The 69,522-nt window shown below is 54.4% G+C and overlaps 3 protein-coding genes across 17 annotated transcripts; all 3 read left to right on the top strand.

Moving 5' to 3' along the window:
* Positions 1–13,281: 13,281 nt before the first annotated feature.
* Positions 13,282–18,972, top strand: ZNF628 (zinc finger protein 628). 15 transcript variants are annotated; one of them, XM_068663749.1, is made up of 4 exons: positions 13,282–13,457; positions 14,853–17,103; positions 17,290–17,331; positions 17,374–18,972. In XM_068663749.1, exons 1-4 carry the CDS (start codon positions 13,297–13,299, stop codon positions 18,256–18,258), a joined length of 3,339 nt encoding a protein of 1,112 aa, XP_068519850.1. In that variant the 5' UTR covers positions 13,282–13,296; the 3' UTR covers positions 18,259–18,972. The 15 variants fall into 15 exon arrangements, with proteins under 15 accessions (XP_068519850.1, XP_068519854.1, XP_068519844.1 ...); XM_068663753.1 differs by having other exon boundaries at positions 17,290–17,412; positions 17,536–18,972; XM_068663743.1 differs by having other exon boundaries at positions 14,853–17,226.
* Positions 18,973–20,734: 1,762 nt separating this feature from the next.
* Positions 20,735–33,135, top strand: LOC137846076 (soluble scavenger receptor cysteine-rich domain-containing protein SSC5D-like). Its single transcript, XM_068663696.1, has 16 exons — positions 20,735–20,774; positions 21,502–21,555; positions 22,437–22,463; positions 23,211–23,525; positions 23,798–23,872; positions 23,961–24,038; positions 24,174–24,488; positions 24,799–24,966; positions 25,376–25,690; positions 25,995–28,949; positions 29,283–30,485; positions 30,642–30,911; positions 31,642–31,671; positions 32,115–32,426; positions 32,514–32,833; positions 32,930–33,135. The coding sequence occupies exons 1-16, from the start codon at positions 20,750–20,752 to the stop codon at positions 32,936–32,938; spliced, it is 6,471 nt and encodes a 2,156-aa protein (XP_068519797.1). The 5' UTR covers positions 20,735–20,749; the 3' UTR covers positions 32,939–33,135.
* Positions 33,136–35,636: 2,501 nt separating this feature from the next.
* LOC137846102 (serine/threonine-protein kinase SBK2-like) lies at positions 35,637–43,256 on the top strand. Its single transcript, XM_068663787.1, has 4 exons — positions 35,637–36,503; positions 37,263–37,439; positions 37,536–37,738; positions 38,127–43,256. The coding sequence occupies exons 1-4, from the start codon at positions 35,804–35,806 to the stop codon at positions 38,871–38,873; spliced, it is 1,827 nt and encodes a 608-aa protein (XP_068519888.1). The 5' UTR covers positions 35,637–35,803; the 3' UTR covers positions 38,874–43,256.
* Positions 43,257–69,522: the final 26,266 nt, after the last annotated feature.

The following is a 69,522-nucleotide window of genomic DNA, read 5'->3' as shown; positions in this document are numbered from 1 at the left end:
TGTATGTCATACTCAGGTTACACCCTTTCCAATACATTCCAGTTAATCACCATTTTCATTTATGATATATAGAATGTCCACTGAGTTTGCATAGTCTGTGACTGACTTCAGGCTCCATCTGTCACAGCAGTCTTTTAGGGCAGAAGAGATGGTGTGTTACGTTGGATTGTCACACGTTGAAGCCCGTTCTTGTTTCATCACATCTCTGTGCTTGTCCATTTCTATCAAAATTCATTCATTATTATCTGTGTGGCTGTTACTGTGATACCATTAATATGACATTGACATATAGCAATAATAGTATTGATGACATACTATAAAATATGATGACATACAATATGATGACATACAATACAGTATTATATAATAATTAACATGGTACAATTCAATTCATGGGCTATTCTCACCCAGTGTTAATTACTCTCGAGGTACACACCGGACCTCTCTGTTCTTTTGCATTACCCACCAAGTGCATCCAGGTCCCTGAGCAAAAGCAATCCCATGAATGGGTTTGCCTTTTCCTGAGGCAGGAGTAGCCCAGACTGTTTTACCCAGCATATTTCTTACATGCACTACAGGAACTTTATCCCCATCTACAGTATGTAACAGGTTTGATTGGGCAGGTCCAGCTCGGTTGGCAGATCCCCTAGTATTGACTAACCAGGTGGCCTTTGCCAAATGCGTATCCCAGTTTTTGAACGTCCTAGCACCCATTGCTTTCAATGTAGTCCTTAACAGTCCATTGTATTGTTCAACTTTCCCAAAGGCTGGTGCATGATAGGGGATGTGGTACACCCACTCAATACCATGTTCTTTGGCCCAAGTGTCTATAAGGTTGTTTCGGAAATGAGTCCCATTGTCCGATTCTATTCTTTCTGGGGTGCCATGTTGCCATAGGACATGTTTATTAGGCCCAGGATGGTGTTCCAAGTGGTGGCATGAGGCACAGGATATGTTTCCAGCCATCCAGTGGTTGCTTCCACCATTGCAAGTACGTGGCACTCGCCATTGCAAGTTTGAGGGAGTGTGATGTAATCAATCTGCCAGGCCTCTCCGTATTTATATTTCAGCCATTGTCCTCCATCCCAAAGAGGCGTTGACTGTTTCACTTGCTTGATTGCAGCACGTTTCACAATCATGAATAACCTGTGCTATAGCGTCCATAGTCAGATCCACCCCTTGATCACGAGCCCATCTGTGATCACGAGCCCATATGTTGCATCTCTACCTTGATGGCCTGAGGTGTCGTGGGCCCATCGGGCTATAAATAATTCACCTTTATGCTGCCAATCCAGGTCCACCTGAGCTACTTCAATCTTAGCAGCCTGATCCACCTGCTGGTTGTTTTGATGTTCTTCAGTAGCCCGATTCTTGGGCACATGAGCATCTACGTGGCGTACTTTCACAGCCAGGTTCTCTACCCGAGCAGCAATATCTTGCCACAATGCAGCAGCCCAGATGGGTTTGCCCCTACGCTGCCAGTTGTTTTGCTTCCATTGCTGTAACCATCCCCACAGGGCATTTGCTACCATCCATGAATCGGTGTAGAGATAGAGAACTGGCCATTTTTCTCGTTCAGCAATGTCTAAAGCCAGCTGAATGGCTTTCACTTCTGCAAACTGACTCGATTCACCTTCTCCCTCAGCAGCTTCTGCAACTCGTCGCGTAGGACTCCATACAGCAGCCTTCCATCTCCGATGCTTCCCCACAATACGACAGGACCCATCAGTGAACAGGGCATATTTCTTTTCATTCTCTGGTAACTGGTTGTACAGTGGGGCTTCTTCAGCACGACCCACCTCCTCCTCTGATGATATCCCAAAGTATTTGCCTTCTGGCCAGTCCATGATCACTTCCAATATTCCTGGGCGACTGGGGTTTCCTATTCGAGCCCGCTGAGTAATCAGTGCAACCCACTTGTTCCATGTAGCATCAGTTGCATGATGTGTAGAGGGGACCCTTCCTTTGAACATCCAGCCTAGTACCGGCAATTGGGGTGCTAGGAGGAGCTGCGCTTCAGTACCGACCACCTCCGAAGCAGATCAAACTCCTTCATATGCTGCCAATATCTCCTTTTCAGTTGGAGTGTAGCGGGCCTCAGATGCTCCAATTCCAGGTGTATTGGACACACCTGCAAATGAAAGTAAATTGTGGCCTGCACTCTGCTGCTAGAGGGATGGAGAAAAATGCATTAGTGATATCAATTGTGGCGTACCACTTGGCTGCCTTCGATTCAAGTTCGTACTGAAGTTCCAGCATGTCCGGCACTGCAGCACTCAGTGGTGGCGTGACTTCGTTCAGGCCACGATAGTCCACTGTTAGTCTCCACTCGCCATTAGACTTTCGCACTGGCCATATGGGGCTATTGAAAGGTGAATGGGTCTTGCTGATCACTCCTTGGCTCTCCAATTGACGAATTAGCTTATGGATGGGGATCAGGGAGTCTCGGTTAGTGCGATATTGCCGCCGGTGCACAGTTGTGGTAGCGATTGGCACTTGCTGTTCTTCGACCCTCAGCAACCCCACAACAGAAGGGTCCTCTGAGAGACCAGGCAAGGTAGATAATTGTTTAATGCCCTCTGTCTCTAAGGCAGCTATACCAAAAGACCATCGGAACCCTTTTGGGTCTTTGAAATATCCTCTTCTAAGATAGTCTATGCCAAGGATACATGGAGCATCCGGGCCAGTCACAATGCGGTGCTTTTCCCACTCATTTCCAGTCAGACTCACTTCAGCCTCCAATACAGTCAACTGCTGAGATCCCCGTCACTCCACAGATACAGATGGGCTCTGGCCCTTTATATCTCGATGGCATTAGAGTACATTGTGCACCAGTGTCTACTAAAGCCTTATACTTCTGTGCGCGTGATGTGCCAGGCCATCGAATCCACACAGTCCAATAAACTCGATTGTCCCTTTCCTCCCCCTGGCTAGAGGCAGGGCCCATCTAACCCTGGTCAGAATCTTCATTTCTGTGTCTGGAGGACTGCCTGCTGGAAGTCAGAGCAGCAAGTTTCTCAGACAACCCCTTTTTTCCTGATTGTTTTTCTTTGCAACTCATGTACCTGTGCCTGTAGGGTCGAGGTAGATTTTCCATCCCATTTTCTCATGTCCTGTCTATGGTCATGTAGGTAAAACCACAGCATGTCGTGGGGTGTTTACCCACCATACCGTCTTCCTTGCACGGATGGACGCTTACCCCTGATAGCTGAGACACTGGTTTGTACAGGTGGGGAGGAAGATAGATTCTCTTTAAGTTGGTAGAACTCTTCCTTTCCCTCACAGCTGAGAGGAGATGCCTCCAGAGGCTGTGAGATCGTGCTCCATCTGCAATTGCTTTGTCAATGCCTGCGTCTCTAGCAAGGCATCCCAGCCACCTGGCTTCCTTGCCCTCTAATTCCACACAATTGGCTCTGGTGTCCCAGCACCAGAGCAGCCAGGTGACAAGCTGCTCACCCATGCAATGACCAGAATCTTTTTGCATGTCCCGTAGCTCACACTGGTATAGGTTTCGGGTATTTCCTGTTGTTTTTGCAACATCTTCATCCTCCTGTTCCTCTGATGGCCTGGCCTCATCTTCTCCAAGCTTAGTCTTAGCAGGAGTTTCTCTGCATTCTAAACAATCCGACTCTAAACCATTTTTTCATCTTGGTTATGGGTGCAACTGACACTGGTACAGTTTGTTTCGCTGGCTCAGCCTCGGGGCCTGTTTTAGGGCTTGGAGTGGCTGCTGGGCCTGTCTCAGAGGTTGAAGTGGCTGCCGGATCTGTCACTGGGGTTATATTGGCATTGAGTGCAGCTTGGTAAGCATAGGCCAAGCCCCAGCACGTTGCAGTGATTTGTGTATGTCTGGTACTGCCAGGGTGATGACACCCTTTTTTCAAGCACTGTTCCATTTTTTTAGGATTTCTCAGTTGTTCAGGGGTAAATTTCCAAAGCATTGGAGGTGCCCACTGCTCTAGATGCCTGCCCTTATCCTCCCACTCTCCCTGCCACTCATAACTATCCTGCCTCAGGACAGATCTCTGGATGACACTCTTAAGTATTTGTTTAACCTTAGACAAAAGCACACTCAGGAGACATAACAATGAGAACATGCTGGTGTGTACATCCCAAGGATATTTGAAATTTTGTAAAGCTACCATAACTCGCCTGGAGGAGAACAAAGGAAGAGTGAACAAGTGGGAAAAAACATCTTCCCCCTCCATAGAATGGATGCCTTAAGAAAAAGCATGTAAGGTGTAATTATTAAGAGTTTCTGAGGTAGCGTTCCCAAATTATGGAGTTGATGACAATGCTGAGTACAAATACCAGATAAGTTTCATGGCCGGTAATTTTATCATATCATAAAACAGTGATACACAGTACAGCAAAATAATACCAAACCCCAGAAGTGACAAGCAAAATAATACCAAACCCCAGAAGTGATAAGCAAAATAATACCAAACCCCAGAAGTGATAAGCAACATAACAGAGAACACATACACTAAGTAATGTGCTATATAATTTGATTCAGAAAGCAGGCACAGCAGACTAGATCACAAAAATTGGCATTGAGATTAGCTACTATTAAACTGATGTAATGCTTATCAGAATCTTGTTTTAACACACTCTAGTCAGATCTGTTGTTATCTCAACCCTTTGTGCCCCACGTTGGGCGCCAAAAAGGACTGTTGTGGTTTAACCCGGCCGCGGCAGCTAAATACCACACAGCCGTTCGCTCACCCTCCCCCCTCCCTCTCTGGGGTGGGGGAGAGAAACGGGAAAGTGAAGCCTGTGAGTTGAGATAAAGACAGTTTATTAGGACAGAAAAGAAAATAATAATAATAACGATAATAGTACTACTAATAATGTATAGAAAACAAGCGATGCACAATGCAATTGCTCACCACCCGCTGACCAATGCCCAGCCTAACCCCGAGCAGTCCAGCCCCCTCCCCCAGCTAGCCACCCCTATATATTGTTTAGCATGACCCCAGATGGGATGGAATACCCCTTTGGCCACTTTGGGTCAGCTGTCCTGGGTCTGTCCCCTCCCAGCTCCTGCTGCACCCCCAGCCTGCCCGCTGGCAGGACAGAGCAGGAAGCTGGAAAGTCCTTGGCTTGGTGTAAGCACTGCTCTGCAACAATTAAAACATCAGGGTGTTAATCAACATCAGGGTGTTAATCAACATTATTCTCATCCTAAATCCCAAACACAGCACCCTACCAGCTACTAGGAGGAAAATTAACTCTAGCCTAGCTGAAACCAGGACAAGTAGCCCTATCCTGAGATACTTGATGGAGAACTTTGGCATGTTCCCAAATTTTCTGAATGTTGGTCTCTATTTCCCTAGATCTGTCAATGTAGGTGCAACAACTGGTATTGATTAAAGTACAGACTCTCCTACACTGGCTGTTATGATATCGAGGGCCATCCTGTTCTGCATTACTACTCCTTTCAAGGAATGTGTAGGAACTTGAAAATTACTTTCAAGTAATTTTCCAGGTGAAAGAGAGCTACCGTGGTAGAGTTTACTATTATTTTGATCTCAGCCAAAATATTCACTATGGCTCTTTTTAACTGATACACACCTAATGAGGAAATGCCACCACGTAGGAGGTCATGATTTCATCCCCAGCCTGTGTGGAAATTCCTTTCTGTATTCCACAGAGTTGTCCATACAAGATTTCACATGGGCTTAGTCCTTCCTTCGCTCTTGGCTTAGTTCATATGCGCAAGAGAGCCGAAGGGAAGGACTGAGGCCAGGCCTAGTTTCTTGCCCCAATTTATGTTTCAGAGGTTCACAAAAATATGCCTTCTCACTTTGACCGGTTGCCCCTTCTACCATGACATAACCATTTCCCAGGGGCATCAAGGCTTTGTTTAAGACTGAATACATTGTCCCCGTGTCAACCAAAAATTCTACCTTCTTTTGCTCCTTCCCTAGCTTCATTATAACCAGTGGATCCGCTAGGGTGGATTCCCCAGGTCCCCGTCAGTCTTCCTTCATGTGGGCCACTATTCTTCTTTTCTGATTGTTTCATCCCATCTTGCCTTTCCATTTTTCTGGGCATTCATTTTTCCAGTGGCCAAACCTTTTGCATATCGCACACTGGTCCCTGCCTAATCGAGGCGGTCCGCTTCTAGACTTCTGTCGTGGTTTGACCCGGCCGGCAGCTAAACACCACGCAGCCGTTCGCTCACCCTCCCCCCTCCCTCTCTGGGACGGGGGAGAGAAATGGAAAGTGAAGCCCGTGAGTTGAGATAAAGACAGTTTAATAAGACAGGAAAATAATAATAACAAAATAATAATAACAATAATAATAATAATGATACAATGGTGATAATACGAAAGTAATAATAGTATGTACAAACAAGTGATGCACAATGCAATTGCTCACCACCCGCTGACCGATGCCCAGCCTAACCGCGAGCAGTCCGGCCCCCTCCCCCCGGCTAGCCACCCCTATATATTGTTTAGCATGACGTCAGATGGTATGGAATACCCCTTTGGCTAGTTTGGGTCACCTGTCCTGGGTCTGTCCCCTCCCAGCTCTTGCTGCACCCCCAGCCTGCCTGTTGGCAGGACAGAGCAAAAGGCTGAGATGTCCTTGGCTTAGTATAAGCACTGCTCTGCAACAATTAAAGCATCGGGGTGTTATCAGCACTCTTCTCATCCTAAGCCAAAACACAGCATTCCACCAGCTACTAGGAAGAAAATTAATTCTGTGCTAACTGAAACCAGGACATCTATGTTCATCCTCCCTAACAAACACCACCACCTTTATTTGTCCTCGTTTATAATCCTCCTCTCTGTTCCTGAACACTCTCCATGCTTCATCCAGCAATACTTCCAGGTTTCTACTTTCTGGGGGATGCAGCTTTTGGAGCTTGCGCTTAATATCACCTGTAGACTGTTCCAAAAACAAGGAGACTAACTGCTGTATTCCTACCTCTGACCAAGGATCCAGCGGTGTGTTGTGGCGCATCACGTCCCTTAATCGATCTAAGAATTCAGATGGGGACTCAGAGGGACCTTGTCTGGTTGCATATAGTGCTGACCAGTTTATGGTTTTGGGAATGGCCCTCTCCATTCCTTTTGAAATCCACCCCTGATATGCCTGCAACCTCTCCATGTCTGCGGATCTATTTGCATTCCATTTTGGATCCTGAAGGGGAAAGTATTCCTTAACATTCCCTCCGGTAGTTTTATAATGATTCTCAGCCAAATCCCCTGCAGTTTTTAAAATTAGTTGTTTCTCCTTTTCGGTCATACATTCTAATAATAACTGCACGTCATTCCAATCGAGATTGTAATGTTTTACAATAAACTGGAAGTGTTTGGCTACACGTACCGGATCATTTCTGTAATCCTTGGCAACCCTTTCCCATGCTCCTAAATCGGTGGTGGAAAAGGGTATCTTAGTTACTATCGTCCCTCCACCCGACCCTGCTGCCTCCCGGAGAGGCTCTTGTCCAATGCTACGTGCTGAACAGCATTGCTTCAGATTAGCTTTAAATTCTTTATTATTTTCTCGCTTGAGGATGTGCTCCATAGGGATCTGTAGTGGCAATATTCCACAGTCCCTTTGCCACTCCGGGTGGTTTTGGAGGGTGAAAAACATATCTGCATACACCACTTCATCCCATTTTCCTTCTCTCCTCAAAAACAACATTAATTGCAAGATAGTGTTATAGTCAATTGATCCATAAAGCGACCATTTAGCTCCATCCTTAAGCTTATACAGTGGCCACCACTGATTGCAATACTTAATGAGAGTTCTCTTACTTTCTGTGCTCCCACTTCCAACAATATCCTTCCAATGTGCCAATATGCACCCAAGGGGGCTTTTCTTTAAAACGCCTTTTTCTGGATATTACCCATGTCCTTGATTTCCTATTCCCCTCCCTTTAAAAAAATATATATAGTAATTATTTATTTATTACCTATTTCTTATTAGTTACTGTCCCTTCTTTCAATTTCCACACAAACCTTTTTATTGCAGGTTTTTTACTATCCTTTCCTAATCTTCTTCCCAAGTGCCCCAAATCTCTGGAATTAAACTCTTCTTTCCACATACAAACTTTACTGTTTCAGATTCTTAATGAGCCCTGTTCCAATCATAAATCTGCAGGACTTTGGGAAAACACCTGGAGCACTCAGCTTTCAGTCTTCTAGACAAACAATAGCACCTTTTTCACAAAATTTACATTTCAACAGGACCCAAGCCAAATGTCAATTTTTCTCATGCACCTTGTTAGTAACCCCACGCAAAACAAGGAATTACTCCTACTTATCCGACAATATCGGGGTTTAAAAAGGTATTGGGGATAGATTGTTCCCAATCTAAGGCCACTTTCTGTCTACTGGGTGTTAAATACGCTTCTCCTAAATAAATTTGCTCTACCCCTCTCCTAGCCAAATTCCTCCAGGACTCAAGCCCAAACCACCTCTCTTATCACTTTGATAATGAGTCAGCCCCCCTTTCACCCCCGATACTTGGGAAATTGACCAAACATCACAGTGAATATACCAAAACTTCTAAACTGTTACTTAGATAATGCTCCCGCCTTCCTCCTTGTCAACTCAAAACGTTTCAGAACAAAATAGGATTACAAGATACACCACCAGGCCCGTGTATTGGGCACCACTAATCAATACTCGGATAAAACAGCACTTCCTTTCGCTCTGTCGCACTCTTTGCTTGTCTCCGGCCGTTCCCCTCGCAGAGAATACAGAACCACGGAGCAGAACCCCAAACTCACACAGCACAATCATGCAGTCACACCGAGAGACCCCTCGCACTTCTCGTTCATATCACAACAATATATCACTTAGAACAACAACCGAACTCGTTTGTATCGGCTCTGGCCGTGTTCCTCACAGAGCCACTCACTTCACAACAATACTTTGTCTCAAACATATGCACTTTTACAAATACTTTCAAAACGAGATACCTGGGCATTCACAAATAAGACAGACAATCATTACTACAGTTATTACCCCTCCAGCAGCTGCAAATATTACCCAGGTGTTTGTGTCACAATTGTGAGAAGCCCATTTACCCTTCTCGTACTTCTTATACAACCTTTAGCAGGTCCGTCCTGGCTCTTGATACTGGGATGCAGCAGTAACTTTGGATTTGCTCGATCTGGTCCCAAGATCGCTGGCAGCCAAAATCAGTCAGCAAATCCCCTTGACCACTTTATCACTCAGGAAATCCCCACGGACCCGCAGGCTACCTTTGTCCCGTACAGGGACTATGCCGTACTCCAGACGTCTCTTTGTGGTTTATTGGCAGCCCTGGCCAAACGTAGGTATTCTCTATGATTTACTGGTCCCGTTGTAAAACATCCCATTTATCCCTGGGTTCAGGATGTCGTTGTCTACCCCTGAGGTGAGCAGCTGGGAGCAGAGGCTCCTTGAAGGAAAATGCTCAGGGTGCACCTAGGGGCGTCCACTCCACAGTCAGTCCCGCAGCCGAGCAGAGTTGTGTCCTGCCTGGCTCACCAAAATTGATGGATTTTGGAATTAACTCCGCAGACAGTAAAGTTGTAAAGTAGGTATGTTTGTTCAGCGCTGGGCAGCACAGGGGGGTCAGCCCACCACAATTGTGCACGCCCACCGCGGTAGTTCCTCTTGTATTTATACAGAAGGGGTTACACAGTAAAGGAAACGCCTATAAATATTCATAACCTCTCCCCAAAGGGGCGGTCTTTATTACAATGAGTTCTTTATTCCAATGAGAAATCATTTCTATCATCTCTGCCTTTAATTCCTCCTGGCTGCCCACGCGTAGACTCTTCTGGTGGTCGGGGGCCAGGGTCTTTGGGATGAAGGCTGTACGTCTTCCTCACTAGGGGCTTTTTACCTCATGAGCAAAACTCGGCTAAACCGGTTCCTGCTTCACAGGGAATGTGTTATCTTCCCGTTTTATTGCTTTTCTTGCTGTTTACAATGGCCTGAGCTATAGATATCCCTTATCTTCCAGGACCATCCGTCTCAGTCCTGTCCACGTGGCTATTCTGCGATATACATCCCTGCTAGCTAAAACTTGCAAAATCAGCATGGGGTGACTTCTCCAGACCTGCTATAGTTCTGCAGTTAACCCTTTAGCATCTATTCCTTACTTCAACAGAGGCTTCAACAGCAGCTACCACTGCTACAAGAACCTTGCCACATAAATCCAGTACACTGGGGCAAGTAGGCCACTGCTGGCCTGTAAAATGTCAGCTTAATTTAACTAATTAAACCCTCAATGTGATGGGGATAGAAGGGGCAGGGATGAGTGCTACTTTTGGGGGCCACCAAGCTGAGACTAGGGGATAAAATGATCACTGGGCAATTATTGTATGCACCCGAGGCAGGGACTAACTAGTTGGGAAAGGATTTGATGATGAAATTGGGCATTCAAATAGTAAATTGTTAGGCTGGAATAATGGTGTTATTAATGGAGTGTTCTCAGATCCTGAGAGCAAAGATATATTTGCCTTTGAGAGGAAAGACCCTGAAATAGGGCAGAAACAGCAATGCAGATGGACAATTTTACCTCAGGGGCTTACAGGGCCACCAAATTTATTTGGGCAAGTTCTAGAAGAAATTTTTGAGCAATTCCAACCTCCCAAGGAGGTGTTACTGTCACAATATGTGGATGTTTATTTTATTGTCAGCACAGGAGAAAACAGCTGTGAAGGAAGCCACTAAGAAGCTATTTGAATTTCTGGGAAAACAGGGCTTGAAAGTATTGGAAGACAAATTATAATATGTAGAAAGAAAAGTCAAGTATTTTGGGCATCTAATGTCTGAGAGAAAACGAAGAATAAATCCAGAGAGGATTCAGGGTTGGGCTACCCCTACCCAAAACTAAGGAAGAACTACAAAGTTTTAAGAGAAAGTTTTTTGTTGTTTGTTTTTATTTTTTTGTTTTGTTTTGTTTTTTAAGGAATCGTGAGCCCCGAAGTCTGAAGGAAAATGAATACTTCCTGATGGCTGAGAAATGCTGAATAAAGTGCTAATGAAGCAAATATTAACTGTTTTACATCAAGTGCTCCCTGGTAACCCTCCTCTTCTGGGAAGGTGGAGCGAATGAACTAGACATTAAAGAAGCAATTAACGAAAATAGTGCTAGAAACCCACCTTCCTTGGGTTGGTAATGACTTGTTTAATCTCTTTTATGATTAATTTGAAAAACGGTAAATCCTAAACTCTGTGAAGATAGTAACTATTAACAGGCAAACAGAAAAGATTCTCCTAGTAATTCAGGATCTAACTGATGACACTGAGTTTGTAATTGAATAAAATGCAAAAACAACATGATAGTAGAGAGAAAAATTAGGGGATTGTAAGAAAGAGCTTTTTTTTTTTTTTTTTTCAGAGATGTTACATTGTTTAGGAGGAAGGAATGTGGTGTTGAGATGTGCTTGCTGTGATGAGAAAGCTTACCAGAAAACCTTGTTAAACACAGACAACCGGACTCCTGAGTGCAATTAGGCGAAAATCATGGTGTCAGATCAGATAAGCAAAGAAACATTGCCACCTCACTGAGTAAAAAAAGTCGAAAGAAACTTGAAAAATAACAGGCTGGCAACTGAAAGCCATGTATTCTTATCTGTGAAGCGTGGGATAAAGTCATCATGACCTTCCTGCTACCTCATGTTTGATCATTTTGCACACTGGTCTGGGCTGTGGACGTCCCTCATCTTCTGGGGCCATCCTGTAGATATTCCATGCTTCACTCCTGTCCTTGTGGCTGATTTTGGCCAAAACTTGCAAAATCATCACTGGGTGACTTGTCCAGACCTGCTCTAGTTCCACAGTTAACCCTTTAGCACCTGTTTCTTACTCCAACATGCATGCACACACATGCAAACGTTCACACGAGCGTGCACACACACACTTGCACACACTGAGAGGGGGAGTTAAGAGACTCTTAGTAGATGGGATGCTGATTAATAAATACCTAGATTGTTGTAGTGAACTAGTAGATTTTGCTGCTAACTACTGTGCAAATTAACCTAAGCAAGAAGTTTTGGGGCCCCTCACAAAGGACAGCTCCTGATAAAGATGCAGAGCCTGCCTCAAGAACCAGCTGAAACCACTCCTGTAGTTTGGACCAAGGCCAAGGACTTCAAAGCGCAAGCGCAAGGGGAAAAGGGGAAAATTTCAGATATGGGGAAGGAAGAGCCTGACTTCATCGCAAGAGACCACCAGAGATGATTGCCAGAGCAGTACGCAGGCGCAGATAGCAGGACCTCATGTAGATCAGCTCTCGGAACTAATTATAAGACGGGCATTATGAATATGCATAAGTGCATTATGAAAATTAATGCACATGTAAAGTTACACCGTGTATAGCTAGGGCACACATTGTTTGGAGTGAGCCTAACTTTGAGGAATTATGCCTCAAAGTCCCGGTGCCAGAATAAAGGCATAGCCGCTTTACAATTTGCTTTACCATGAGCTGTGGCGTGTGGGGGCTCCCTTGTGCCCTGAGGGTCCTGGGGGGGGGGGGGGTGCAGAGGGGCTGGGGACAGAGTGCTGGGGCACTGGGAGCATTGGGGAAGCACTGGGGACACTGGGAGCTCTGGGAGCACTGGGTGAAGAACTGGGGGTACTGGGGAGCACTGGGGGGGGGGGACTGGGAGGGCATTGGGAGGGACTGTGAGCTCTGTGGGGCTCTGGGGGCACTGAGGAGCACTGGGGAAGCACTGTGAGGGCACTGGGAGCACTGGGGGTTCTGGGAGGACACTGGGGGAGCACTGGGAGGGCACTGGGAGCACTGGGGGAGCACTGCGGGCACTGGGGGCACTAGGGGAGGGTGCTGGGAGCACTGGGGGCATTGAGAACTGGGGGAACACTGGGGGTACTGGGAGGCACTGGTGGGTCTGGGAGGACCCTGGGAGCACTGGGGGGCACTGGGAGCACTGGGAACATTGGGGGAGCACTGAGGGCACTGGAGGAGAGCACTGGGAGCATTGAGAAGAACTGGGAGAGCACTGGGAGGCACTGGGAGCACTGTGGGGGGCTGGGAAAGCACTGGGAAGGCACTAGGAGCACTGGGAGGGCACTGGGAGAACTGGGGGAGCACTGGGGGTACTGGGAGGTACTGAGAGGTCTGGGGGGAAACTGGGAGCACTGGGAGTACTGGGAGGACTGGGGGAGCTCCCCGGCCCGGCAGTGACGTCACGCCGCCTCCCCGGTAGGCACAGGGCGGTCACGTGCCCGCCCCCCTCCCTATCCCCCCCGCCGGCGCCAAGATGGCGGCGAGGCGGACTACATTTCCCAGGCGGCCCCGCGCGGGGGCCCGCGGCCAATGGGGCCGCGCGGCGGGGCCGGGGGCGGGGCCGTGCGCGGGGGCGCCGCCGTTGCCGTGCGCGCCGCCGGGGGCGGGCGGGCGTCGGGGCCGCCGAGAGGCCGGAGCGGGCCCTGCCCGCGCGGGACGGGGCCGGGGAGCCGCGGGCCCCCCCCGCCCAGGTGAGCGGCGGCGCGGGGCGGGGCGGGGCCGGGCAGGGCCGGGCCGCGGCGGTGACGGCGGCGCCTGCGCCGGGCGCCGGAGGGGGCGGGGCCTTAAAGGGCGCGCGGCCGCCGGGGTCTCCTGCCCGCAGGCGGAGGGGCGGGCGGGGGGCGGAGCGGTGGCCACGCCCCCTCCGCCCCGCGGGGCCACGCCCACCGCCCGGGAGGCCACGCCCAGCAGCTGTCTGGCCACGCCCACCACAGGCTGGGCACGCCCACTGCCATTGGCCCGGCCGCGTCCTTCATCTGCATAACCACGCCCACCGCCTGCATGGCCACGCCCACCACGGGTCCGGCCACGCCCCCTGCCTGTGTCCCTTGGGCTGCCCCCCCCCGGCCAGGCCCTGTCCCCGGCCCCATCCCCATCCCCCTCCCCCCTTCCCATCCCTGTCCTGTCCCTATCCCCATCCTGTCCCCATCCTGTCCCCATCCCCATCTCCCTCCCCATCCCCGTCGTGGTCCCTGCAGCCAGCCCTGCTCCCCAGCACTGTCCCCATCCCCGTCCCCACCCCATCCCCATCCCTGCAGCCAGCCCCGCTCCCTGTCCCCATCCCCATCCCCATCCTGTCCCCATCCCCCTTCCCATCCCTATCTCCCTCCCCATCCCCCTCGCCATCCCGCTACCCATCCATGTCCCCCTCTTCATCTCCATCCCAATTCCTGTCCTGTCCCCATTCCCATCCCTATCCCCATCTCCGTCCCTTTCCCTGTCCCCGTCCCCATCCCCATCCCCATCCCCGTCCTGTCCCCCTCCCCATCCCTATCCCCCTTCCCATCCCCAACCCCTCCCCATCCCCCTCCCCATCCCCATCCCCATCCCCATCCCCGTCCTGTCCCTATCCCATCCCTGTCCCCATCCCTGTCCCCATCCTCATCTCCCTCCCCATCCCCATCCCAGTCCCTGCAGCCAGCCCCACTCCCTGTCCCTGTCCCCATCCCTGTCCTGTCCTGTCCTGTCCGCATCCCCATCCCCATCCCCATCCCCGTCCCGGTCCCCGTCCCCGTCCCCATCCCCATCCTGTCCCTATCCCCATCCATGTCGCCCTCTTCATCTCCATCCCCATTCCTGTCCTGTCCCCATTCCCATCCCTATCCCCATTCCCATCCCCGTCCCTTTCGCTGTCCCCCTCCCTGTTCCCATCCCCATCCCCGTCCTGTCCCTATCCTCATCCCCATCCCCATCCCAATCCCCATCCCCATCCCCATCCCCATCCCCCTTCCCATCCCCATCCCCATCCCCATCCCTGCAGCCAGCCCCACTCCCAGTCCCCAACCCCATCCCAATCCCCAGGGTCTGTCCCCACCATCCCCGTTCCAGCCGGGTGCAGCACCCCCATCCCCACCCTATCTCCGCAGGGCAGCCGCCATGGTGGGCGCGCAGCAGCCGGAGCTGGCAGCGGGCCGGGCAGCGTCGGGCAGCGGGGAGCACCCCTACGAGTGCCTGGAGTGCGGCAAGGTCTTCAAGTGGTCGTCGCGCCTCATCCACCACCAGCGCACCCACACGGGCGAGCGGCCCTACAAGTGCTCCGAGTGCCCCAAGGCCTTCAAGGGCTCCTCGGCGCTGCTCTACCACCAGCGCAGCCACACGGGCGAGCGGCCCTACAAGTGCTCCGAGTGCGGCAAGGCCTTCAAGCGCTCCTCGCTGCTGCAGATCCACCAGAGCGTGCACACAGGGCTGCGCGCCTTCAAGTGCGCGCTCTGCGGCATGGCCTTCAAGTGGTCCTCGCACTACCAGTACCACCTGCGGCAGCACACGGGCGAGCGGCCCTACAAGTGCAGTGCCTGCCCCAAGGCCTTCAAGAACTCCTCCAGCCTCCGCCGGCACCGCCACATCCACACGGGCGAGCGGCCCTATGTCTGCGCCGCTTGCGGCAAGGCCTTCACCCAGTCCACCAACCTGCGCCAGCACCAGCGCACCCACACGGGCGAGCGGCCCTACGCCTGCGCCCACTGCGGCAAGACCTTCACCCACTCCTCCAACCTCCTCCTGCACCAGCGCACCCACGCCGCCGCCAGGCCCCACAAGTGCCCGGCCTGCCCCAAGGCCTTCGTCTCGGACGCCTGCCTGCAGAAGCACCTGCAGAGCCACACCGTGCCGCCCCCGCCGCAGCCCCCGCCGCTGCTGCTGGAGGCGGTGGAGGCGGTGGGGATGCTCTGGAAGTGCGGCGAGTGCCAGCTCGCCTTCGCCACCCAGGAGCTGCTGCTGGGCCACCAGCGCGGCCACCTCCGGCCGGACACGCCGGGGGAGACGGCAGCAACGCCAGCAGCCCACCGCTGCCCCACCTGCGGCAAGACCTTCAAGAACGGCTCGGGGCTGGCACGGCACCGGCACAGCCACGCCGCCGAGCGGCCCTACAAGTGCTCGCTGTGCCACAAGAGCTTTGGGCAGCTGGCCGGGCTGCTGGGCCACCAGCGGGGCCACTCCGCCGAGCAGCACCCGCCACCGGCGCAGCCGGAGGCCCCGCGGCCCCAACCGGTGCCGAGCGCGGCGGCCCCGGCCCCGGCCGAGCGCCCCTACCAGTGCACCGAGTGCGGCAAAGCCTTCAAGGGCTCCTCGGGGCTGCGCTACCACATGCGGGACCACACGGGCGAGCGGCCCTACAAGTGCTCCGAGTGCGGCAAGGCCTTCAAGCGCTCCTCGCTGCTCGCCATCCACCAGCGGGTGCACACGGGGCTGCGCGCCTTCAAGTGTGCCGAGTGCGGGCTGACCTTCAAGTGGTCCTCGCACTACCAGTACCACCTGCGGCTGCACACGGGCGAGCGGCCCTACGCCTGCCCCGACTGCCCCAAGGCCTTCAAGAACACCTCGTGCCTCCGCCGGCACCGGCAGCTGCACACGGGCGAGCGGCCCCACGCCTGCCCGGTGTGCGGCAAGGCCTTCGCGCAGACCTCCAACCTGCGCCAGCACCAGCGCACCCACACGGGCGAGCGGCCCTACGCCTGCGCCCACTGCGGCAAGACCTTCACCCACTCCTCCAACCTCCAGCTCCACCAGCGCACCCACTCCAGCGCCCGCCCCCACCAGTGCCCGCTCTGTCCCAAGGCCTTCGTCATGGCCTCCTACCTCCAGCGCCACCTCCGCACCCACGCCGCCGGCCCCAAGGGACCCCCCCGCGCCGCCCCCCGCGACGGCCCCGTCCTGCAGGCCACCCTCAGCCTGGAGGTGGCGGCCCCCGACGCCCAGACCTTCCTGCTGGTGCAGACGGCGCAGGGCCTGCAGCTCATCCCCAGCCCCCCGCCGCCCCCGCAGAAGCTCATCCTGCTCCCCGCTGCTCCACGGCCGCCCCCCGAGCCCACCCCACGCCGGGGGGAGCCTCCGGGCCCCGGGCAGAGCCTCCTGCTGGTGCCCGGCACGGGGACGGCCCTGCCCGGGCTGCGGCTGCAGGCGGTGGCCAGCACCACGCAGGGACCAAGTCCCGGTGTCCTTCTCCTGCAGGGCCTCCCTGAGCAGCCCCCACGCCAGGCAGGTGCCCCCCAGGGACAGGCAGCAGCAGAGGGGGCGAGCGTCCAGCTGGGAGCCCTGCCACAGCCCTCGGATGTCACCAGCGTCCAGATGCAGGCTGCTGAGGTGGCCAACGTCCAGCTGCAGGCCACCGAGGTGGCCAACGTGACCAATGTCCAGCTCCAGGCCCTGCCACAACCCTCGGAGGTGGCCAACATCCAGCTCCAAGCCCTGCCGCAGCCCTCTAAGGTCACCAACATCCAGCTTCAAGCCGCTGAGGTGGCCAACGTGCACCTCCAAGCCTTGTCACAACCCTCGGAGGTCACCAACATCCAGCTGCAGGCCACCGAGGTGGCCAACGTCCACCTCCAAGCCTTGTCGCAGCCCTCGGAGGTGGCCAACGTCCAGCTCCAGGCGTTGCCGCAGCCCTCAAAGGTCACCAACATCCAGCTGCAGGCCACCGAGGTGGCCGATGTCCAGCTGCAGCCCCCGGACGTCACCAGCATCGAGCTGCAGGCCGCCGAGGTGACCGATGTCCAGCTCCAAACCCTGCCACAACCCCCAGGGGTCACTGACATCGAGCTGCAGGCCGCCGAGGTGGCCAACGTCCAGCTCCAAGCCTTGTCACAGCCATCTGAGGTGGCCAACGTCCATCTCCAAGCCACCGAGGTGCCCGACATCCAGCTGCAGACTTCGGACGTGACCAGTGTCCAACTGGAGACCGCCGAGGTGCCCGGCATCCACCTCCAAGCCACCGAGGTGCCCAACCTCCACCTCCAAGCCACCCAAGTCCCGAGCGTCCAGCTCCAGACCCTCCCGCAGCCCCCGGATGCCCCCAGCGTCCACCTGCAGCCCGTAGAGGTGCCCGACCTCCAGCTCCAAGCCCTGGAGGTGCCCGACCTCCACCTGCAGGCCGTGGAGGTGCCCCCGCTCCACCTGCAGCCCCCGGCGGGGGCTCCCCCAGCCCCGCAGCCCCCCGGGGTGCCGCTGCCGGGGGGCTCTCCAGCCCCAGAGGTGCTGCTGGTGCAGGGGGGGGCAGCGCCGGCCGTGGGGCTGGGGGTGCTGCAGACGGCGGAGGGGCTGCGGAGCATCTTGGTGCTGCGGGGGGCGGGCGCACAGCCCTCGGCCGGGACCCCTGCGGGACCCCCAAAAGTCCTGGTCCTCAGCGGGGAGCCGCGGCGGGGGGAGAGGGGGGCAGCGGGTGGCGAGGGGGGGGCGCAGGCCATGGTGCAGCTGCTGCCCGGCCCCCCGGCCCCTCAGCTGCCGGTGGTGCAGGGGGTGCAGGCGCTGCCAGGGGCGCAGCTGGTGCACACCTTCTGAGGGGGGGGCGAGCGGCACGGACTCCATGGCCACCATGGCCACCCTGCTGCCACCGGGGTGGCCACGCGGACCCCCCAGTGCCACTATAGCCCCCCCAGGGCCACCATGGTCCCCCCAGGGCCACGGCAGCCCCCACCTCACGGCCACCTCACAGTCACCCCATGGCTAATGTGGGCACCCAAGGGATCCTGCTGGCCACCCACAGCCACCCAGTGGTCCCAGTGGCCACCCAGTGGCCCCTGCTGGCCACCTAAGGACCCCAGTGGCCACCCACAGCCACTCAGCGGCCGCAGTGGCTACTCAGGGGCCTCTGCTGGCCACCCAAGGGCCACCCAAGACCCCCTCCTGGCCACCCACAGCCACCCAGTGGTCCCAGTGGCCACCCTAGGGCCCCTGCTGGCCACCTAGTGGCCCCTGGTGGCCACCAAAAAACCCCAGTGGCCACCCACAGCCACCCAGTGGCCCCTGCTGGCCACCCAAAGACCCCAGTGGCCACCCAGTGGCCCGAGTGGCCACTCAGGGGCCTCTACTGGCCACCCACAGCCACCCAGTGGCCACCCAGTGCCCCCAGTGGCCACCCCTCGCGGTGCTGCAGCAGGACGAGGTGGGAGGTTGGGGGGGCCCTATAAGCACGGGGTTGCGGGAGCCGGGGGGGCAGCGCCGCGGTGGCACCGGCTCCGCCCGGACCCGCCCAATAAACGGACCCTGTTGGCGCGCGCCGCCTCCTTCCTTCCCGCGCGGGGAAAGGGGCGGGGCCGGGCGGCGCGGGGGGCAGGGCCTCTCTGGTGATGGTTGCTAGGGGCGGGGCGTTGCCATGGGGACTGTTGCCGGGGCGGGGCTGCCCCCAGTGGTGGTTGCTAGGGGCGGGGCGTCGCCGTGGCGACCGTTGCTAGGGGGCGGGGCCGGGCGGTTCCACCGGCCGGGCTGGGCGGGGGGGAGCGGCTCAGACCATGGCGCGCTGGGAGGGGGGGCCTCGTCCCCCCAGTACAGCCCCACAGCTCCCAGTACGGCCCAGTTGGGCCCCAGCACGGCCCTGCCGAGCCCAGGGTCGGCCTTACTGCCCCACAGTGCGGCCCCGCACACGGGTACTCTGTGCCTGCTCCTCTCCCAGTATGGACCAGTGCCCCCAGTATGGCCCCTCTGTCCCCATCCTCCCCGCCCAGTGCTTCCCAGTATGACCCTACCGAGCTCGGGGGACCCCCCCACAAGCCCCCAGTGTAGCCCCAGTAGCCCCCTTAGCATAGCCCTTGGTGTCCCCGCTGTGCCCCAGTATGGCCCCAGTATGCCCAGTATGGCCCCAGTATGCCCAGTATGGCCATACAGCCCACCAGTGTGGCCCCAGTGTCCCCCCTTTATGTGGCCCAGTCACACTAAGGCCCCGCTGTACCCCAGTATGGCCCCTCTGCCCCCCTCCCCAGCATATTCCTGCTGCCCCCCACATTATGCCACCGATATCCCACCCACTACTGCCCCAGTCTTCCCAGTATGACCCAGTGACGCCCAGTATAGCCCCTGTGGCCCCTACACCCTAATGCCCCCCCCCCAGTGCGGTCCCACTCTCCCCCAGTATGGCTCCAGAGATGCCCAGTATGTCGCCTGTGATCCCCCTTGTATGACCTCACTGACCCCCAATGTGCCCCCACTGTCCCCCACTGACCCTGCTGACCCCCAGCATAACCCCACTGACCCTAGTGTGCCCCCACTGACCCTGCTGACCCCCAGCATAACCCCACTGACCCCAGTGTGCCCCCCCTGACCCCACTGACCATGCTGACCCCCAGCATGACCCCACTGCCCCCAGTGTGCCCCCACTGACCCCACTGACTCCCAGTGTGCCCCCACTGACCCCACTCACCCCCAGCCTGACCCTGCTGACCCCCAGTGTGTCCCCTATGACCCCACTGACCCCCAGCATGACCCCAGTGCCCCCAGTGGGCCCCCACTGACCCCCACAGACCCTGCTGACCCCCAGCATGACCCTACTGCCCCCAGCGTGCCCCCACTGACTCTGCTGACCCCCAACATGACTCCACTGGCCCCCAGTGTGCCCCCACTGACCCCACTGACTCCCAGTGTGACCCCACTGCCCCCCAGTGTGCTCACACGTGGCCCTGTGCCCCCCAGCCACGTGTGCGCCTCCATCCCCCCCCTCCTGCCACGTGGGTGCGTGAGCGCCTGCACGTGCCGGGCCCCCCCCAGCGTTAACCCCAGCCCCCCCGGGACCCCCCCTTCCCCATTCCTTGGCCTGCAAGGGGGGAGCAGCACCTGGGCGTTCCCTCCCAGGGGGGTCCCTAAGTTGTGTCACCCCCCCCCCCGGCCCCTCTCATCCCAGCCAAGGGGGGCCGGGTGCGGCCTTGGACGGACACACAGCCTCACGGACGGACGGACTGAGTCATCCTTGGCCCGGCCGCGCGGCCCCGTCCCCGTCCTCCTCCTCCTCCTCCTCCTGCTGCTGCTCCTCCATCCCGCCCTCCCTGCGCCGGCACCCGCCATGGCCCCGACCCTGCTGCTGCTGGGTGAGCGCCTGGCACCGCGCTGCACTGCACTGCATGGGCACTGCATGGGCACTGCACGGCTATGGCATGGGTGTGGGGGCTGGGAGGGGGGGCTGAGCATGGGCACTGCATGGTAACTGCAAGGCCACTGCATGGGCACTGCAAGGCCACTGCATGGGCATTGTGCTGGGCACTGCATGGGCACTGCACCGAGCAGTGCATGGACAGTGCATGGGCGCAGCAGTGCCTGTGATGTGGCTCCAGCGCTGGGCACTGCGCTGACACTGAGGGTTCGGGCACTGCACGGGCACTGCAGTGCACATGGCATGAAGCCAGCGCTGGGCACTGCACTGGCACTGAGGGGTTGGGCACGGCACAGATCCAGCAGGGCACACTGCACTGGCACTGCATGGGCACTGCATGGGCACTGTGCTGGGCACAGCGTGGCAGGGCTTGGACACTGCAGGGGGCGAGCACTGTGTGGGTGCAGCAGTGGGTACAGCGTGGGGCAGCGGAGCAGTGCACTGCACACTGCACAGCCTGGGCACAGGCACTGCATGGCTAAGGGGTGAGGACAACGAGGGGCTGGGCACTGCACGGGCACTGCACGGGCACTGCATGGGCACTGGGAGGCTGAGCACATTGCTGGGCACTGCACGGGCACTGCACAGAGAGCACCCAGGCACTGCATGGTGCTGGGCACTGCATGGTGCTGGGCACCCCACTGAGCACCACGCAGGCACTGCAGGGAGCCGGACACTGCGCTGGACACTGCACAGGCACCGCATGGGAACTGAGCATGGTGTGGGCACTGCAACGGGCACTGGAAAGGGAAGGGCACTGCCCCGGGCGCCGCATGGGGGCCGGGCACTGCAGGAACACTGCAGAGAGGCTGGGTGGCTCGGGGCACAGCAGGGGACCGGGCACTGCATGGGGCATTGCAGCAGCACCATGGGGGGTGCCAGGCAATGCAGTAGGCACTGCTCCCAGTTAGAGCCCTGCAGTGGGGGAGGAATGGGGCACTGGGAAGGGCACTGGGAATTGCAGTGGGTACTGGAGGCTGTGCTGGGCACTGGGCGGTGGGTACTGGGAAGGCTGTGGGGCGCCGTGCAGGGCACTGGATGTTCTGGGCTGTGGTGGGCATGGGGTGCTGGGAACTGGGCACGTGGGGCACTGGGCACTGGGTGTTGGGCACTGGGAAGGGCACTGGGCACTGGTCTGTGGTTGCTGGGCACTGGGAAGGACAATGGAAAAGGCACTGGGCACTGGGAAAGGGCATGGTCATGGGGCACTGATCATGGGTCTGGGAATGGGGTGGTGGGAATGGCAGTGTTCACGGGGCACTGGGAATGTCACTTGGGGCACTGGGAATGGGGCACTGGGAATGGGGCGCTGGTTGCTGGTTTGGGGGCATGGGGCATGGAGGCATGGGAACGGCAATGGGAAGGCCACTGGGAATGGCACTGGGAGTGGGACGGTGGGAACTGGGCACTGGGAATGGGGCAGTGGGAGTGGGACACTGGTTACTGGTCTGAGGGCACGGGGCACTGGGAATGGGACTGTGAAATGGTGCTGGGCACTGGGAAGCCCCCTACAGGCTCCAAGCTGCTCGTGGCCCCCTGTGGGGGCTAGGAGGGGCTCAGCCAGCTGCGGCCCCCCCTCACCCTCCTCTCTCGGCTCCAGTGGGGCTGCTGGTCCCCCGCAGTGCAGGTACTGGGGCAGGGCTGGGCTGGGGGGGTACCTGCACCAGTGCATCCCAGTCACTGCCAGCCTGAGGGAGCCTGCAGTGGGTCCCCAGGTGTGCAGGGCTCCCAGTGCATCCCAGTGACTCCCAGTGGGTCCTGGTGTGTGGGAACCCAGTAGGTCCCAGAGCATGCAGGGGTCCCACTGGGTCATAGCAGGTCCCAGTAGGTCCCAGTGGGTCCCAGCAGGTCCAGGTCTGTGCAAATGGTCCCAGCAAATTCCAGTGGGTCCCAGCAGGTCCCACAGCATGCACAGGTCCCACTGGGTCATACCAGTTCCCAGTAGGTCCCAGTGGGTTTGAGTAGGTTCCAGTGGGTCCCAGTGTGTCCTGGTGTGTGGAAAGGTTCCCAGCAGGTGCCAGTAGATCCCACCGGGTCCCAGTAGGTCTCAGTAAGTCTGGGAGTCCCCAGCATCTCCCAGAGCACACAGGGTGCCAGTGGGTCCCAGTAGGTCCCAGTGGGTTTTGGTGTGTGTAAAGAGTCCCAGCAGGTCCCAGAAGGTTCCAGAGCACACAAGGGTCCCAGCACATCCCAGTAGGTCCCAGAGCATACTGGGGTCCCAGTAGGTCCCAGCAAGTCCTGGAGCACGCCATGGTCCCAGTAGGTCCCAGAGCCTCCCAGCATGTCCCAGTACATGCAGGGGTCCCAGCAGGTCCCGGGGGGTTCCCGGTGGGTGCTGGCAGCCCCACTGCATGATGTCTGCTCCCCTCCCCAGACCCATTCCCGGTGCGCCTGGCCGGGGGTCCCGGGCAGTGCGCAGGGCGCGTGGAGGTGCTGCACACTGGGCGCTGGGGCACCGTCTGCGATGACGACTGGGGGCTGCCGGACGCGGCCGTGGTCTGCCGGGAGCTGGGCTGCGGCACCGCGCTGGCCGCCCCCACGGGCGCCTGGTTCGGGGAAGGGTCCGGCCCCATCTGGCTGAACGGGCTGCGGTGCCGCGGCGGTGAGGGGCGCCTGGCCCAGTGCCGGCACCGGGGCTGGCGCAGCCACGTCTGCACCCACGAGGAGGACGCCAGCGCCGTGTGCTCAGGTGGGCTGCGACCCCGGCACTGGGGGGGAGGAAAGGCAGAAATGGTAAAAGCTCAAAGGTTGGAAAAGAGCTGGGAGGTTATCAAGTCCAGCCGTTAGCCTAGCACTGCCAAGTCGAGCACCAAACCAGGTCCCCAGGCACATCTGTGTGTCTTTTGGATACCTCCTGTGACTCAGCCACTTCACTGGCTGTTGACCAATGTCCCCAGGTCTTTTTCTGCCAGGCTCTTTCCCAGCTAAACGGGACCCCCGCCCCACTGCCTTTCCCCACAGCTCACCCCTTCCTCTCCCTGGGCACCATGGAGCCCCCTCCGCCCTCCACCACAACCACCAGCACCCCAGCACCTGGTGAGTGGTATCCCCAGGGACACCCATGTCCCCAGCCACACGGGGAGGGGACGCTGTGCACCCCACAGTGACACCGACTGTCTTGCAGGTGACATGACACCGCGGCCGGCTGGGGGTCCCAGACGCTGCATGGGGCACATGGAGGACACCAGCGTGGCATGCACAGGTACAGCATTGGTGTGCTTTGTACCCACACCCAGGAGCTGCTGCCCACAGCCCTGCCTGTCCCTGTGCACCCTGCTGGTGGGTGGCACTTGAATTGTTCTCCCTGCACTGTTGCTGACTCCGGTCTCTTCCCCAGGGACCCCCACGCTGCGGCTGGTGGGGGCCGAGGGTCACTGCGCGGGGCGCGTGGAGGTGCTGCATGCTGGCCAGTGGGGCTCCGTCTGCGATGATGGCTGGGGGCTTGAGGACGCGGCCGTGGTCTGCCAGGAGCTGGGCTGCGGCGCTGCGCTGGCTGCGCCCCGTGGGGCGTTTTTCGGCGAGGGCACTGGCCCCATCTGGCTGGACAACGTGCGGTGCCAGGGGAACGAGTCAACCTTGCTGCAGTGCCCGGCCGCCCCGTGGGGCATCACGGACTGCCAGCACCGGGAGGACGCGGCCGTCGTCTGTGCAGGTACCTGCTCCGTGTGCCAGGCGTGTGCGGTGCCCTGGCTGCTGGGGATAGTGCTCATGCTGTGTGCACACGCCCCGGTGTGCTCCTGGCCTGCATGCAGTGCATGCAGTGCTGTGGAGACACACAGAGGCTGTGCAGTGGGCACCCACGCGGTCCTGGTGCAGCGCATGGGCAGGGGGCTGCCATGGCTAAATTGCAGATTTGGTGATTGAGCAGTGCAGTGCTGCAGGGCACAGTGCATGGACAGGCAAGGTGTGGCACGTATGCTCAGTGCACTGCAGGGCTCACACTGCTTTCCTGCATCGCCCAGATGAGCTGACCGCCGTGGACCCCATGGAGCCCAGTCCCCACCAGCTGCCAACCAGCCCAGCTCGGGTGCCCCCCTCTGCCGTGCCACACGAGACCACCCAGCCCCACACCCCCAGCTCTCCCCAGCCTGCCCCGAGCAGCCAGACCGTGGCTGGGATGGGGCGCAGGGGTAGGAGGAGAAGGGATGGAGCGGGGATGGGGTTGGGATTAAGTGGGGTTGGGGCATGGTTGGAGATTGGAAAGGAAGAAGGGTGGAAAGGGCTGGGATAGAGCAGGGAAGGAGACGGGGATGGAGGGGGGATGGAGCAGGGAAGGAACAGGAATGGGGCACGGAAAGAGCTGGGATGGAGCTGGGATAGAAAGATGGAGAGGGGATGAAGTTGAGATTGAGGGGGATGGAGCAGGGATAGATCTGGGATCACTTGGCGTGGACATGGACGGAGAGGGGCAGGAACTGGTGTTGGAGAAGGGAAGGAGCACGGGGAAGGAGTCAGGATGCTGTAATGAAGGAACGAGGACGGAGACCCCATCCCCAGACACTGGTGGCCAGCAGTGGTGTGACGCCAGCTCTTTTTCAGCTCCAGCCCAGCTCCGTCTGGCCGGGGGCCCCGGGCGCTGCGCGGGGCGCGTGGAGGTGCTGCACGCTGGGCGCTGGGGCACCGTCTGCGATGACAGCTGGGGGCTGCCGGACGCGGCCGTGGTCTGCCGGGAGCTGGGCTGTGGGGTGGCGCATGAAGCCCCCCGCAGCGCCCACTTCGGCCCCGGCACCGGCCCTGTCTGGCTGGATGAGGTGAACTGCGAGGGGACGGAGCCCACGCTGCGGCGCTGCCCAGCTGAGCCCTGGGGCAGGCACAACTGCAACCACCACGAGGATGCCGCTGTCATCTGCGCAGGTGGGATGGCCCCAGGACGGGGCAGACACCCTGATCCCTGCTCCGTGTCGTGGCTGGGGGCTGGAGCAGGTCTTGGGGGGGCACAGAGCCCTCCCCGTGCACCCCCCTGCCTGCTGGGGTCCCTCCATGTGTCCTCAAGTCCCTGTCCCCAAGGGATGCCCTAGCCTCTGGCCCTCGGTGCCCCTGGGGGTGGGCAGAGTTCCCAAGCAGGGAACATCACCCTGGGGGCACTGAGGGAATAGGGGGGTCCACATGCACAGGATGGGGCTGGGACAAGGACTGAGCCCCCCCTTCACTCTTGCAGGGCCAGAGGACCTGCCATCACCCACGGGGACCTCCCAGTGGCCTCCAGGACTGGATCAAGTTGGCACCATCCCCAGCACTACCCGACGCCCCTTGGGACGGGAGCCATCCAGCACCATCCCCAGCATCACCCAGCGCCCCACGGGACGGGATCGAGTCAGCACCACCCCAGCCAAAGCAGGGCGGGATCCCATTCGTATCATCAGGATCACCCGACTCAAAGCAGAGCAGGATCCCGCTGGCGTCATCCAAAGCACAAAGCCCAAGGCAGGACCTGGTGCGGCTGGTACCACCAGGTCCAAGGTGGGACGGGAGCCTGGTGGTCCCACCAGGTCCAAAGCAGGATGGGATGCAGCTGGCACCAACAGGTCCAAGGCAGGACGGGATCCAGTTGGCATCACCAAGCCCAAAGCAGGACAAGATCTAGCTGCTACCAACAGGTCCAAGGTAGGACGGGATCCAGTTGCCATCACCAAGCCCAAAGCAGGACAGAATCCAGCTGGCACCAACAGGTCTAAGGCAGGAAGGGATCCAGTTGCCATCACCAAGCCCAAAGCAGGATGGGATCCAGCTGGCACCAACAGATCCAAGGCAGGACGGGATCCAGTTGCCATCAACAAGGTGAAAGCAGGACAGAATCTATCTGTCACCAACAGATCCAAGACAGGACGGGATCCAGTTGGCATCACCAAGCCCAAAGCAGGACAGAATCCAGCTGGCACCAACAGGTCTAAAGCAGGTCGGGATCCAGTTGCCATCACCAAGCCCAAAGCAGGATGGGATGCAGCTAGCACCAACAAGTCCAGGGCAGGACAGGATCTAGTTGGCATCACCAAGCCCAAAGCAGGACTGAATACAGCTGGCACCAACAGATCCAGGGCAGGACAGGATCCAGTTGGCACCACCAAAGCCAAAGCAGGACAGGATCTATCTGGCACCAACACGTCCAAGGCAGGACGGGATCCAGTTGGCATCACCAAGCACAAAGCAGGACAAGATCTACCTGCTACCAACAGATCCAAGGCAGGACAGGATCCAGTTGGCACCACTAAAGCCAAAGCGGGACAGGATCTATCTGGCACCAACAGGTCCAAGGCAGGACGGGATCAGATTGGTACCATCCATGTCACCCACCCCAAAGCAGAACAGGATCCGCTCAGCACTGTGCAGATCACCCAGCCCAAAGCTGAGCGGGTTGTGGTGGGGGCCAAACAGACCACCATGAGCCCAACACGTTGGGTTTCGGTGGGGACCACGCAAGGCATCAAGCCCAAAGCAGGTTGGGATCTGGTTGGTGCCACCAGGAGCACCCAGACGCTGGTAGGACGGGATCCTGTTAGTGCCACCCAAACCGATGGGTGGCACCCACGGCCCAAAGCAGGGCAAGACTCAGCCCCCACCGTGGTGCTCCCAGTAGGTGCTACCACGTGGAGGAACCACCACGTGGGAGGACCAGGTCCAGAGGGGACCATAAGGAGCACTCATCCTGCAGCAGTGCTGGATCTGGGTGGTACCATGGGGAGCGCATATCCCACAGCAGAACTGGGTCCTGAAGGTCACATCGGGGTCACACATCGCCCAACAAGACTGGATCCAGAAGGCAGCACACGGAGTGCACGTCCTGAAGCAGAACTGGGCCTGGATGATACTGTATGGAGCACACGTCCCACAGCAGAACTAGGGCCAGGTGGTACCACCTGGGATCCACGTCCTTCAGCAAGATCAGGTCCTGAAGGCCCCATGAGGAGCACACGTCCTATGGGTGCAGAACTGGGTGCAGAAGGTACCATGAGAACACGTCCTGTGTCAGAACTAAATCTGAACAGTACCCAGAGGGGTTCTTCAGCAGAACCAGATCCTAGAGGCAGCACACATCCTTCAGCAGAACCAGGGCCAGAAAGTACCATGTGGAGCACACATCCTTCAGCAGAACCAGGGCCAGAAAGTACCATGTGGAGCACACATCCAACAGAAGAACCGGGTCCAGAAGATACCACGAGGATCACACATCCCACAGCAGAACCAGGTCCAGGAGGTAACACGTGGAGCACAAATCCCACAGTAGAACCAGGTCCAGAAGGTACCATGAGGATCACACATCCCACAGCAAGACCGGGTCCAGGAGGTACCACGTGGAGCACAAATCCCACAGTAGAACTAGGTCTAGAAGATACCATGATGAGCACCCATCCTACAGCAGAACCAGATACAGATGGTGCCATGTGGCACATGCATCCAACAGCAGAACCAGGTCCAGAAGATACCATGACAAACACACATCCCACAGCAGAACCAGGTCCAGGAGCTACCATGAGGAGCACGCATCCCACAGCAGGACTGGATCCTGAAGACAACACACAGAGCACAAGTCCTGCAGCAGAATTGGGCCTGTTTGATATCATATGGGGCACACATCCCACAGCAGAACCAGGTCCGGGAGGTACCACATTGGGTGTTGAACTGGATACAGAAAGTACCATGAGGAGCACACATCCTGCAGCAGAACTGGGTCCAGAAAGTACCATGAGGAGCACACATCTTCCAGAAGAACTGGGTCCAGAAGGTACCACATGGAGCACACATCCTCCAGAAGAACCAGGTCTACATGGCACCTCGCAGAGTGCACATTCTTCGGCAGAACTGGGCTTGGCTGATACCTTACAAAGTGCCCATCCCACAGCAGTTGTTCCCACGTGGAGCACACACCCTTCAACAGAACCAAATCCAGACAGGACCATGAGGAGCTCTCATCCTGCAACAGCATCAGGTCTAGATGGTACTACGTGGGGGACCAATTCTTCAGATGATTTTGATCTCAATGGAACCACGAGGAGCACACATCCTTCAGCAGAAGCAGGTCTAGAAGGCACCATGGAGAGTACACATCCCAAATCAGAACCAGGCCCAGAAGGTACCGTTTGGAGCACACATCCCACAACAAGCCCAGATCCAGAAGGTAACATGGGGAGCATTGTGGATGGGTGAACTGTTGTTGAGAAGGGGAGGGAGGGCAGGTGAACAGAAGAGCAATGGGTGCATAGGGGTGAGGAGGAGAGGGATGGGATGGGATGGGATGGGATGGGATGGGATGGGATGGGAGGGATGGGATGGGATGGGATGGGATGGGATGGGATGGGATGGGATGGGATGGGATGGGATGGGATGGGCTGCTGTTGGGTGGAAGGATTTGAGAGGGAGGGGCAGAAGAAGAGGAGATGACAAAGAAAAGGGGGCAGGAGGGGAAGGACAGGGGGTAGTCTCATGGACTCTGTGTCCCTTCCCCATACAGGTGCTGGCGCAGGCTTGGGCCTCACTGGGGTCTCTGTGCCCCCCACCACATCTCCATCACCCCCCTCATTTCTGCCCCCCACCCTGTGGCCAGCCAGCCCCCCTGCCCTTGCAGTCCAACTGGGTCCTGGCTCCCAGCGCCCCACAGAGCCCCCCAGCACCCAGGAGCCACCAGCACCCAGCCAGTACCCAGAGGAGACCCCCAGCACCCACGGACCCCTAGAACCCACCCAGAGCTCCCCAGGGAACCCCAGCACCCAGGGACTCCCAGCACCCACCCAGAGGCCCGAGGGGACCCCCAACACCCAGGGACCCCCAGCACACACCCAACATGCTGTGGAGACACCCCCTGCCTGGATGGAGCTTGTGCTCCACCAGCACCCCCCTGCAGAGACCCCCAGCTCCTGGATGCCCCCAGTCCCCTTTACCCAGACCCCACCAAGGACCCACAGCCCCCAGAGCCCCCCAGCACTCACCGTGCTCCCCCCAGGTGCCACCAGCCCTTACACGCTTGCTGCCCCCTCAGAGCATCCCATGGAGTCCCCCATCTCCCAGAGCCTCCCAGCATCCCCTCAGCACCCCGTGAAGTTGCTTGGCACCCCAACCAACCCAGCACCCCTCCAGAACCTCACTGACACCCACAGCTCCAAGAGCCCCTCAGCACCCCTCCAGTATCCAACAGAGCCCCCCAGCACCTGGACCCCCCCAGCACGCACCCAGCACCCCACAGGGACTTTTGACACCCACACCCACCCAGCACTCCCCCAGCAATCCCCAGAGCCTCCCAGCACCCAGGGCCCACCAGCACCCCGACAGCATTCTGTGGAGACCTTCAGCACCCAGGGACCCCCAGCACCCCCCCAGCACACCAAAAAGTTGCTCATCACCCAGAGGACCCCCCCATACTCCCAGCACCCTGTGGAGACCCTTGGCACCCAGCAACCCCCAATCCCTCCCCAGCATCCTGTGGAGACCCTTGGCACCCAAAGACCCCCAATCCCTCCCCAGCACCCTATGGGGACTTTTGGCACCCAGGGACCCCCATTACTCCCCCAGCACCCTATGGAGACCCTTGGCACCCAAGGACCCCCAGAACCCCCCCAGCACCCTATGGAGACCCTTGGCACCCAGACCCTTCCAGTACCCACAGAGCTCCTCCACATCCCCCCCGACAGCCCCATGCTGCCTGGGCCCCCATGTGCAGGTAGGTCTATGGGATGGGATGGGGGGGGGCAGCAGTTCTTGCCTGGGACCCCTGAGATGGGCTTGGGAGGGCTCCCAGTGCTGGGGGGTTGTTGAGGGGCTTGGGACTGGGGGGGGCACAATGACACACACTGTGTCTCTGCTTCTCTCCCCACAGGTCCAGCTCCAGCAGCAGTGCCAACACCCCCCTCAGTGGGGGGCCAGGGGGGTCCCTGCATGGCCCCCCTGCTGCGGGTGCTGCTGTGGGAGGTGCGGGGGCTGCGGGGGCAGCTGCGGGCCCTGGCCCGTGCCCAGCGGCGGGGGGCTCAGCGCCTGGAGGCTGTTGCCCGCCGCCTGGGCCGGCTGTCTGCCCTCGGCCAGCACCTCCTGGGGGGTCCCCCCCAGCTCTATGGGGCCATGGGCACCCGGGGGGGTCTTTGTAGGGGCTGCAAGTGAAATAAAGCCGGGCTGGTTCCCCAAATCCTCTCGAGCATTGTTTTTTTTTTTGGGGGGGGGGGAGGGTATGGGGGCTGCACCCACTGTGGTCCTGGGGAGGGGGTGTTGGGCACCCCCCAGCCTGCTGGGTCTGCCCCCCTGTGCAGGTTTGGGGTGCCCACAGCAGTCGTGGAGCTGTTGGGATGCTGCCCCCCCTGTGTCCTGCTGCCCTTTCCTTCACCTATCTCCCCCCGCAGCCCCCCAGGGAGGCCGGGGCCAAGGCTCCTGAGGCTGGCAATCCCTTTTGTGCCCTCCTTGCCACATTTTTGGGGTTCCCCACCTCCAGCCCCCATCTGGGGCCCTCCCAGCTTGCCCTCCCCTGGCGCCTGCCTGGCTGCTGCCCCATTCCCCTTCCTCCCCTTGGCTTTCACTTCCTCCCCCCAGCCTCCGCCCCACCTCCCACCCCCAGGACTTTAGTTAAAAGGGTGGCCTTGGGGTGGAGGGACCCTAGGCTGGCAAAATGGGGGGGCTGCACGGACTGGGGCTGTGCCTGGGTGAGGTACTGGGGGGTGGGGGGCACATAGTGGGGTACAGAGCTAGGGGGTATGTGGGGGGTGGGTGTAGAGCTGAGGGCACAAGGGGGTGTCAGTTGGGGAGGGTCCTTGGGAGGGGGGGTTAATGGAATGGGTGCTGGTGCCTTTGTCCCGTTTATCCCATTACAACTCTTCCCTCTCACCCTCCAGCTCTGTGCTGCGGCGCCGTAATTGGATCTGGTACGTGGGTGCTGCTGGGTGTCACTGGGAGGGGGGTGTCCCCTGGGTGCCACTTGTGTGCCCTGGGGTCAGCAGCTGCTGGATGTGGCAGGCGCTGGGGCAGGGGCAATAAGGGGGAGGGCTTGGACTGAGCAGACTGGGGCTCTTCTGGGCAAAGTGTGGCCATACTGGGCAGACTGGGGTCATGCTGGTGCTGTGCTAGGCAGACTGGGGTGATGCTGGGGCTGAGCTGGTGCTGTACTGGGCAGACTGGGGCTCTCTGGGCAAAGTGTGGCCGTACTGGGCAGACTGGGGTCATGCTGGTGCTGTGCTGGGCAGACTGGGGCTCTTGTGGGCAGGCTATGCCGGGGTTGTACAATGGCCGTTCTGGACAGCTGGGGACTGCACTGGGGATACTGGGACCCCTTTCCCTATGCACCCCTGTTGTGCTCTTCCCCCCACAGTGCCCGTCCGGCTCGTGGGTGGCCGGTCCCGGTGCCACGGGCGTGTGGAGCTGCTGCAGGACGGCGCCTGGGGCTCCATCTGCGCCTCAGGCTGGGACCGGGCGGCCTCCCGCGTGCTCTGCCGGGAGCTGGGCTGCGGCCGCCCCCGCCTCATCCCCGCGCCCTGCAGCCCCCCGGCGGCTGATGGGCCCCCGGTGGCCCTGCAGCGGGTGCAGTGCTCGGGGCAGGAGCCGGCCCTGGCGCACTGCGTCCTGCAGCCACGGGACGCCCTGTCCTGCCCCTCAGACCGGCTGGCTGCCGTCGACTGTGAGGGTGAGCGTGTGGAAGGCTGCAGGGCACTTGTCCTGGAGTGGGGAGGGTCTGGCTGGGCCTGGCCTGACCCCAAATCTTGTCCTGCAGAGCCATTTGGGCTGAGGCTGTCCGGGGGCCCTGGGCGGTGTGCGGGGCGGCTGGAGGTGCAGCGCAATGGGAGCTGGGGCACGGTGTGCGACGACGGCTGGAGCGCGGCGAACGCGGCGGTGGTGTGCCAGGAGCTGGGCTGCAGGGAGGTGCCGGCAGAGCTCCTTGGGGACCGGCCACACTTTGGGCCCGGCACCGGGCGCATCTGGCTGGATGACGTGCGGTGCCGGGGCCAGGAGGGGACCCTGCAGGATTGTGCCCACCGAGCCTGGGGGTACCACGACTGCACCCATGACGAGGATGTCGGCGTGGTCTGCCAGGTGCGGGACCGTCCCTGCTGCCTCGTGCGAGGCTCGGTGTGGCCACAGGGCCCTGCGGGGCAGGATGTGGCCATGCTCAGCCTTTTCTCCTCACAGGACCCCTGAGCACCGCGGCTCTGCCCATGGCCATCCCTGCTGCCATCATGTCCTGCAAAGCCTCCAGTGGGGGGACCCCAAACCCAAACAGGACCCTGCTCACGGCTGTCTTTGCCCCGACAAAGCCCACCGGTGGGCGTGGGAGCTCCTGCTGCAGCCCCTGATGCCCCTTGCCCTGTTATTAAAGGCAGAGCAGCCATAACACCAAAACAGGGCTGTGGGCTCTTGTGCTGTGTGCTGCGTGGGGGTCCGGCGCGGGGAAGGGGTCCTGGCCACCCCAGGTGCGGCACCGTGCCCAGCCTGGCCCCCTGCCCAGGCCCTCCCCCGCGGCCCCCTGACCCTGTTATGAAACATCTCGTTAGCGCTAATCCCGCCAGCCACCTGTCTGCTCCCGGCACCCAGCCCAGCCGGGGGATGGGACCGGCTGCCCGCCAGCAGCTCTCAGGCGTGGGGCCAGGGCCAGGCCTTGCCCTGCTGGGGGGGGAGTGGGCAGGGGGAAAAAATAATGGGGGCAGGGGGGCTGGATGTGGTGCAATAGGGACGGGGAGGGGCAGGGTGTGGGGCAATGGCAGGCAACTGGGGGCAAAGAGGCAAGGAGTGGGGTCATGGAACCAGGGGGGCAAAGGGGCAGGGAGTGGGGTAATGGGAACTGAGGGGGTAGAGGGGAAGGGAATTGGGTAATGGGGGCCACAGGGGGCACAGGGGCTGGGCACGACGCAGTGAGGAGCAGATGGGCTGGGATTGGGAGATTGCAGTGTAGCGGGGGAGAAGAGGGGCATGGAGTGGGGCAGTGGGGCCTGGGGAGGTCAGAGGGGCATTGAGTGGGCAGTGGGGAGCAATGGGAAGGCAAGGAGGCAGGGAGGGGGGCAATGGGGGAGAAGAGGGGCAGGGAGTTGGAAATGCGGGCCGGGGGGGCAATGAGCTTGGGGGCAGCAGCTGGGGACTGCGGGTGGCGGGTTTATTGGGGATATTGTCCCCTTCCCTGGCAGTAGAAGGGGACAGGGGACAAATCGGGGGCAGAGGGAAATCCCCAGCTCCTCTTGCAGCATGGGGCCATGCCGGGCTCTGTCCCCACCACAGGGACAGGGACGGGGCTGAGCTCTCGCCACCTGGCCCGGCTGCCCACCGGCTATTTCGGTGCCCCCGCAGCTGTTGGTACCTCCGCCCCCGGCCACCCCCGCAGCCTGGCTACCACGGTCCCTCCCACGCACTGGGGACCTGGCCAGCAAAGGCCACTGCCTGTCCCTGTCCTCTGCATCCTCTGCATGCCGCCGGGGCCGGAGACGTGCTGGTGGGGCTGGAAGCCGTGGGGCTGGCACCGGCCCCTGGGGATGGTTCCTGGCAGGGCAGGAGGGCAATTCAGGGGGCCAGCCCCAAAACCACTGCTCCAGGGCAGGGGGAACAACCCCAGAAGCAGCCTCTGCTCCCCATACTGGGGACAGAGAGGGCAGGGTGAGTGATGGGGTTATGTGACCTTCTCCCGTCCGGCCACGTGCCAAGCGGGTCCTGTTAATGTGCTGTCAAGTATTAATTACCTCCCAGCGGGCCGGGGTCAGGGCAGCCGTAAGCAGCTGGGATGGGGGGAAAGAGCAGGTGGGGAGGGAGAGGGAGAAACAACAGCCCCCAGGGCAGGGGGCTCGGGGAGAGGCAGGGATATGGTCGTGGGAACTGGGGAGTGGGATATGGATGAGGATGTGGGAAATGGGGAGGAGGGAGCAGGCCACGGGAAATCGGGAAGAGGGAGGGATAATGGACATGGGGAAAGGGGGAGAAAGAGGGCTGTGGGTGTGGGAAAAGAGGGAAAGGGAGCGGTATGGACAGGGGAGAAGGGGGAAAGGGTATGGATATGGGAAAAGAGGGAGAGGAAGGGACATGGGAACAGGGGGATAGGGGAGATATGGACATGGGAAAAAAGGGGGAGAGGGAGGGATACAGCTTGGGAACTGGGGCAGGAGGAAGGAGGCAGGCACATCCCAGGGGCACAGGGAAGGAGCAGCTTCGGGGGTGCATCTGTGGGGTGGGCTTGGTATTGGGGCGCTGAGCAGGTGCAGGGATGAGCCCAGCCTCACACCCTCTGTTCCCCCCACCCGGTGCCAGAGTGCCACCCCCTCCATGCACAGAGCAGCACCCAGGGGCCCCTGGTATCTCCTGTGGGGCAAAGCCTGACTGGTGCCTGCTCCTCCTGCCCCTACGGGTGCTGGGTGCTCTGCGTCTCGGCACTGCTTCCTTGGCAGGGCAACGCGCACGCACACATGCACACGTGTGTGTGTGTGTGTGTGCCACCAGCAGGGATCTGCCAGCCCCAGCTCAAAATAGACCCCGGGAGTGCTCCTGCAGAGGGGCCCAGATGTGAGTCTGGGTGGTGGGACACGGGGCCACTTGTGGGCAGGGAGGGGATGCCAGGGATGGTGGCAGAGGGGGCTCCGTGCGGGGACGGTGTCAGGCTGGGGTCAGTGCCCCCCATCTTTGGGCCATCAGCTGGGGCTGATCCCTGCACACACCCCAAAACCTGTCCCCGCACTGTCCTGCCCCACACCTGGGGGGTCTGGTGCCCACTGCTTGCTCCCACAGCTCCATAGGACCAGTGGGGGCAAACCTCCATGGGAATAGGGGCAAACCTCAAGGGGCAGTGTGGTGAGACACTGGGGAGGGGGCACAGAAGGGGCCAGACATGGAAGTGGGGAAACTGAGGCAGAGGAGGGACGAACATGCAGCAAGTGTTGGCCAGGCTGGGGCTGTGGCTTTGTGGGGTGGTAGCAGTGGCCAGGGAGCTGCTGCAAGCAGGGGACAGGGGAGTGGCAGTGTGGGGGGTGCTGCTGGAGGTGTCCTGTGGGGGGGTCAGTGGTTTGGGGACATCGAGGAGCTGTGACGTTCATGCTGCCATTAGCAATGCACTGGTACAGAGTGCTCCATGCCATGTGTCTGTCCATCCCTGCACCGTCCGTCCGTCCAAGCAGGGTGCCTGTCCCACACACCACACTTTGTCCAGCCGCCCCTGCAAGCTGTCCTCTGCTCTGTCCATCCATCCATCCATCCCACACAGCTCCCTGTCCATCTGTCCCCCCCACACTCTGCTCCTTCTTTCGGCTGTCCCTTCCCGCAGGTCTGCCCACCCACCCACACACCCAGACCTGTCTGTTCCCCCCGTGCCATGCCCCACGTCTGTCTGTCTGTCCATGCCCTCGGTGCTCTCTCCACCTGGCCATGCACCATGCTCCACGTGCCCCTGCCTGCTGTGCTCCATCCTGCCTGTCCCCACCTGGACTGCCCCGTCTGTCTTTTCCTTTCCATACTCCCTTCTGTCCGTCAGTCCCCCCGTGCCTCTCTCCATCCTGTCCGTCTGTCCCCACGCAATGCCCCGTCCGTCCTGCCCCTGCCTATGTTTGGAGGTCGGCACGCGTTGCGCCTGACACATGTTCCCAGCCCAAGCGGGAGAGATTAGCGCGGGCCGGCGCTGCCCTGGGTCCAGCGGCGTCGGAGAGCGCAGGAAAATCTGAGTCACGGCTCCGGGCTCCGGGGCGGCTGCGGGGCCGGTGGCACTGCGCTGTGCCCCAGGGACAGCGCAGAGACACCGGTGAGCCTCACGCCGCTCAGGCCGTCCCTGTGCAACCCCAGCAGACGCTGGCTTTCGCTCTGCGGCTTTCTTGCATGGCTCAGCCCCCTTGGCGGGGGGACAGGGAGGGGGGAACAGGGCTGTTGTTCCTGCCCCGTGCACCCCGGGGGTGGCTGTGACCCCCCTGTGGCTGTGCCGGTGCAGGGGGCTGCAGCCAGCGGGATGGGAGAAGGGTCCGGGTCCTGCTTCACAGCTGAGGATGGAGGAGAGAAGGGCAGGGAGTGGGCAAAGGGCAGAGCCAGCACTCACCCCTTGCTGTGGGGGGATGTGGGGTGGGATGTGGGGCTGTCCGTGGGGGCAGAGCAAGCTGGTTGGGCTGCGTTGGGCTAACTGGTTTGGGCTGGGCTGGACTAGGCTAGAATGAGTTGGACTGGGCTAGGCTGCATTGGACTGGGCTGGGCTGGAATGAGCAGGACTGGGATGGACTGAAGAGGACTGGACCTCGCGCTTCACTAGACTGAGCTGAGCTAGACTGGACTGGACTGGGCAGCAGTGGGCTGGACTGGGCTAACTGGGTTGGACTGGGTTAGACTGGGTTGGACTGGGCAGCATTGGGCTGGGAGAGCTGAATGGGACTGAAGAGGGCTGTACTGGTGTGGGCTGCGCTCAGCTGGACTAAGCTGGGCTGGACTGGGCAGCACCAGCTGGGTGTCCCCAGGCTTCCCCTGTGTGCGATGGGGGGGGGACATCACACTAGCGTGGGGTGCTTTGGCTCTGCAGGGCCCATGGAGGAGTCAGAGGAGGACGGGGAGGACAACGAGGTGTTCCTGGAGCAGCTGATGGTGCAGACGGGCCAGGCCGTGCCACGGCAGGAGCTGGAGGAGCAGTACACCGTGCTGGAGGAGCTGGGCAGCGGCACCTACGGCCGTGTGGTGCTCACCGAGCCCCGGGATGGTGGTGAGGAGCTTTGGGGGGGTCCCTGTCCTGATTCACCCTGTGGCCACTTCACCCCTAGCATCCCTCCGAGCTGCTGACCCTCTCCCCGCTTCTCAGGCTCACCGGTGGTCCTCAAGCTGATGCTGAAGGAGAACACGGAGTGGAGGGCGTTCCTGCGGGAGTACTGCATCGCCCTGTGCCTCTCTGGCCATGCTGCCTGCATCCGTGCTCTGCCTGTTGCCTTCGAGAGCGCCACGCACTTTGCCTTCGGGCAGGAGCTCGCTCCTGCTGGGGACCTGTGCACCCTCCTCACCCCAGGGGTGCGTGAAGTTCAGGGACTCTGACAAAGATTGGGGGGCTGCTGGGGGGCTGCTGGGGAGAGAATAGGGAGGAGAAGGTACTGGGGTGGCTTGGGTAGGGGGTGCAGGGAGGGGGCAGGAACCCTCACCCTAACCCTCACCCTCACCCTCACCCTCACCCTCACCCTCACCCTCACCCTCACCCTACCCCTACCCCTACCCCTACCCCTACCCCTACCCCTACCCCTACCCCAACCAACCTCTTGTTGTGAATTGGGACACACTTGGCAGCACGGGGATGTGTCTGGGGGCTGCTATGGGGTGAAGCCCATGCTGGTGGCACCAGTCAGGGTGCTGGGGGCTGCAGCACGCCCTGTGGCAGGTGGTGACAGTGCTGACGTTCTTGCAGGAGGGCCTGGCGGAGGTGCTGGTGAAACGCTGTGCCTCCCAGCTGGCGGAGGCTCTGGATTTCATGCACAGCCGGGCCCTGGTCCACCGGGACGTCAAGCTGGACAATGTGCTGCTCTTCGACCGTGAGTGCCGGCGGGTGAAGCTGGGCGACTTCGGGCTCACCCGTCTGCAGGGCTCTGCCGTTCGTGCCATGTCCAGCACCCTGCCCTATTCCCCACCAGAGCTCTGCCTGCTCCAGGGCTCGGACACGCTGGAGCTGGACTCCAGCCTCGATGTCTGGGCCTTTGCCGTCCTGCTCTTCTGCCTCTGCACTGGCTGCTTCCCCTGGGCTGTGGCTGCCAGCCCTGACCCCCAGTTTGAGGACTTCAGTGCCTGGCAGAGCGGTGCGGAGGGGCGGGAGGCGCCTCCATCCTGGCAGGGCTTTGCTTATGGGGCACAGGAGATGTTCCGTCGCCTGCTGAGGCTGGACCCTGACCGCCGGAGCCCAGCCATCGAGGTGCAGAAATACCTGTCCCTGCCGTGGCTGACAGCACAGGACACTGGGGCTCGGCTGGATGGTGGCGACAGGCAGGAGGCAGCAGCAGGCAGCCCCCAGGCCCCCATTACCCAGGGCTGTGCCCCAGCCAGTGGCTCAGGAGGGAGTGTGAGGGATGCTGCAGGTGCTGGGGAGCAGGGTGATGGCAGCTGCAGTAGCGGGGAGGGTGTACCCACACCACCCGCAGGTACCCTCGCCCTGTGCCACTAGTCAGCATCTCCATCAGCCGCGGGGACAGGCAGCAAGGGGGGTTCTGAGGTCTGGGCCAGGGTCTTCTTGTGGGCTGGGGTGAAAACTTGGTCCACACGCGGCGCCCTGGGTGTAAGGGTCAGAGGCAGCAAGCAGTGCTAGAAAAGTGCTGCAGGCAAGGGAAGGAGAAGAAATGCTCGGGGCAGCATTTTTGGCGGGGAGGAGGAGGGGGGTCAGGGATGCCAGTCCCATCTCAGCATCTCGCCTGCTGCTAATGAACATCACTCATGATGACAAAATGCCTGATTAACACATGTGCTAGGGTGGCAAGGAGAAGCCAAGGGAAAAGCAGCCAAAGGTTGACAGAGAAGTGGGAAGAGAGCAATCAGTCAGAAATCATTAAGGCTGGTGCAAGGCCTTGGTAGGAGCAGCTGCAAAAACAGCTCAGTAACAGCAGGGGAACCCAGAAATGGGTCCAACCTCCCCTACTCACACGTGTGTGTGAGGAGGCTGTCATCCCTGCTGTAATTAGTTAAGATGCCAAGCAGTCTCCTTGGGGTTAATGAGCCGAAGAACCAAGCATGAGCCCTCCAGGCACACAGCTGGGCTGGGAGGAGCCGCAGGGCGAATTTAGTGCTTGACGGAAACCTGATCAACGTGGGATTCAGCTCCCTCTGAGCTATACAAGGCTCTGCCACAGGCAGGATAATCTGCACCACGAGGACTGGGTAATACAAAAGTCTGAAGAGAGCAGAGCGAATGAGCTGGGATGGTGCTGGATGTGGAGGAGGTGGGGTGGGGGTCAGGAGAATGGGCATCAGCAGCTCGAAGGGTGGCAGATGTCAGCAGAGGGGTTCCAGAGGTGAAGCCACTGTGGTCTGGGCTGTTTGCACCAAAGTGGAGCCCACCTGGTGTGAGCCCAGTGCGTGTCAGCTGGACAAAAAAAACCTGCTCCCTCCAGGCTCACCCTGCTCTGCCCAGGGAGCCCAGAGGGGTGCTGAATGCTGCCACTGGCATGCCAGCCCTTCCCATCTCTCGTGGGAGCCCACCAGAAAGCTGGGGAGGGATTTATCAGGTTGTGTAGAGATAGGACAGGGGGTAACAGCTTTAAAATAAAAGGTGGTAGATTTAGATTAGATCTTAGGAAACAATTCTTCATGATGACAGTGGTCCAGGTCATGCAGAGAAGCTGGGGATGCCCCATCCCTGGAAGTGCTCAAGGTCAGGTTGGATGGGGCTTTGGGCAACCTGGTCTTGTGGGAGGTGTCCTGGGCACCTGGAAAGAGATGGTCTTTAAGGTGCCTCCCAGCCCAAACCATTGTTTGGTTCTGTGATCTCCTGCCAAGTGAGAGGAGTCCCGCTGCACAGGGGAAGGAGAGGTGAAAATCAGCTGAGATGCTGAAAGTTAATAAAATTCTCTGTTGTTCTGCCTTTTTATAACCGTGTTTTCCCACAAGCCCTGAATCTCCTCTGGGTGCCATGCTTGCAGAGCGAGGTATTGGAAGGGTATTGGACTCACAAGACAAGGAAAAGCAGACCCTTGTCTGATCAGAGCTGGAAAAGAAACCTCCCCCTGCCCCTGAAGTGCCCCTGCACAATAGAAATAAGGTCCTAAGGCAGGAGAAAGGAGACTCGGGGAGAAATAGTAAACACCTCAGAAAGACCAACACACAGGATGGGCTCAGTCTCTCCCAACTGCATCCAAACCAGTGCCACAAAGAAGGCACGAAGGGTGTTAAGTCATTGGAGACTCGTCTACAAGAGGCACCAAGGCTCCCATTTGCCGTCCAGACTATCTCTCCACAGAGAATTTCTGCCTGCCTGGGGTCCAGATTCATGATATTAGGGCTAACAATTCTCTTGGGTCCGAAAGACCACCACACCTTCCTACACTTTCAAGTAGCAAGGCGATGCTCTAGCAAGGACATTCTGAAATATATAAAAGGATCTTATGTCCCTTGGAAAAATATTGAAGGGATGGGGAGTACAAGTAGTGTTCTCCTTTGGCCTCCCAGTTGGTGACTGGAACCCAGGAAGAAGGAGACAAATGGGACAAGTGAATGCTTGGCTGAGAGGCTGGTGCCAAGCCCAAGGGTTTGGGTTCTGTGACACTGGGTGCATTTTTGAGGGGCCAGGTGTGATGATGCTGGATGGGGCACAGCTATCCAGGTGGGGCAAGAGTGTTGTGGGCAGTAAGGTAGCTGGGCTGAGAGCTTGTGAGTAAGAGTCATGGACCACACCAATAAAGGACACCTTGTGGTCGGGGTCTGCTCCAGGCTGCCTGACCAAGGGCAGCCTGTGGATGAGGCCTTCTTGCTTCAGCTACAAGAAGCACCATGCTCACACGCTGTCATCCTGATGGGGGATTCCAGCACCCAGTGTCTGCTGGAAAAGGAGCTGAGCAGAGCTGGCAGCTCCTTAAGGATGTTTCCCTCAGAGCACAAGGACTTAGAGCACATCCGCCTGGGTAAGAAAGCACCCAAGACTATGGGGCTCGATGACTTGCTTCCCAGTGTCCTGAGGGAACTGGCTGATGGAGTTGTCACCAACCTGGACTTCTGCAAGGTCTTTGACATGGTCCCACATGACATCCTGATCTCCACATTGGAGAGAAATGGATTAGACACTAGGAATAAATTCTTCACTCAGAGGGTAGTAAGGCACTGGCACAGGTTGCCTGGAGAAGCTGTGGATGCCCCATCCCTGGAGGTGTTCAGGACCAGGTTAGATGAGGCCCTGAGCAACCTGATCTACTGGGTGGCATCTCTGCCTATGGGATGATTTTTAAGGTTCCTTCCAACTCGAGTCATTCTATATTTTATGGTTTCACCCTCTCTGGCATCACCACTCCTCCCAATGCCCCACACGTGCACTTTTTGGCATCTCTCCTTGGGGCAGGCAGATCCTGAGCAAAGCTCAAACCCCTTAGGGATTTGGGCCCCAGCCCTCTGCGGGAGCTGGACAGGCTGGAGGGACGAAGGGAATGGGAAAGGCACAGGGAATGTGGATGTGGTGCCTGGCAGCTGGGACTCATGCCGAGAGCCTGACACTGGCAGCTGAAATGTGTACAGATGCTTTTCAATTATAGCTGTCTCTCCTAAATCCCAGCCTGGGGACTGTGGACCTGGACACAGCAATGCTGGGCTGGATGGTGGTGATCCCTGCAGCCAGGAGTGGAAAACACCCTCATTCCAGAAGAACCACCTTGGTCCTGTGTTTCGGCTTCATCAAACTGCTGATGAAGCTGAAATTGAGCTGCATTGAGGTGGGATTTTCACTGCTGTAACTCTTAGCACCCAAATTGTGGTGAGGTGCCCATGAGGTGCTCTGAAGCTGAGGGGGTAGGGTGGGATCCTAGGGTCACCAAATTCCTCCAGAGCAGCCTGGCTTTCATGGCGCTGAAGCCTCCCCAGGCTCACCACAGCAACATTCAGTGGACAACACATTGGGTGATATTTGCAACAAGCAATGCACAAAAGCATTGTGCAAAAAATCTTGCACTAACGCCTTGCATCAGTTATGAAGTGGAGCAGCTGTACCTGTAAGTGGTAAAAGCAGTGGCTGCATCTATGGTGACAGGATGGGAGAAACCTCCTGGTCCACTAATCTCAGCTCTAGGGTACCAGGAATGAGAAAACTTGCTGGGTCTCAAAGTCCATGGGATTTTTATTAACAGTTCTGTCTCCAGCCCTGCTGTCACAGTGACAGGGCTGTGGAGGATATGCTTCAAAACACAGGGTCAGTGGCTGCCAGAAGAGTTCACCATGATATGGAAAAACAATGTGCTTTGGATATGGATGTGTTCTGGATTTGTACACCAATATGCACAACTTTTTACAGCTGGGTGTATTCAGCAGACACACTAGCAGCAAAACCTGAGAGCCCCATTTAGATGTAACCCTCAAGGGCCACCTATGCCATCATGGGTTACAGTATGTCCTGCAGGAAACTCTCCCATTTATATCAGACACGGGATTACTCCTAATTGCTCTTTCAGGATGGATTTAATAGCGGGAAAAGAAAGAAAGGAATAAAATTACAGGATGCACCAGCACTGGTGGAGAGATGCAGCTAGCAGGCTCTAGAGGGTCTCAGGGGTTCATCCAGGGAGTGCATTACCTATAATTCGTGGGTGCTTGAGGATAGAAAACATTGCACCATCTGCTTTGGTCTGAAGCTGGTGCAGCATATATTCTTGAGAATATTAGTGGGTTACCGCAAAATCCTAAAGTTATGCTAAGGATCTGGTAGTTCAGTTCTTTAGGATTGTTTTATGGGAAACTACTATTTTCTGCATTGAACTCGATAATACTTTGACAAGGTTGTTGTTGGTTTTCAGATTCTGAAAAGCTCCCTCAAACTCAGCTGTGAGCCCAACCTGTATTAAAAGCAAAGCACCTTCTTGTCATCAGTGACAATCATGAGTGGATTATTTTTTAAATTTCAATATTTATTAAATGTTTATTATACCTTTGGTTTAATATGATTTTTAAATTATTCGTGGGGAAATTGGATGAAGGCAGTGTCCTTTCACTTTGACTCTGTCTGCATCCTACAGACTCCTTCAAGAATCATGATGTTCCAAAAGGTGGGAAGGGTCCCTGGTGTTTGGTTTTGGGGGGTTGGACTTGATAATCTTTAATGTCCCTTCCAAACACAACTTTTCTTGGATTCTACAGTGTGCCTTCCCTTGTGCTTCCTTCCACTGATGATTCTTGCAAACAAACAGTCTTCTGGATGAGGCTCTGAGCTCTTGCAAAAAGGCTGTGTGTTCCTATCCCTGTGAGACTAGAATTACACAACAAATCACAGAATGGTTTGGGTTGAAGGGCCCTTAAAGATCATCTCATTACAACCCCCCTTCCATGGGCAGGGACACCTTCTTCTAGACCAGGTTGCTCAAAGCCCCATCCAACCTTGCCTTGAACACTTCCAGGGATGGTACATCCATAGCTTCTCTGGGCAACCTGTTCCAGTGCCTCACCACCTTCACAGGAAAAAAAAAAAAAAAAAAAAAAAAAAAAACCACTCTTAAAATCTAATCTAAATCTATCCTCTTCTAGTTTAAAGCCATTCCTCTTTGTCCTATCACTACACTAGTGCCTAAAGGGAGCCTACAGGAAGGCTGGGGAGGGACTTTTTGTCCCTCCCCAGCCTTCCTGTAGGCTCCCTTTAGGCACTGGAAGGCTGCTCTAAGGTCTCCCCAGAGCCTTCTCTTCTCCAGGCTGAACAACCCCAACTCTCTCAGCCTGTCTTCACGGGAGAGCTGCTCTAGCCCCTCGATTAATCTCTGTGGGTCTCCTCTGGACTTATTCTAATAGGCTCAGGTGGCCAAGAAGGCCAACAGCATCCTGGCTTGTATAAGAAGCAGTGTGGCCAGCAGGGCTAGGGAAGTGATTGTCCCCCTGTACTCGGCTCTGGTGAGGCTGCACCTCGAGTACTGTGTTCAGTTTTGGGCCCCTCGCTACAAGAAGGACATCGAGGTGCTTGAGCGGGTCCAGAGAAGGGCGACGAAGCTGGTGAGGGGCCTGGAGAACAAGTCCTACGAGGAGCGGCTGAGGGAGCTGGGCTTGTTCATCCTGGAGAAAAGGAGGCTCAGGGGCGACCTTATTGCTCTCTATAAGTACATTTAAGGAGGCTGTAGCGAAGTGGGGGTTGGTCTATTCTCCCACGTGCCTGGTGACAGGACGAGGGGTAATGGGCTAAAGTTGCGCCAGGAGTGTTTTAGGTTGGATATTAGGAAGAACTTCTTTACCGAAAGGGTTGTTAGGCATTGGAATGGGCTGCCCAGGGAAGTGGTGGAGTCACCATCCCTGGAGGTCTTTAAAAGATGTTTAGATATTGAACTTAGCGATATGGTTTAGTGGAGGACTTGGATTCGATGATCTTGAGGTCTCCTCCAACCTAGACAATTCTGTGATTCTGTGATTCTGTAATAGGTCCATGCCCTTCTGGTGTTGGGAGCCCCAGAACTGAACACAGTGCTCCAGGTGGGGTCTCACAAGATCTGAGCAGAGGTACAGAATCCCCTCCCTCACCCTGCTGGCCATACTTCTTTTGATGCAGCTTAGGATATGGTTGGATTTCTGGGCTACAACCTCACATTCCCAGCTCATGTTGAGCTTGTCATCCAACGCCCCCAGGTCTTCTCCTCATGGCTGCTTTCAAGCCATTCTCTGCCTGTAGTTGTGCTTGGGATTTACTTGAAACAGGTGCAGGACCTTGCACTTGGTTACAAGTTTTTGTACTTGCACTTGTTCACAGTCCCAGGCTTTTCAGCTTGTTCAAGCAAGGCAAGAAGACTTGGTAAGAGGTTTGCTGAAAGACAGATAATCCTTGGAGCTACACAAAGGCTTTTTGTAAGTAGTGATATCGTTTCCTTGGAGTCACGTTGAATGTTTCTTTTTGCAGTGTCCACAGAAGAAGGTCTCATCATACCAAGTAAAGCTTGCTTTATTTATTTATTTATTTATCTATTTATTCAGATCCATTTGAACTGTTTCCACTGGATTTGTTTGAGCAGCCCTATTCTGACTGAGCTAGGATCTGTGCAGCTCGTGTTTGGTGGTGGTGTCTGCTTTCAGAAAGTCTGAACTTTCATAGAACTTTAAAATATTTTAATGACCCCAATATTACCAGAAGCCACAAAGGAGCCATTCTACTCTCTCTTCAAATTACTGTCTTCTTCCTTTTTCTTCAGACTCCAGGCTATGAGAGCACATGAAAAATAGCTGACAAATTTCCCCCGGAAATCAGGGAATCTTCTTTCCCTGAAGAAGAAAAGAAACCAAAAGTATGGGCTGAAGTAACCATTTTTGGTAACAAAATTTCTGATTTCTGGTAGAGGTCTGTACCTTTTCTCCGTTTTCATTGCTGGTGGATGCTTAGAGCCTGGATTACAATGAGAGGCCTGGAATAACAGGCTGCACCTTCTGTGCCCCTTTTTACCCCTTTCTGGTAAATGTTGAGGGGCTTATTTTAGAGCAAGGCCCTAGGAGGACTCAGCACCACCAATTGCAGTTGATAGCATAGAGGTACATTTTGCCCTTGCATTCTCTTCAGTAGAATATAACTCTTCTATTTTATCAGTTTCATTGTGCAGAAATGAGTAAAAATATAGGGGTTTGTTTAAGAGCTTTGCGAATAACAAATTCTGCCTTATATTGTGGGAGACTGAGTGTTGCTGTATCTGTTGGACAGTGTCATAATTTGTTGAGAAAAGTAATGCAGTGAACAACGGTACAAAGGTTGCCAAGCTGTGCTGAAACTTAATTTCTTTTCTCTTTAAAGTTGGGAAGTCTGAGTTCTCTTTCTCAGTTCCTTATGAACATCACATTTACAGAATTTTGTAATGGTTTGGGGTGGAAGAGACCTTAAAGATAGTAGTTCCAGTGCCCTGCCATGGGAAGGGACACTTCCCACTACACCAGGTTGCTCAAAGCTCCATCCATCCTGAACTTAAACACTTCCAGGGATGGGGCATCCACAGTGGAACAACTGGGCAACCTGTTCCCATGTCTCATCACGTACATCTTTTTTTTTTTTCTTTATATTTCATCTAAATCTACCCTCTTAAGTTTAAAACCATGGCCCCTTGTCCTATCACTACATCCTCTGACAAAGAGTCCCTCCTCAGCTTTCTTGTAGCCCCCTTTGGGTACTGGAAGGCTGTTCTAAGGTCTTCTGAGAGCCTTCTCTTCTCCAGGCTGAACAACCCCAGCTCCCTCAGCCTGTCTTCATATGAGAGGTGCTTCCTTGATCGTCTTCATGGCCCTCCTCTGGACCCGATCCAACACATCCATGTCCTTCCTATGCTGGGGACCCCAGGGCTGGATGCAGTGCTCCAGAAGGGTCTCATGAAAGTGGAACAGAGGGTGAAAACCACTTTCCTCAACCTGCTGCTGGGTTCCTTTTGATACAGTCCAGGAAACAATTGGCTTTCTGGGCTGCAAGCACACTCTGCTGGCTTGTGGTTGAGTATTTCACCCACCGACACCCAAAAGGCCTCCACAGGGCTGCTCTCAGTCCATTCATCTCCCAGTCTGCATAATGTGTTAGAGTTGAATGCACAGCGGTGGCAAACTTTGGTATGCAAAACTGGCAACAATATCCGATACTCTGTTCACCAAAAGGTTACTTTACATAAGCTAAGGACTGAGGAAAGTATGGCAATACCAGATTTATCATAGAATCATAGAATATCCTGAGTTGGAAGGGACCCTTAAGGATCATCGAGTCCAACTCTTGACACCGCACAGGTCTACCCAAAAGTTCAGACCATGTGACTAAGTGCACAGTCCAATCTCTTCTTAAATTCGGTCAGGCTCGGTGCAGTGACCACTTCCCTGGGGAGCCTGTTCCAGTGTGCAACCACTCTCTCTGTGAAGAACCCCCTCCTGATGTCAAGCCTAAACTTCCCCTGCTTCAGCTTAACCCCATTCCCGCGGGTCCTGTCGCTAGTGTTAATGGAGAAAAGGTCTCCTGCCTCTCGACACCCCCTTACGAGGAAGTTGTAGACTGCGATGAGGTCTCCCCTCAGCCTCCTCTTCTCCAGGCTGAACAGGCCCAGTGCCCTCAGCCGTTCCTCGGACGTCTTCCCCTCCAGGCCTTTCACCATCTTCGTAGCCCTCCTCTGGACACTCTCCAACAGTTTCATGTCCTTTTTATACTGTGGTGCCCAGAACTGCACACAGTACTCGAGGTGAGGCCGCACCAGCGCAGAGTAGAGAGGGACAATCACCTCCCTTGACCTACTAGCGATGCCGTGCTTGATGCACCCCAGGACACGGTTGGCCCTCCTGGCTGCCAGGGCACACTGCCGGCTCATATTCAACTTGTTGTCTACCACGACCCCCAGATCCCTCTCTTCTAGGCTGCTCTCCAGCGTCTCATCGCCCAGTCTGTACGTGCAGCCAGGGTTTCCCCGTCCCAGGTGCAGGACCCGGCACTTGCTCTTATTGAACTTCATGCGGTTGGTGATCGCCCAGCTCTCCAACCTATCCAGATCCCTCTGCAAGGCCTTTCCACCCTCAACAGAGTCCACAACTCCTCCAAGTTTGGTGTCATCGGCAAACTTGCTCAAAATACCTTCTATTCTTACATCCAGATCGTTTATAAAAATATTGAAAAGTACCGGCCCTAAAATGGAGCCTTGAGGGACCCCACTGGTGACCGCCCGCCAGCCTGACGCAGCGCCATTCACCATAACCCTTTGGGCCCTGCCCGTTAGCCAATTGCTCACCCATCGTATGATGTTTTTATTTAGCTGTATGGTGGACATTTTGTCCAGTAGGATCCTATGGGAAACCGTGTCAAAAGCCTTGCTGAAGTCCAAAAAAATCACATCAGCTGGTTTCCCTTGGTCCACCGTACGGGTGATCTTATCATAAAAGGAAATGAGGTTAGTTAGGCAGGACCTACCCTTCACAAACCCATGCTGGCTGGGACCAATGACTGCTTTGTCCCCCAGGTGCGCCTCAATACGTTCGAGAACCATCTTCTCCATGATTTTACCAGGCACTGACGTGAGACTGACAGGCCTGTAATTGCTAGGGTCTTCTTTCTGACCCTTCTTGAAAATCGGCACAACATTTGCCAGCTTCCAGTCTACCGGGACCTCTCCAGACTCCCAGGATCGTTGAAAAATAATTGAGAGAGATTTCCAACAAGACGTGTCTCCAAGGCGATCACAGTTAAACCTCAGAGAGCTTATACTGTGTTCTTCTGCAGCTGGTCAAGCTGCACCACAGCTTGAGCACCACATCTTGAGCAGGCCAACACGCAATAAACCTTGGGTCACCAGTCATGCACACAGTCATGAGTCTTCTTGTTTTGGGGTCAACCACCAGATTGCATTTATTTTTACAAAGCTATCGAGTGGTTGGGCAGTTATATCAAAACCCAAAATACATGTCCTCTAAAACCTCAGTACCCCTAACACATGTAACTCCTTTTTAATTATAAGGGATGAGTAACTACTGGATTTTTTGTAGTTCTTCAGTGAGGGCTGCTTTTCCTCTACCTTTCCATCTGATTACCAAGAAGATTACTTCCTGACTGTGTCCCTGGTTCTTCTCCTCCAGGAGCCCTCCCTATGTCAAGGGACTGCAGGTGTGTAGTAACCTTATCCACAGCCTGGTTCACAAGTTTGCAATGAGGCCACCTCTGAAGACATCCATCCGTAGCCTGCTCAACAGTGACCTCCTCTGGTAATTTTAATGTTTTCAGCTATTTAGCCAATTCAGCGTGAAGCCATACAGGAGCACTGTACAGGGGTGAGAGTTGACAGTGAAGTGGATTCAGATATCTCCCTGTGATAAATTAGTGGGGGTTTGTTCATTGTCTTTGAGGAACTTGGAGAATCTGCTGAGGAGATAAGGTTGTACAATTTAATGGCCTTGATAAAGGGGGAGGATTAAGCAAGCAGATACCAGGAGGGGGTGTTGGGTAAACATCCTTGAGTGAAACCAGACTCCGTGAAATTCCTTACCACAAGACATCCTTTTTGCCGCTTCACTTCCCCCACCTGAACACGAAGCAGAGGAACAACGACCCCCCTCTCAACAATAGACTGCGCAGCCTCAGCCAGTTCAACAAGTCCTGATAAGCTGGAATTCAACTGCTATAAAACAGCAACCCTGGAAAGGGAAGTTGCGTGCTGTTGCGGAGCGGAGACTCCCCAGCCGCCCAGCGCTGTTTTGCTTGTGTCTGCTTACTTGATTAATAAAATAATTTCAATAGACCAGTAAATTGTGTGGTCTAATTTATAACATCCCTGGGTCACCTCCATGGCTTTCTTAAATCACCCAGTGTCACCCCCATCCCCTGACACAGATCCAACAGGAGTACATGGAGATAATGAAGGAAACATGTCCAGCTGCAGCAAAACAGAAGTTGGCAGCTCATTTAGGTGACTTGGAGGCAGGCATTTATTTCATTTTCCATCACCTTTTACACTCAGCAGTGACTGAAGGTGCTCCCTAGTTTCCTCATTTTATTCCCCCCTTTTGCACAGAGACAAGCTGGCTCTTTTCCAATCCAAGTACTCCACGTGTTTTTATATTTTTGTGATGCATAGTGGTACATCTGCTAGCAGGTGTTGGAGGCCCTCTTGGAAAGCAATGCCTTTGAAGCCCACCTTAATGGCTAAGACTAATAAGTTTATCACTCCCTCTGTTCCTTTTACTGTTGGAGAGAGGTGTCCTGGCTCACAAGCCATTCCCCAGGGCTTTGGTTTGGTGGAAGGGGGCTGTCAGACACTGCAGATACTGGTCTCTCCAACTCAGCTACAATAGCAGCCAGGTCATTTGCAGGCTGGCAGGTGAAATCCACAGCCCCCCACACTGCAGGCAAGCCCAGAGAAAACAGCCAAAGAGTGGAAGACGAACAGAGCAGAAGAGCAGATGTTGTTGAATTGCCACATCAAGTTGCAGTCCTGCTATGGGTGAGGAGATCTAGGACTGCACCAAAAAGTGGCAGCCACCCCAAGAGCTTGCACTGAGACACCCCAAGCAGGAGGCAGGAGGTCAGAGCAGAGTTTTGGCAGGAGGAAGGCGCTGAAGCACTTCACCATCTCTCCGACCCTCTCACTCAGGAAGGTGGTGGGGAATCAGCTCGATCTGGGCTGCAACTGTCTAATTCCTGTGATGGGATGACAATGAACCAACAGCATTACGAGAAGGGATGTTGTTCTGGTTGCCAATACTGAAATCTTTGTCCCAAGCACACAGCATGACACCCTGAACGCCAAAGGATTAAAAAAGACATGTAGGAAGCTGTAGCTCAAGGAACCTTTAGTCAAATGGAGGAAAGCAAAGTAAAACCTCAACGCCACCTGATGTATTAACTGGAGCCGCTGCTAAATTTCGGCAGCTTTTGTGATCCTCTAGAGACCCCTACTGTCCAAAATACGGAACTTCTGCAGTGATCAGCCCGGATCTGTGCGTGGCCGGGACTCAAACCTAAAGCCAAGCAGGTGCTGAATCTCAGCACAAAGCCTCTTGACTAAGCCTTTCCTAGGGAGGAACAGGAGGGGAGAGCCAAACATATGATTTTTCCTTTAATCGTCAGCCACAAAATACTTTCTTGTCCTGTTCCTTTCATATGCAGGGGAGCTGTTGGGTGTCAGCTGCTGGATGGGGATGACATCAGGTGATTTAAGTCATGATGGGATGGACAGAGAGCATGAAGGAGGTGATCCCGCGGAGGTATCTGTAGCCATAGCTGTAACACTGCTGGCTCTGCTTGTCTCGCACCGGCACAGTCGGTATGGGGACAAGGACCCAAGGCTGCTAGGCAGGGCTGGGGAGTAATACCAGAAGCCCAGGGCCCTGGCTGTTAAAATTTCTTAAATGAAAAGCAAATGGAGTAGCAATAAATATAAAAGGCTAGAAATGTAAATCCTTCTATAAGTGCAGGGTTATATCTCCTTGAAGGGAAAAAACATGCTCAAAAGGCAGTAGGTTTTTCCACTCATACCCACAGCATATGGTTTTTACTCACTAGCCACTTCTAAAGCCAGCAGGGCATGGGTATTCCTTTGCAATTCTTTCCCCTCCTACACCCAAAGCTGGAAGAGGACTGAAAGCTGCCCAAACACAGTCCCAGGAGGGCACGCATTAGTCAGATGACTTCCACAATACTCTGCTTAGACATCTTGTCCTCAATCTTTAGTTTTCCTGCCCTAAAAGTAACAGTCTTTCCTATGCTGAACAACCAGACTTCAACTAGCCTGACAGCGGACAGAAGTTTTCATTCTTAAACTGAAAAAGTATCTTGCCACTCATCTAACATAAAAATCTCACACAGTGAATTGCAACAGCATCCCCAGACAGTAATCTGTCCAGACAATGTAGTACCTCTGCTCAGCATTAACTCTGAAAGTAACAGTTTTCAAATATAAGCATCTCTGTTTTGATCGATATCACATACGCAGAACCATTTGCAGAAGATCCTCACTCATAATCACAGAATCACAGCATTGTAGGGGTTGGAAGGGACCTCAAGAGATCATCAAGTCCAACCCCAAAATAATCCTGATTCTGCTTTTTCCCATCTCAGGCAGCTCACTGTTCATGCCAGTGGTCTTACCCAAACCTCTGTGTTTACTTGTGAACAAATTTCTGCAAGCACAAGAGCACCTGGGGTGGGTCTCTCTGTCAACGGACTGTCTTCTGAGTGGAGCAACTCTGACTCCAGGAGCCAGAGCCCATGGCTCACCCCAAGCTCCAACTGCAGGCCCTACACACCGCAGCTGAGCCTGAGTGCTGACTACGGAGCCCAGAGCCCATGGCTGACCCAGATCTCATCCCCAGACCTGGTCCCAAGATCTGGTGTCTAGATCTGGTCCCCTTACATCATCCCTTGGTGCACTGGAAAAGGTACTTGACCAGATAAACTGTAAGGAGCAGACTCTTTTCTTCAGCATAGCTTTACACAAAATGTCCAGGAGGATTTGAGAGCTTTTTGATAATATCTTGATGGCATGGGAAACTGAGGAACCAATAAGATGAGGTGCCCTGCAGGGCATCATATTATAAACCAAGATCATAGAATCATAGAATAGAATATCCTGAGTTGGAAGGGACCCTTAAGGATCATCAAGTCCAACTCTTGACACCGCACAGGTCTACCCAAAAGTTCAGACCATGTGACTAAGTGCACAGTCCAATCTCTTCTTAAATTCAGACAGGCTCGGTGCAGTGACCACTTCCCTGGAGAGCCTGTTCCAGTGTGCAACCACTCTCTCTGTGAAGAACCCCCTCCTGATGTCAAGCCTAAACTTCCCCTGCCTCAGCTTAACCCCGTTCCCGCGGGTCCTGTCGCTGGTGTTAATGGAGAAAAGGTCTCCTGCCTCTCGACACCCCCTTACGAGGAAGTTGTAGACTGATGAGGTGGTTAAGATGAGGTGGTTATGGGTGTAAAATCCAGGGATGAGAAGGTAGAGTTGAGGCTGCTGAGAGAGAGGAACAAGGCAAAGCAGAGGCCTTGAGGTGAGCAGACTTGGGCCTGCTGGTGGACATTCTTGGAGGAATTCCATGGGATGTGGTCCTGCAGAGAGCAGTGATACAAGGAGCAGTTATTGCTTAAGGATCTCATCTTTGAACCCAAGTGCAGTCCACCCAGACACAAATGAAGTCAAGAAAAGGTGGCAGGAGCCTGTCACGGATGAGAAAGGAGCTCCTAACTAAAACCAGGTAGGAGAAGGAAGCAGTTAAATCGTTGCATCTGGGTGCCTTCCATTATCATTGATGCTGAAAGAGATTCAGTGATTCTACGTGGGAGATTCCCATTGGAATTTATCTGCTCAGCAAATGTGAGAGGATCTTGGGCCCTGGTCCTGGCTCTACACAGGTTCCAAGACCAGATGCTGCAAGATTCCACATTGCATGGATGTCTGTATAGGTATATATTTTCCTGCAAAATACCCTAGCATACAAACAACCCAACATTCATTTACTCTGGTTCTGGTTCTGCATAATGGGTAAAGTTGACTAATTGCCACCATGCTTGAAACTCTTTTTCAAATTCTGAAGCATTATCCCAAATCAATTTTCGAATTTCAGTGGGCAAAGTTCCTCCTTCTCCCTGTGAGGAATGTGTTAACAATTCGTGTCCATAAAGAACAATTCTGTTTGAATCCTGTCTGCCTCTGGGCCCTGCACTGGCAATTTAATTCTTGAACCACAGATGCAGTGTGTCCCAGTCTCCCCCTCATTCTAGGCAATTTATCACGTCTTCAGAAAACACTCCTTAAATTTATGAACCTGTTTGCTTTTGTTATTCCGGACTTCTATTTCTAACAGTTACAGCCTTTTTTCCTGTCTTCTTCGAGATTAACTTAACACTGCTATAGATGTGTCTGTGAATGGCTGGGGAAGAATGTTTTAATTACTCGTGAAGCGTCAAATAAGAAAGCTGTTTGTGTTTGATGTCTGGGAGTTTCAGAACAGCTGATAACAACTAGTGACAGTTATGGGATACTATGTGGATCTTTGGTATCTGGCCAGGGGGGCCAAGAGATTAAGAGGAAGAAAAAAGAAGCCGAAGGACGGTTGGGAGACAAGACCTGCAGAGAGTGTGCAGAGAGTGTTCCATAAACTTGGAATAGTGCCGAGTGAGTACAAAGGGTGAGAGGAAGACTACGAGCCTTCAGCATGAAAAAACCCCTGGAGACCCCCAGAGGAGACTGATGCGCATGCTGCAGTAGGAGGAACTGGACCCCGGAAGCTAATTATAATAATCTATTTTTTTTAGAAGTAGTAATGAATATGTATTAGTCTAGGTGCATAAAAATCAGCTGCTTGATGTAACTGGTGTGCGTTCTGGTGGAGCGGAGACTCCCGGTGCACCCAGCGCTGTTTGCTTACCTCTATTCCTTTATATTCTTTTAATAAATCCTATTTTTTTTTATTTAATCCTAATTTGAATCCTGAGCCATTTATAACATCCCTCTCTAATAATAGCTGCTGCTACAGATTGTATCCATAACTGCGCTTGGATACAGCTCAAGGCAAGGGAGGTATTGCCTTGGGCTTTTCCAAGGGCATTTACAATTAATTGATGATCATTTTCCTCAATTTTTTCCCAATGGGGCAAAACATCTGATAGAAGCCATTGATTTGCTCCTAAAGCCAATAAGGATGATTTTATTGGTTGTTCCAATTTCCTTAGGTCATCTGTAGTAGCAGTTATTCTACTCATTAAGACCTCAGCATCAATGCTATTTAATATACCTAATCCTGTCCCTAATAACCCAGTTGCATCCCGTGGCACGCGCTGAGATTGTTTTAGAGAATGTCCATGTAACCATGCTAACCAGACGGTGTAGGCAGTTCTCAGAAAGGTGGTAATGTGCAGCGCTAGCTCTACCCTTTTTAAGGATCAAGTAGGGTTAAAGAGAATTTGTTGTTGAATTATGTAAGGGCCTGTATTGAAGATGGAAGGAGTTAGACCAATGGGAGGCTGAGTCGGTTCGTTTTCAAATATCTGCAGGGGCAGAGGCTTCTTATCCTTTGACCATGAATTCAAATAGTAATTCTGTGCCTCTGTAACCCCAAAGACAGTACACAATTATAGGTTTGGTGAAAGTAAAGTTGTTTCAGTTATTTTGGAAATTGTCTTATTTTCAGTCAGCCAATTATAAGTGGATCGGCAACCAATTTGTATTGTCTGTCCAGACATGGCTTGAAGTTCAGCCATTCTTAGAGAATTGTTCCAACTCCATTCATCTTTTGAAAATATTTTGTTTCCATGTAGAACTAAAGTAGAGAGATTTAGGTCCTTTCTGTTTTGAGATGTTCCAGTGACTGTGCTATACTGTGACAATACATGGTTAAATGCCATGGTGAAACACCTCAGCTTCATGCACAGCCACAGTAGCTAAGTTTCCTTTAAGGTCTGTAATTGCATCAAGGTCAGGGTAAAGCATAACATCATTAATCCAAACTGTTGATTCGTCATCTTCCAGCTGTCCCTATACAGTTAGCTCAGGGTTCCTGTGAACACAAAAGAAAATAAAATATGCTCGGTTGTATTCAACCGGCAGGGTTAGAAAGAGGGTGAAACAGCAATCTTTGATTCTCCATGCATAGAAATATTTGGGAGTAGTTAGCACTATTGCTACTGTTGGAAACACAGAGGGCTTTCACTATCTCTGCCATGTTTGGAACTGCGGCAGTCAAAGGTGTAGTGTTAGCGTTCAGCTGTCTGTAATCCACTGTAAAATGCCATTGCCTGGTTGGTTTCTTTACCGGCCACACTGGTGAATTGTAAGGTGAATGGGTCCTTTTAATAATGTCTCTTTTTTCCAATTCTGTTACCACCCTGTCAATCCCCATAAGTGCTGCTGCTGACAACAGATATTGCCGATCATTACTGATTTTAGCAGGGGATGAGGGTATGGATGTTTGTAACAGGCTCAGTCTCATTGTGCCTGAATCCCTTTGATGTGTCGCGAAACTCCACACAGTTCCATCAGGGAGTTTCCACATACAACCATGCGGTATGTCAAATCCTAAAATATTAGTGTATGCAGCACCAACTAATACTTCTACCCTGGTTAATTTTTGTTCCTCTGGCAACCAGAGTGAAATTTTTGCAGTGGGGCATTGTTTTTCCACACCACTGATTCCTGTGAATTTAACCCTGTGTTGACCAGGTGTTATGCTCAGGGTTTGTGCTGTCTCGTGTGTAATTACTGACATTTGGGTCCTGGTATCAATAAGAAAATTTACCAATATTTTTGGGGGTTCAACAGGAATGGCGATGATAGGGTCAGAGTGTTCATTAGAGACCCATTGAATTGCTAATACCTGCCGAGCAGGGTGGCTCATTGCCCTCCCCAGGGATAAGAGTTTTTTTTTGCCGACACCAAAACTCACCTCATTCCCTATTAGGTTTCAACCTCTCTTTGAATTTGGGATATCTGGGATTTTTAGTGTGGATTTGGCGGACTCGCCGAGAGTGGTCTTGGGATTTAATACTGGATGAATTAATCCAGCCCATTCGGTGTCCGTACTTATCTATGTCTTTTACCAATTCACTCCAGGTGGGAATAGGGGAGTTAGGATTTTGCCTACAACCACTATCATCATCCCTACAAGCAGCTAGTATGTGATCTTGGGTGTTTGCTACAAACATCTTAAGACAATCAGGGAGTCCATGGATGAGAGGGGTTAACCGAATTGGATCAATAGGAGCTAACATCGGGGATTTCCTAAATTCATCTCTTTCATATATCGCCTGAATGCAGGCTGCTTTCTGTACTGCTACAGCCAGGTCAGCTCCTGGTGTGGTGGTTAAAAATACTCCAGGTCTCCAAAAGCCTCCTACCTCTTCCTCACTCAACATCATTCGATCTCCTCCTTTAAGAGAAACTCGACACACATACTCAACTTCTGATTCCCCTGACCGCCTTGAGAACTTCTCCTGTATTTTAACCAACTCTGCTGGTGGCAACGGAATCGTTCGCACAGTAGTGCGGATTTCATCATTATCATCAACAGTAGTCTCAGTCTTAAACAAAGGTCTCAAGGAAATGGATTGGGGTTCAGAATCAGAAATCTCTTCAACACCATCATCGCTGTCAGACCAGAAATCACTGTCCCAGCTTTCAGGTTCTGCATTATGCAGCACTCCACGAATCTACTTGACCGGAGCACAAGGCTGTACTTTATTTAACAGATGACTAACCCTCTCCAGCAATTGTTTAAGATGATTATTCTCATGCACAAGTTTATCATTTTCATCCAAAAGTTTATCCACTCTGATTCCTAATGTTTTTCCCGTTTCCCTTTCAAAGGCCAATGATGGCTTCCGCACCTCAATCTCTGATTTCAAAGCTGTATGTTCCGCATCAGAGAACAGTTTGGGAGCAGGAGTTTTCTTAGCTTCTTGCTGAGCACAAGACAAACAGGTTCCTAACACAGCACAAATCGCACTTTTACCCTTTCTTTGACCAACCTTTCGTGAAGCCTGACATTGCTCAATGCGCTCTACCACTTTCTCCTCATCTTTCCAAAACTTTTGGGAAAACTCCTTCCCTGACTGGGAAGGGGCACATTTGTATTTTTGAAGAAGTTTATCCATAGCAATCCTGCTGACTACTCCAATTTTACTGTCGTGTTAAAGGGGTGTAGCTGATTAACCATTACGGGCCCGGTCAGATTCAGAGTACTGAACCAGTTGGACATTCACCAAAAACACATTAACCATCTGGGGGTCCAGTCAGACATTCACCAAAAACACATTAACTGTCTGGGGGTCCGTTCAGACATTCACCACAAATGCATTAACCGTCTGGGGGTCTGGTTGGATTCAGAACACTGAACTATCACGGATAACCACCCTCACCCTAGTTGCACTTAATGAGAGCTATCACAATGCAATCAAGTATGGTTTATTACAGCAACAGACAATCAGGTTCTTTTGGATTGCCGGCTTTGTGTTTCATGGATTACTGAGGGCAGATGGAGAGACATCAGTCAAGTCAGGAAGGTGCTCAGGTGAGAGCAGGATGAGAAGCAGGGTGGGTATCTGAGTCCTACATGGAAACAGGTGTAGACATGGGACAGCACAGGGACAGCATGTGGTGGTTATGATCAAGGTTCTTTTGCAAGGGTGAAAGACCCCAACAGAGGGAACGTCTTTATCTGCTGATCTCTGACTCTTGTCTCTGTCAGTGATGTCTATGAGGAGACATGTTTTCCTTACAACAATAGGATCTCAAGGCTTCCTTATCCCCCTCCAAGAGTCTAGGAGATGTCCACGTGTAGCCTTGTACTTGGCATTGCTCATCCCCACACTGATCTGTCCCAGGAAGAGCCCTAAACCCCACTGGAGGGACAGGATCTCCTTTCCCACAGACTGGGGTCAGGGCCCGACTGTTGGACTTCATGGGGCACATCAAGGTTTCCTCAGTCTCAAGTCCACCTTTACTTGGCCTTTGTCTCCCCATCATCATTGCCTGCACTTTTCTGCTCTAACAAGTTGAGACATGGGGTTAGAAATTAGATAGCAATTGATTTAGAATGAATATGTAGGCAACACTCATTGCTTAATATGTGCTACATTTGCGATGTGCCTGTGCTGTGCTTAGACCTCCAGATAACAGGAGCCCCTGGGACCCCGAGAACCAGATCAAACCAGCCTTATGGTTCAGACTGTGACCAATGGCTCAGAGATAAGGAGGACTGTTCATAAAAGGACAAGATAAAGAATGTCAAACTTGCAAGGCCTCGAGATAACAGGAATCCCTCGGACCCCGAGAAGTGGATCAAACCAGACTGTGACCAAGGGCTCAGAGACCATGTGCAAGGAGACGAGGTGAGAAGTTCAGCCCCAAGAAGACATCTTACTTCATCCTCATGACCCTCAGTGCCCACCATCAGAAGACACTGTGCAAGCGCAGATGGGAGCAGTTTATGGAAATGACTTCTTGGAGCTAATTTTAATACTAAGCAGGGATAGGTTATGCATATGTATAGGCATATTGGGAAAATTCATGCATATGTAACTCTTTACTGCATATAACCAAAGCAAGTTGCCGCGTTAGGGCATGCACGACTTTGGTAGGACTACCCCCCCGCGCTGCCCAGCACTGAATAAACATACCTACTTTACAATCTTACTGACTGTGGAGTCAGTTTTCCATGAATCAAAGTCTATGGGGAGTCTTCGTCAGTAATGTCCCTCAGTGGGACCATTAACACTGTTAGAGGCTTTGGAGTTTGTATCAGGCTTGGACTACTTGAGAAGCTGCTTCAGCCACCCAGGAGCAGCTCCTCTGCAAGGTGCAGCAGGGGTGGGGGCACGGCCTGCAGCTGACATTGGGAGAGGAGAGAAAGGGAAAAGAGGTTTAAGGCACCCTGTGTGTGGGAGGGGAAGGCAGAGGAGAAGTTGCAGGGGGAGAAATTTTCACAGCCACCTCCCCATGGTAAGTCTCTGGGTGCAGGGCAATGCCAAGTTCCTGTGACATTTCTGTCACCCTCCTTGCACAGGTTCATTGCAAGTATCCCTCTCTGCTATGTCATGCTACCCTGTCTTTCTGGACTGGTGGTGACAGCCAACCAATGTCTGTTGGTGACAGCCAACATGGCTTCAATAAGGGCAGATCGTGCCCATCAACCCTGGTGGCAATCTCCAATGGGGTTTACAGCATTGGCGGTACAACATTTGTTGGTACGTAGACAGTGTGATTGAGTGCAGTCTCAGTGAGTGATGACACCAAGCTGGGTGGTGCAGTTGACACATGGCAGGGAAGGGATGCCATCCACAGGGGCCTTGACAGGCTTGAGAGATTTTCCTGTGAGAACCTCATGACATGACACAAGGCCAAGTACAAGGTTCTGCAACTGGGTTGGGGCAATCCCAAGCACAAATGCAGGCTGGGTGGAGAATGGATAGAGAGCAGCTCTGAGGAGAAAGACCTAGGGGATTTGGTGGATGAGAAATTCCACATGTGCTGGCAATGTGTGCTTGCAGCCCAGAAAGCCAAACGTATTCTGGGCAGCATCAAAGGAATTTTGTCCAGCAGGTCAAGGGAAGTGATTTTTTTTTCTCTATGCTGCTCTCGTGAGACCCCACATGGAGTACTGCATTCACCTCTGGGCCGCAAGCTCAGGAAGGGCATAGAAGTATGAGAATGAGTCTAGAAGAGGCCAAAAAGATGATAGGAAGGCCAGGGTATTTTTTCAGTGAAGACAGGCTGAGAAAGCTGGTTCGCTTCAGCCTGGAGAAACCCGATAGTAGCATTCCAGTACCTAAAGGAGGCCTACAGAAAAGCTGGGGAGGGACCTTTTGTCAGGGACTGAAATAGTGAGACAGGAGCCCGAGTGGGCAGCAGCTGGCAGGAGGCGAGGAGAAGCCAGGAAGCACCTCCTAAGGCTGCTCCTGTCAACAGAGACAAGGCCAGGGCTGAGGGAATTGGGAGAGGAGTAGGCTGGAAGGATGGTGGTGAGGTCCCAGGCGCTGTGAGGCCTGGTTGCCCTGCAGGAGATGTGCTGGCCAGCAGGCCTTGTGAGGTCACCCAGCACGTCACAGAGTGCCCCAAGGCAGCAGTGATGGCACTGGAGAGGTGATTGGCAGAGCCCAGCCAGGGGCTGGCTGTGGGTCCCTTCTGCTGCAGCTGCCTGACAGAGCATGGCAGGAGGAGGGCAGGCAGGGCTTGTGGCTGCTGCACTTTCTCTGCACTCCTGCAAAACCTGGAGCCACACCCTGAGATACACTGCTCCAGAGGTAGCCACAGCAGCACTGAGCCAAGGGGGATAACTCAAGTGATCTGGGTTGCTCATGCTGCCCCTAGTGCAGCCCTGTAAGGAGCTGGCCTTGCTCCCTGTCAGCATGTCCCACTGGCTCCTAAGGTGTCCTCGTAGTACCCAGGTCTTCTCCTCAGGATCCCCCCTCAGCTGCTCACGTCCAAACCTGCCCTGATGGATGCAGGTATTCTGCCCCACGTGCAGCACTGGCCAAGTCTCCTTGCCAACTTCAGGCGTTTCTGTTGGCTGAAGGCTGGAGATTCCCAAGGTCAATACCCCCTGCACTGAAGCTGCATTTTGTCACCTATTCATGGTTGGATCCACATAGCTCACCCTGATGGTCAAGTTGCTCATAGGATAACAGCATGAGGAGTGCCAGGACTCTACAGGCACTGAAAGAGGTACTCATTTAGAGGAAATTCTGACCAGGGCAGGAATTGCCATGAGAACCATCTCTGAAACACCCAATGACACTACAAAGCAAGCAAAGCCAGGACCAAACTGAATGAATGTTGGGCTTGTTCTCTGCTAGGGTATTTTCTGGTTGAACATGCACCTGTACAGACACACATACAATATGCACCCCTCCAGCAGCTGGACTTGGACCCTCTGTGTAGCCAGGAGCTTGCCCCATGATCCCCTCCCATTCCCTAAACACACAAACTGTATTGAGTCTCTCCTGTACAGAATCACCAAACATTTGATGCTGGGAGACAGCAAGCTCCCACCATTTATCTGCCTCCTTCTCCTGTTGATTTTGGTCAGGAGTCCCTTCTCATTCATGCCAGCCTCCTGCCACTTTGCTCACTTCCTGTGTGTCAGGTTGGACCATTCATGAGCTTGACGAGGAGACGATAGACCAAGGAGAAATGGTTTGAATCCCAAAGAAGGGGAGATCTAGATTAGGTATGAGGAAGAAATTATTTTCTTATCTTGTCTCCCCCAGGGAGGGTCCTGAGTGCTCCAGGAGTATTGTTGAGTTCCCTGGGCAGGTGTTTGTTTGTCCTGTTGAGATGCTTGGGTGCTCCAACAAGATTGCTGAGTACTCAATTACGATGCTTGGATGCTTCGGGGAGATGTTTCCTCAGGTGAGAAGCACTGTTTTTATGGAAACAAGCTCGTGTCCCCCTGGGAGGTGCTTGTGGACCACAGGGAAGCACTGGGTGTCCCCAGGAAGATGCCTGGATGCCCCCGGTGGTGTTTGTGTGCCTTGAGGAGATGCTACAGTGCACAAAGGAGATGCTTGGGTACTCCAGAGACATGCCTGGGTGCCCCTGCGTTAAACTTTTTAGCTCCACATTGGTGCTTGGGTGCTCTGGGAATGTTCTTGTGTGCCTCCAGGATAAGACTCTGTTCTGCAGAGAAGACTGTGTGCTCCTGAAAGGTGCTTGAATGCCCTGAGGAGATGCCAGCATGCCCTGGGAAAATGCTTGGGTACACCAGGGAGATCCTTGGTATTCAAAGGAGGTGATCGTGTTCCCCAGGGAGGTGTTTGTCTGTCCCAGGGAAATGGATAGTTCCTCCTGGAACCTACTGTTGCCTTACTTTTTGCTACTAGAAGATGCATGGGTCCTCCAGGAGAATGCAAGCGTCCTTTGGGGAGATGTTTTGTGTGCCCCACGTGGTGTTTTGGAGCCCTGGGGAGATGCTTGGTGTATTGGGTCTGGCTGGAATGTTAACTTTCCCAGCAGCAGCCCATACAGTGCCGTACGCTGTACTTGTAGCTGGAACAGCAGTGTTATCACACTAGTGTTGTGTCTGCTGCTGAGCAGCAGTGGCACAGTATTAGGCCTTTCTCTAACCCTCCTAGGGGGTGGGCAAAAGTTGAGGAGAGAAACATCACTAGGGCAGCTGGCCTAAACCAATCAAAGGGATATTCCATACCATGTGATGTCACACTCAGCAATAAAAGGGGAAAACAGGAAGAAGAGAGGAGGGGTGGGCTCTCGTTTGGAAGACGTCGGTCCTCCTCTCGAACACCGGCTGCGTGCGTTGAGGCCTTGCTTCAAGGACGTGGTCAATCATCGCTCATTTGTGGGAAGTAGAGAGTAATTTCTTTCCTCTGCACTTCCATATAGCCTTCATTTATTTTGTTTGTTTGTTTTCCTCCCTTCTTTTTATTTTCCTTTTTTCCCCTCCCTTTCCCCTTTCCCTTTTTATTTCCCCTTAGTTAAATTGTTAGTTCGGTAGTCTTTATTTTATTATTATAATTATTTTCCCTTTAATTAAATTATCCTTATCTCAACCCGTGAGTTGTTCTTTGCTTTACTTCTCCCCCTCCTCATCTAAAGGAGGGGGAGTGAGAGAGCGGTTGTGGGGTTTAGCTGCCCAGTACGGTAAAACCACCACACTTGGCTTCTCCACTCAGATGTAGGAGTGCGGTGGGGAGATTCTTGGGTGCTCCTATGAGGTGTTTGGGTGTTCCAGACAGGTGCTTCTGTGCTGCAGGGAGATGCTTAGGTGACTGGGGGAGAAGCTTGTGTGATTAGCAGTTAACTTGGTGTGCTCCAGGGAGGCTTTTTGTGTGCCCAAGAGATATACTTATCATGCAATCATGGCATCATAGAATGGCCTTGGTTACAAGGGAACTCGAGGATCATCTAACTCCAACCCCCCTGCCATAGGCAGGGATGAGACCCACTAGATCACGTTGCTCAGGTCGTCATCTTATTTGGATTTGAAGTGAGCTAACCTGGTCTTATTTCCCTGGGGAGAAGTTTGTGTGCTTGGGGAATATCCTTGGGCTCTGTAGGAAGCTGCTCAATTCCCAGGGGTCACTTGGATGCCCAAGGAGGTGCCTGGGTACTGCAGAGAGCAGTTTGTGTCATACAGGAAGGGGCTGGAGTGCTCCAACTGTGCTCTTGGTTGCCTTAGGAATTTGCTTGGGTGTCCCTGTGAGAAGTTTAAGTGTTCCTGGGAGGAGCTTGTGACCCAGAGGCAGGTGCTGGCAGCCTCTAGGGAGGTGCTTAGGTGCCACTTGCAGTCCTTGGCGGCCAAGGGAAAATGCTTGCATACCCCAAGAAACTCCTTGGGCCCTCTGGGAAGGCACTTGAATTCCCCAGGGAGAGTCTTGTGTACCCAGGGAGACGTTTGGCTGCCCATGCTGACGTATGGTTTCTCCAGAGAGGAGCTTCATTGCAGGAGGGACATTCCCGGGTGCTTGAAAGATTGTCCTGGTTTCAGTTAGAACAGAGTTAATTTTCTTCCTAGTAGCTGGTAGAATGCTATGTTTTGGCCTAGGATGAGAAAATTGCTGATAACACACCAATGCTTTAATTGTTGCAGAGCAGTGCTTATACTAAGCCAATGACATCTCAGCTTCTTGCTGTCCTGCCAACGGGCAGGCTGGGGGTGCAGCAAGAGCTGGGAGGGGACAGACCCAGGACAGGTGACCCAAACTAGCCAAAGGGGTATTCCATACCATCTGACGTCATGCTAAAAAATATATAGGTGGGCTAGCTGGGGGAGGGGGCCGGACTGCTTGGGGTTAGGCTGGGCATCGGTCCGCGGGTGGTGAGCAATTGCATTGTGCATCACTTGTTTGGAGACATAATCCGTAGTAGTACTATTACCATCATTGTACTATTATTGTTATTGTTATTATTATTATTGTTATTATTATTTTCCTGTCTTATTATTACTGTCTTTATCTCAACTGACAGGCTTCACTTTCCATTTCTCTCCCCCATCCCATAGAGGGAGGGGGGAGGGTGAGCGAACGGCTGCGTGGTGTTTAGCTGCTGGCTGGGTTAAACCACGACAAAGATATTCTTGGTTTTTCCAGAGAGGTGTTTATGTGCCCCAGGCATAGGATTCTGTGCCCATAGGAGATGCCTGTGTGCTCTTGGAAATGTTTTTTTGCTCCTGTGGACTGCTTGGGTCCTGAAAACGTTCATGCTTGGGTGCCCAATCAGTCATGCTTGGGTGGTCCAAGGAGATTCCTGGAGCCTTCAGGGACATGGAAAGTGTCTTGGAATGTTCCTGCAGTGCTCCAGAAACATGCTCAGGACCCCACAGGGTATTCAAGGATCCCCTGGTTACATTCTTACCTGTCCCCAGAAGTTACTAGAGTGTTCCAGGAAGGTGCTTGTATGCTCTGGGGAGATGGTTGGGTGCTGCAGGAAAATGCTTGTATGCCAAGATGGAGATGCTTCTGTGTCCTGGGGAGATACTTGGTTGCTCCAGGGGCATTTCTGAGTGTTGTGCCTCAAGAGAGGTGCTTGTTTCCTTTGGGAAGATGATTGGGTGCCCTGTGGAAATGCCTTGCTACCCCAAGGAGTTCCTTGGAACCTCAAGGGAGATGCTTATCTACAGTTTGGATAAGCCTGGGTGCCCCAGAGAGATGCTTGATGCACCAGAGACATGTGGTGTGCCCAACCGAGGGGCTTCGGTTGTCCATGGAGGTTTGTGGGTGACCCAGGGAGATCCTTGGGCATCCCAAGGGAGATGTGTGTCTTCACTTGAGAGGGGCTTGATGGCTGTAGGTAGGTGCTTGGGAGCTCCCACATGCCCTATAGCAATGATTGATGCTTTTGTGCCCCCTGGAGGTGCTTGGTTGCTGTAGGCTCTAGCAATTCCCTGTATGCCACAATCATCTCACTTAGGCAGGCAGGAATTTCCCAGAGAACTCAAGCATGCCCACACTTCCCCGATTCTCTGATCCCTGGAGGTGCTTGTTGGCCCCAGTGAAAGGGAGATAAGAGAATCTTAGTAGATGGGATGCTGATTAATGAATACCTAGATTGCTGGATTGAACTAGTAGCTGTTGCTGTTAACTATTGTACAAACTAATTGGAGGAAGAAGTTTTGGGGCCCTTCGCAAAGGGTAACTGCTAATGAAAATAGAGCACCTGTCTCAAGCACCAGCTGAAACTGCTCCTGTGGTTCAGACAAGAACCAAGGATCCAAAGTGCAAGCGCCAGAAGAAGAGGTAAGAAGTTCAGATACAAGGAAGAGGAAGGAAGAGCCATACTTCATCTCAAGAGACCACCTGAGATGACCACTAGAGAGCAGTACACAGGCGCGGATGGGAAGACCACATGTAGATTAGTACTTGGAATTAATTTTAATATGAGATGGGCATACGTATAAGCCCATTACAAAATACATGCAAATGTAAACATACACTTTATATAGCTAGAGCACACATTGTTTAGTGTGAGCGTAACTTTGAGGAATTATCCCTTACGCTTCTGGTGCTGAAATAAAGGCATACGCACTTCATAACTTACTTCATTGTGAGTTGTGGAGTGTTTCTGCGTATCACCAGGGCGATGCTTGCTTTCTCCAGAGGGGACCTTGGGTGTTCCAGGGAGATGCTTGGTGAGTCAGCAAGAAACTAAGCACCCCTGGGCAGGTATCTGAGTGCATCAGGAGGTGATTGGTTTTCCTGGGGATATGCGTAGGTGCCCAAAGAGGTGCTTGTGTTCCCGCGGAGGTGCTTGGGTACTGCAGGGCAGGAGCCTGCTTCATAAAGATTGAGCGCTCCAGGGAAATACTTGTGTGTCCAGGGAGACAGTCAGGTGCTGCAATGAGCTGCTTGGGTGCTCCAGATTGATGCCTTCTTTTCCCTGGAGGTGCTTGGGTTCCCTGGACTGATATAGAAATGTTCCAGCGAGTGCATTGTGTGCTCGGTAAAGCTGCTTACATTTCTCTGGGGAGATGCTTGAGTGCCTCTGGAAGTTTCTTGGGTGCTCCAGGAAGGTACTTGGATGCGGTGGGGCATTCTTGGAGGTGTTTGCTTTCCCATGGAATAAGTTAGTGTGTGTTGGGGAGAGAGTCGGGTGCCCCCAGGATTTTCTTGGGTGTCCCTAGGAGTTGAGCAAGTAGCCCTGTAGATGTGTTTGTGTCCTACAGAGGTGGCTGGGTATTGAAAGGATAGGCCTTGGTGAGCAGGAGGGCAGCAGTGGCTGTGTCACCCAGGTGGGCAGTGTGAAGACTTTCCTCCAAATATCTAATGGAAATTAATGCTCTATTAGTTTAAGACCACATCCAGGAAGAAGCATGGGTGCTCCAGAATGTTGCTTGAATGCCCTGGGAAGATGCTTTGCTGCTCAAAAAGGGAGTTTGTGTTCTCTGGTTATGAGCTTGAGTGCCCTGGGATGATGGTTTTTTTCTTATTTTTCACTGCTTTGAAACTTGGGTGCATTGGAGAGTAGAAATCAAGTATGTGGAAGATCCCATTCCTTGTAATACTAGAAGACTGCGATTCCTTTCTTAATCTCCTAATAAGAAAAACAATGACAAATTAGCAGTAAGCACAAATGAAAGCTTAAGAACACTTTCTATTACTATAAAAATATAGATCCTGTAATACAGAGTTAGTGATATTTAGCAAATAGTGTGCTACCACCATCACAATGACCTATAACCCCTTCTAGCTTCAGATGCGTCCTTATGCATCCAAAATAGAGAGTAGGATATGAACTATATGGATCTGTATCAGCAGTGGTTTCACAAGAATTAGAAAGAGTTAGAAACAGTTCCTGAAAAGCCACAACCTGAAGAAGTTAATTTGTTTGTTACAGCTAAAGGAAGAAATGGAAAACCAAGAAAGCTAATTCCTTTCAATTTAAGTATTAGAAGTTAAGTTACAGAAGTTCACAGGCCCTGAGATAACATAAATAAAGCTGTTCTCAAGCTAAAAGATCTCATTTCTTCAGGATTTCTTCTGGATGCCTCATGCAGATTTCTGCTGAGTTCTGACAAGTCGGAAAGCAGCAGGAAGAGACCAGAGAATTTGACTCATTAGTGTAAAACTGGCATGGGCAGCAATCTCCCAAATTACAGATGTTCAAGCATACTAGTTAAAAAGAGATTAGAATGTGACTAGAGAGACATCTCAAACTCCTGTTATACACTTCAATTTCTTTCCAAGGATGGAACGGATACTATGTATTACCATGCCTGACTGGCTGTAGAGGGAGAGAGAGGAAGTGAAAGACTTAGAAAAGCACCTTCCCTTCATAGCCCTCCCATCCGCAAAACGGTTCTCAAGAAAAACTACTCACAGACTAAGTTTAACTGCTTTGAAAGGGTTGTGCGGGTGGACCAATTGCCTTCAAGTTCAAGCTTTTTCCTGCTGAAACTGCCAACAGTTATGCCAAATATATCAATGGTTTTGCAATACAGAGAAACATTTTCCAGACTGAAACGAGAAAGTCTGACTTTTGTTGTTGTCTGAGCACAGACAACTAAGCAGTAAAGAGCAATGCTAAATAACCGTGATAGCCAGAATGCACGAATACTGCATAACAGTGACAGAAAATGCTATAATACAAAAAGAAAAATTACCTCCACCAAATCCGTTTTGTCATAGTCTTCCCAATGTTTGTAAATACGTTGATTAATCATGCCATATACTTTGTCCAAGGGAAATATGTCAGATCCCTGAGTTAGCTCAATGACAGTGTGCAACAGAAAGCAATGGGAGGGTGGGGTGGGAAAAAACAAATAACAAATGGGCCAGATGGGATCCACCCGACGATACTGAGACAAGTGGCAGAGGAGCTGGCCAAGCAGCTTACCATCATTTATCGGCAGTCCTGGCTATCAGGGGAGGTCCCAGTTGACTGGCGGCTAGCAAACATGACGCCCATCTACAAGAAGGGCTGGAGGGCAGACCCGGGGAACTATAGGCCTGTCAGTTTGACCTCAGTGCCAGGGAAACTCATGGAACAGATTATCTTGAGTGCCATCATGCAGCACTTAGGGCAAGCAGACAATCAGGCCCAGTCAGCATGGGTTTATGAAGGGCAGGTCCTGCTTGACGAACCTGGTCTGCTTCCATGACAAAGTGACGCATTAGCATTAACATTGAAGTTCTCGCCTCTTAAAAATGAGCGACAGTGCATGTCCAGGTGAAGACACAATCCTGTTTGATGCTGGAACAACCCTCTTCAAAGCCATAGAATATCCTTTGCTTTTATTTTCATAGAATTAACGTCTAGTCATAATCTCTCCCTCCTTGCATAGATCTGAGGATAGCGTCGATGCAGAGAGCACAGCGCAGCTTCAGTACATAAGGATTTTATATCTGCACCACAGTATCCTAATAAACAAAACCCACATGTTACATCAGTCAAGGCCCAGGTTTACAATATGCAACATTTAAAGAATTTGTAAAGCCCAAACCAAACAAGTTATCAGGGACTGGAAAGTGCTACCGCTCTGCAAGGAAGTTTTGTTATGTTGCTCACTGCCTGCTATGTCTCCTTATCCCCCTCCACGAGCCTAGGAGATGTCCTTCTGTAGCCTTGTACTTGGCATTGCCCTTGCCCACATTGCACTGATCCAGGAGGAGCCCTAAATCCCACTGGAGGGACAGGATCTCCCTTCCCAGAGGCTGGGGTCAGGGCCTGTCTGTTGGACTTCACGGGACACATCAGGGTTTCCTCAGCATCAAGACCACCTTTACTTGGGCTGGTATCCCCATCATCACTGCTTGCAATTTTTTTTGCTCTAACAAGCCCATGGGGGGGCTTTGTCAGGAATGTCCCTCAGTGGGACTCATTAACGCCGTGAGAGGCTTTGGTGTTTGCCTCTGCATTCTCTACTTGAGAAATGTCTTCTATTTCCTCTCAGTGTCTGAGGCTCCTGGGCTCTGCCCAAACCCACCGGGAGGGTCAGTAAAACGCCTTGGGCTGGGCCTGTGCTGCTGAGCTGGGACAGCTCATGGCATGGAGGGACGGAACTCCTGGCAAGCAGACAGCAATGCAGAGACACAGCTCTGTCCAGGAGTATCTCCTCTGCAAGGTGCAGCAGGGCTGGGGGCAATGCCTGCAGCAGGCATGGGGAAAGGAGAGAACTGGGAATGAGGTTCAGGGCATCCTGGGGGGGGAATGAAGGGGAAGAGCTTGCTGGGGGAGAAATCTTCACAGCCACCTCCCCATGGTAGGTCTCTGGGTGCAGGGCAA

This window comes from Anas acuta, chromosome 30 (genome assembly GCF_963932015.1).
Source record: "Anas acuta chromosome 30, bAnaAcu1.1, whole genome shotgun sequence".
Taxonomy (NCBI): domain Eukaryota; kingdom Metazoa; phylum Chordata; class Aves; order Anseriformes; family Anatidae; genus Anas; species Anas acuta.
This window is presented reverse-complemented; position numbering and strand designations above follow the sequence as displayed.

Excerpts from the sequence above, each read along its gene's own strand:
- ZNF628 (XM_068663737.1), top strand. The coding sequence starts at position 13,297 with ATGGGGCCGCGCGGCGGGGCCGGGGGCGGGGCCGTGCGCGGGGGCGCC. Across the intron at positions 13,458-14,852 it reads CGCGGGCCCCCCCCGCCCAG|GGCAGCCGCCATGGTGGGCG; the intron begins GTGAGCGGCGGC and ends CTATCTCCGCAG.
- LOC137846076 (XM_068663696.1), top strand. The coding sequence starts at position 20,750 with ATGGCCCCGACCCTGCTGCTGCTGG. Across the intron at positions 23,526-23,797 it reads CGCCAGCGCCGTGTGCTCAG|CTCACCCCTTCCTCTCCCTG; the intron begins GTGGGCTGCGAC and ends CTTTCCCCACAG. Across the intron at positions 25,691-25,994 it reads TGCCGCTGTCATCTGCGCAG|GGCCAGAGGACCTGCCATCA; the intron begins GTGGGATGGCCC and ends TCACTCTTGCAG.
- LOC137846102 (XM_068663787.1), top strand. The coding sequence starts at position 35,804 with ATGCTGCCATTAGCAATGCACTGGTACAGAGTGCTCCATGCCATGTGT. Across the intron at positions 36,504-37,262 it reads GGGACAGCGCAGAGACACCG|GGCCCATGGAGGAGTCAGAG; the intron begins GTGAGCCTCACG and ends TTGGCTCTGCAG. Across the intron at positions 37,739-38,126 it reads GCACCCTCCTCACCCCAGGG|GAGGGCCTGGCGGAGGTGCT; the intron begins GTGCGTGAAGTT and ends ACGTTCTTGCAG.